Source organism: Mytilus edulis, chromosome 7 (genome assembly GCF_963676685.1).
Source record: "Mytilus edulis chromosome 7, xbMytEdul2.2, whole genome shotgun sequence".
NCBI lineage: Eukaryota > Metazoa > Mollusca > Bivalvia > Mytilida > Mytilidae > Mytilus > Mytilus edulis.
Genome location: NC_092350.1, coordinates 68,638,234 through 68,710,322, shown reverse-complemented (window position 1 = coordinate 68,710,322; position 72,089 = coordinate 68,638,234). Strand labels below are relative to the sequence as shown.

Sequence of the window (72,089 nt, the reverse complement as noted above, 5' to 3'; positions counted from 1 at the left end):
CTTGTGATAACATATCTATAAATAGTCAAATGTATAGGAATATACCAAAACAAATAAATGTGTTAATTCGTGTGAATTCACTTTTTTTACTGTTGACATTCACTACTATAGAGTGTCATGGTATGTGGGGTTCCGTTAATGCAGCGCTAACAAAAGAACAAAACGTGAGATAAAATAAATAAAACAGAATTGTTCATAACATTTGTATAATAACATTAACAAATAGTATCCAATTCATATCAACAAATTTTTGAAAAAAATAAAATTTATTGTGATTCAATCCTTTTTGGAAATCATACTATATGTACTATGTCAGGTTTTTTTTTGGTTACATACGTATTAAGATTGTGTGTTGTCTTTCTGTTATGTCATGCTTAATTAATATACATGTATACTCTTTTACAAAGTTATTATTATTTTGTATAAGGAAATAGGCAATGTTATTTATAAGAGAAAATTAAGGGATATTTAAACTCATAAGTCGAAAAATATACTTACAATGCCATGGTAAAAAAGCATATGGCAGTAAAGAATACTCAACATAAAAAAAACGGAAGACTGAGAAAAACAAACCTTCTTCAAGATATAGAAGTGTAAGTAGATTCAAAGCTTCATATGTTGCGCCTGTCTTATTTGTCATGTATGTACAAATCCGTTGATTACAGTAATTTGATTGCTTAGGTTTGGGATGTATGATTCTATATATAAACGTGCTGCTTAAATTTTGCTACATGGAAATAGTTGATGAATGTCACAAAAAAAAACGCATATAATATGTCAGTACAACTTACTTTTTAAATAAATACATATCGTTTAGAAATATTTATGCAACGAAATCTGCGTTAAGGATCTATACAAAGTCAACAGTGTCATTTTTTCGGTATAATAAAATAAAAAAAAATATGTGGTATTATTGCAAATAAGACAACTTTCTTTTTTATGTGTTCTTTACGAACCACAGAAAGTAAAACCAGCATCGTTGAATACTTACTCTATCGTATTTTTCCCGCATAAAAATAAACAATTGTGTGGGTCTACCAAAAGAACGATAACTGAAAATAACTGAAAATACCATGAAGACATTACCTTAACAGCACAGACTTTGCTGCAATATCTATATCAGTAAAATATAAATAAAAAATACTATGATCTTTGTTATTGTTAAATAAAGGCAACAGAAGCATATCGCTGTTCAAAATACATTTATCGATAGAGAAAAAACAAATCCGTTTTACAAACTTAAACTGAGGGAAACGTATATTAAAGTACTTATGCCATAAACATTAATTAAAATAAGATATGTAACCTGTTCGTCATTTAAACCAGTAATTCCTTAAACAAACAACAAAAGTGATTTATCAGACAGATTAAGACTGCCATTTGTAAAACTTCAAATATCTGTATACTTAAGGAAGCTGGCTGGTCATGTTTTGGAATTTTGGTCCGATTTTCGAAATCCTCTGGTTTTATTCATTGGAATGCATAAACAAATTTTGCCCGGTAACCCCCTTTTTTCTTTTTATAATTCCTTTACATGTATAGTTTTCAGCTGTCTGTTAAAGTCTTTTAAAATTTTAATTACTTTTTAATAGTTTGTGAGGACTTTAACTTGTCAATGATAAAGCTATGAAAAGTCAAGAGAGAATATTTTCCCGCCAAAATTTCAATGGCTTATATATCGAAAACGAGCACGGCGACCTATATATTTTTTTTTTGCTCTATGGATTCCTTTATTAATCCCCTATCAATATAAACTTTTTAAAAGTTAATTACTTTGAAACTGAGAAGCGAACTCCCTTAAGTCTTGTTGTGTTGGTGATTTCATGGTGTTCCTATTAGCTAAACAAGTTTGTATTGTGTAGCAGAGTTATATTTGTCATTTGTATTGAAACCAATAGGCTGTCACTTGTCCTTGTTAATTTGAATAGAATGAAATTCAAAACAGTGTGGCTGTGACCATTGATTGACACATTAAATGTATCCATTGACTGAGACAATTTAGGTGAACGTTTGTATGTAACGACCATTGCTCACTGTGTACTTTTTAAAGACACTTAAACTATGGGATCACTAATGGTCCTCAACACCTAAATAAAGTTTTTCGAAAAATTAATCAGGAATAACACGATGTTTTGATTTATATCAATTGTATAAATCAAAACATAAAGGTTATTCCTGATTAATTTTTCGAATTATTTTATAATTAAAGGCGTTAAGAAACCTTTGGTTAACCCACAGTTTAAATGTCTATCGTAGGTACGTCGTGAACAGTGGTCGTTACAGACACACGTTCACGTAAATTGTCCCAGTCAATGGATAAAATTGAGAATGGAAATGGAGAATGTGTCAAAGAGACAACAACCCGACCAAATAAAAAACAACAGCAGAGGGTCACCAACAGGTCTTCAATTTAGCGAGAAATTCCCGCACCCGGAGGCGTCCCTCAGCTGGCCCCTAAACAATTATATACTAGTCCAGTGATAATGAACGACATACTAATTTCCAAATTGTACACAAGAAACTAAAATTAAAATAATACAATAATGAATTTAATGTGTCAATCAATGGCCACAGTCATACTGTTTTGAATTTCATTCTATGTTGGTTTTCACGAAAAGCTGTACATTTGACCAAAAAGATATTTATGATGAAAGATTGTGTAATTAATGGAAAACATAAGTCATGTCAGTAGAAAACAAATTGATAATCCATTAGCTAAAAGAAAAAAAAGATGAATAGATAAAACAAAAGTACACATAACACCACAAAGAAGGCTAAAGACTGGACAACAAGGCCTCCAACAAAAACAGCTCTAATTAATACACAATTTGGGAAAAGTAATACGTAAAACAATTTTACATGAAAGATATGGTATACGTTGAAAAACAGTTAGTCGGATTTATAGCATTTGAAGTAGGAGTTGTAACATAATTTAAACTGAACTATCTCCCTTTTCCCAATGAACTTTCACTATAAAAAAAATTCTTATGGAATCAATATTTTATCGGCAATTACCCATGCAATATGTTGACATATATCTGATAGTTCAGCTACGAAAGTAAAGTATATTGTATATCGAAAGTAAGAATTATCAATGATACGTTTCAATCGATTGTCCAGGAATAAAAAAAAAAGAAACCGCAGTAAACACCTTACTACGTTAGCAGTAATACGTCTGGTATTTTAAAAAAGGTTATTGTAGCAGTCCGAGTTTGTGTTTTTTAAGATGTGTGTTATATTGTATATGGCTTGTCCTTTAATCATTGTTAGGTAATAGACATTTACTGTTTATTATATCATGCATATGCTTGAAAAATGCGTAGTTTGCAGTGTTTGTCTTGTGTATGGTAAATATATAACTATTGACTGTAAATGAAAGTAGATAGCAATAATGCCATTAGTTAGGGAACAACTTAAAATAATTACACAGGGGTTTCTACTCAACTAACTTGATATGTGAGTTGGTGTAATCGGTCAACAATATTTTTCTCATCTGAAACTAACCAAAAAAAATGTTATTCCAATGCATACGAAAACTTCTAGGCAATACTGGGTATCCTTTCAAAATTACTATATACTATTTAAACTTGATTTAGCCTTTACAACACGGGAAACACGTATAATAGATAGCAGAAAACGACAAACAATGACTTACAGTCTCAACAAAACGTACAATGGAAACGAGGAATGTGTCAAAAATGACAAGAAACCGGCAAATAGGAATACACAGCCCAAAGTCATCAATTGGTTTCGAACAAAGCGAGAAACGTCTGTATCCGCAAACAGTTTATGAGATGGCTACTGACCACAAGTCTGTACTTATTAAGCGAAAATAGACCTCACACTTTACTTTGTGCAATATAAAAAGTTAATGATCGCTGATTTGTAACGAGTTGAAACGGAGATATTTCACACATTTCAAGTTTATTTTACTGCATTTCAATCGGATAGTTAATCATCAGAACGCAGACAATTCCATGGCAAGAATCAATGTATGTTTATTCGTTCAGTTTGTACTAACATGAGCAACACGACATGTTTCACGTGTGATGCAGAATTGGGACATCTGAGGTAATATCCAAAGATTGGTGTTACAGTAGTACTAGTTGTTTAGTCTTTAGATATTATTACGTGTTTTGTGTTATATTGTTTGTCTATTGGTTGTTTTTTTGTCTCTTTCAGTTTCCTAAATATATCCAAAAATATCGCTAATCCTTCAATAAACATCGGTATTGTATTGTCCAAATGATCGGTTTTGCTCATTTTGCTCTACACGTATATATCTTGTTGTAGTAGAAGCTAGTTACCTTTTCAAAAGTTAATTAATAAAAATGCCGAAACTTTTTAAAGGAAAGTCCTTTATATAATAGCAAAATCAAAATCTGAAATTTATCAATCGAATGGGAAACATTGCTGACTTTGTACAGACATATCCTTAAATACATACTAGTAATGTAAAGGAATGCCGAACGTTAACATATGGAGAGTCAAACGCAACATATGTTCTCCCTTAAAAAAAGTGAACAATTCGTATTAATCGTTAAATTTTCGAGTTGTAATTGACTGTAGTTTTAAACTAATAGTCTGCTATTATATATTATGTTTATTATGGCAAATCTTGTAAATAATATTGATTCATTCTGTCAAAGGTCAAGTTAATTTTATCACACACAATTCGGACTATGACATCCTAAACTATTCATAGATGCAAAGTGTTAAGTGAAGATGTAGCTTGCCACACTTAACACTTTGCATTTAGAAATAGCTTAGGCTTCATAATCAGAGTTATGTATGGAAATCATGTAAACATTCATTCAGAAACAGTGTTTAGTAATGATTTGCCTTTACAGTAGAAAATAGGTGAGCAGCCCATTTCATTTATAACGAGCAAGTGTTATTAGCTCACCTGGCTCGAAGGACCAAGTGAGCTTTTCTCATCCGGCGTCGTCCGGCGTCCGGCGTCGTCCGGCGTCCGGCGTTGTCCGGCGTCCGTCGTCCGTCGTCCGTCGTCGTTAACTTTTACAAAAATCTTCTCCTCTAAAACTACTTGGCCAAATTAAACCAAACTTGGCTACAATCATCATTGGGGTATCTAGTTTTAAACATTTGTCCGGTGACCCGACCATCCAACCAAGATGGCCGCCATTGCTAAAAATAGAACATAGGGGTAAAATGCAGTTTTTGGCTTATAACTCAAAAACCAAAGCATTTAGAGCAAATCTGACATGGGTAAAATTGTTTATAGGTCAAGATCTATCTGTCCTGAAATTTTGAGATGAATTGGGCAACCCGTTGTTGGGTTGCTGCCCCTGAATCGGTAATTTTAAGGAAATTTTACTGTTTTTGGTTATTATCTTGAATATTATTATAGATAGAGATAAACTGTTAACAGCCATCATGTTCAGCAAAGTAAGATTTACAAATAATTCAACGTGACCGAAATGGTCAGTTGACCCCTTTAAGAGTTATTGCCCTTTATAGTCAATTTTTAACCATTTTTCGTAAATCTTAGTTATCGTTTACAAAAATCTTCTCCTCTGAAACTACTGAAACAAATTAATCCAAACTTGGCCACAATCATCTTTGGGGTATGTAGTTTAAAAATGTGTCCGGTGACCTGGCCATCAAATCAAGATGGCCGCCACGGCTTAAAATAGAACATAAGGGTAAAATGCAGTTTGGCTTATAACTCAAAACCCAAAGCATTTAGAGCAAATCTGACAATGGGTAAAATTGTTTATCAGGTTTCACCCCCAATTTTAGGTGGGGTTCATGTTGCTTAGTCGTTGGTTTTATATGTTGTGTCTTGTGTACTATTTTGTCTGTTAGGCCTTTTCTTATGTAGCCATGGCGATGTAATTTTTTTTTCGATCTGTGAGTTTGACTGTCCGTCTGGTATCTGTCATGCCTTTTTTTTAAATGATTTATATTATTGTTGAATATCGTATCAATTGGGAGATATATTCTCCGTATGCATGCGCTGCTGGTATGTCGCTACATAAAAATGAAAAGTTCACAATAGGGAAGCTGAAATCATCTCTTTTGTCGTAAGGTTTTGTTTTCAACCGACCCTTATAGTCCATTTCTAGATGTAAGTTAAGACATGAGGCAGACATAACTGTATTTGATGTATCCTTTATCTCTCGTTTGATGGGATAAATGCCTTTAACATAGACACCAAATTTAGATATTTGTTTAGTTAGAAAACATAACTTTATAGTGGTAAGTAAAGTTAAAGGATATTGCTTACTTCTTATGTTTCTTCCTAAGAAGTTCCTGCATGACGCCAGCCTCGTAATAATTAAGAAACAAGCCGACAACAAAAGGGCACGATTGTTTCATACGGGAATGCCGAATGTTTGTTAAAAATACGTCTTCTAAATGTAACAAATACGTTGCCATACAAGAAAACAAGCATCTTGAGAATGTTAGTTTCAAAGAATTTTTTGTAAGAATGAGAGTGATTCATAACAAACATGACAAAGTAAGATTTATTTTTCCCTAAGACAAGACACTTTTATCTACGTTGGCCTTTATTTTTGTTTGAACAAAGCATTACAAACTATTTTTGTCATAGATGAAAACAAATGTTACAGTCATTCCTTAATTATTTTGGTCTCATCTTTAGTGAAATGTCATTTCTAATTATGCATACTAAAATGTATTGAATTCTACTCTTTATACACATTGACGGTCATGATGTTATTAAGGGGACATTTTGCATCTTTGTTTTAACACCACAAACCAAACTACAATCACAGATATATTTGCTCCAATATTTTTAGTTTTTCTTTATGGGTTTTGTTTTGTATTTTCAGTATATTTTTGCACCTTGATATATTGTTGTCTTCGTTTTAAAAATAACCAGTATACGTAATATTAATACGGATTCAATCTCAATGATATCTTTGAGCGTTCGTCAAAAAATACCTACATCTACACACATTGTGAATGAAATGGACAAAATGAATACCTTAGATGACCCCATTTTTGTGGGGTGTGCGTATTGCTTAGTCTTTAGTTTTCTATGTTACGTCTTTTGTACTGATGTTTGTCTATTTTTTTTAGCCATGGTGTTAACAGTTTATTTTCGGTCTATGAGTTTGAAGTCCCTCTGGCATCTCTGTTTTCTATCGTTCCTCTTTCTAACATACTCCCAAAACATTTTAAATCAAACTATTTTTTTAAGAAACTGTTTCATTTTAATTAAGTAACTTTGTTTCCATTCTCAATGTTTTGTAAGGTGTTGAGATGCAGTTGTGGATAGTGTGAACACTTGAACAATTTATTTATATTGGTCAAATAAGACTGAAGGCGTAATAAAACAAACAATTACAAGTATAAAAAAGAACAAATCATTCATTTATTAATTACTTTGCAAATTGTCAAAATGAATAAGGTAAGTACATGAACAACTTAATTTCCATTGTTTTTTTATTATTATATTGGTTGATTAATGTTAAATACATCTTACATTATTTCTTTGTTGATTTTTTTAACCATCTGCTTTTTAAGGCTCTTTTAAAATATCATGTTCATAAAGTTGCTAATAATGAGTATACTTTGAATGACTTGCTACATAGTCGCATATTATTTTGTATGAACATAACAAACGGCTTGTAAATGAAAGAACACTATTGTTTTGTAAGCCACCATGGATATCATGAAAACATCTCTTGAAGAAGACCCGTTTATGTATTTTTTCTATTATGTTGTACTAACAGAAAAAAACAAATTAAGCAATTTATGCAATAATGTTTCATAATGTTGTAGTTTATGGAAAAAGACAGATTACTAAAAGCTATAGTAAAACGGGAAATAAAACTTGTCAAGCTTCTGATTGATGGTGGAGTTGACGTGAATTGTCGAGGATACGACGGTAAAACACCCTTATTAGTAGCCTGTAGTTTTGTTCCTGAAGACAAGGACTCTGATTCCTTATTATCTCTTGTCGGCAGACTGATAAGAGGTGGTGCAAATCCTAATGTTCAAGATCCGATAGGTCGTACTCCCTTGATGTACGCTGTACGATTTTCACTATCCACTGATATAATCAAGCTTCTATTAGACAGCGGTGCAGATAGGAATGTTAATGATAAATATGGTAGAAACATTGCTTTTTATACAAAAAGAAAATATTTGATGAAATACAGACGTATTTTTAAGGAGCATGTCGGTGTAGAATCGAGTTTTTGCCACCATGACATTGAAAAAGTTGGTCGCTGTTCAAAAGTGCCATGTTCATTTACAGACTTAAACAAGCTTAAAGGTAGTTTGACAACGTCCAATATAATTGAAAAAGAACTACAAGCTGAAGTTGGGGACGATATATTTAGACGCATGCCTGAACAAAACAAAATGTATCGTACAAAACATCTTTCAAATCTTCAAAAGCGAAGAGGCAAATCTTATGTACATGATGTAAGGAAATCATGTGAAGAGTATAATCTGATTCCGGAGGAATTTGAGAACGAAAAGAAAGCTTCGAGATCGTGTAACGAGCTATGTTTGAGAAGATGTCAAACACATCAGCTGTATAGAGACATTCAAAATAAACGTTTACTTAAACGCAAAAATAAACAGAATACAGGATGTGACAACACCAACAATTCAATCGTTAGCAAAAAACATCCATCTGAAGAAAAAGTAGACAGAACAATAAATTCAACATTTGAATATATGACGTGTAAAGACATTTCAAACTCCTGTTCTCAAAGAAAAGAAAATGCGTTGTCATATGTTTCAGAAATTGACAAAGACATGGTGAAGAGTGGTACGAAATGTCTTCTTACAAAACTACCTCCGATATCTTGAAACATTTTCCTCAGCAGACGTGTTTTAGTCATAACGAACATGTTTCATTTTTTACGTAATATTATTTGTAGAACAAAAATTATATTTACCTAAAACAACTCTAATGAGTATCAATACTCTGATATTTCAAACGGTTTACAAAATAATACGACCAAAACGTTAAAACAACCGAAGGCCACTAGTGTTGTCTTCAACACAGCAAGAAAACCTAGAACCCAGAGGCAGATTGTAGGTGGCCTCTAAACAAAAATGCGTACTAGTTAAGTGAAAATGGACGTCATACTTAACAAACATATGCATTAACTAAATTTAAAAAACATAGAAGACTTACAAAGGCCGGAGGCTCCTGACTGGGGACAGGCACAGCCGGGTTAAACAAGAAAAGTGAGATCTCAACCTTCTCCTATACATGAAGCTGTTGTTAACAAACACACAAACACACAAATAACAATGAACTGCTTGTTACTTTGACACAAACATGTAGGGGGTTAAATTGATTTAATAATTATCATCTCTGTTCTTCCTTCTTTCTTCTGTTTTATTATTTCGAAGCATTCAACGATTTATGTAATTGCATACTATATGATGTTCGACTTTAAGGCCTCTGATGATAAAATCCTATTACATGTCTAATTATTAAATAACGGGTAGTTTTTTTTTATTTAATATCTTTTTAAGTTATAACGTAAAACGTTTTGGTATCATTGGCAATGATAAAAGTATCCACCACAAAACGTCTGACGTACATTCAAACGTCTATTTGTTGCCGTTCGTCCTTTAATAACGAGTTAATGATTATCTCACAAAGCAAGCTATAAAAGGAAACAACATGTACTTCAAATGAGATTTATGTGATCATATCCAATTACTTTTAAGAATAATACTTTGTATGTTTTTTTCAGTATACATAATAGAAATAAAAAGGTTGTTTGTGCATATTGTTTCAAATCCATTAGAAGCTTTTAACCAACTAACATCGTAAGAATTATACAAATATTTGAAAAATGCGTTTTCAAGGGTAATGTATCTTTAATTTTATGTTTTCCTTATGACAGACCTGACGGGCGTAGGAATATACAATAGAATGAACATATAACATAAACGAACAGACGTACAAACATATGAGAAATAACAATGTGAAAATATATGAGGCGAAAAAGGCTATAAAATGAATAAAACAAGTAAAAATCACATATTTTGTGTTGTTTCGAACAGTTCTTATCATCATCGACTATCGAAACAAAGAGAGGGCCTAGCTTGATTATGTTCTATGGATGCCTCTGCGAAAAAAAGAAGATGGTCGGTTTTATCCTCGGTCTAGCTAAAGAAGACTGATATGTCCTTCTTTTAACATAAGCAGGCAGCGTGTTTTTTTAAAACAAAGAATTTTCAACATAGATAAAAAGTTAAAGGGCCAGTATTCAAGCGATCTGTTAAATTTCACTTTAAAACTGGTAATGAGCACTGATTGTATATTACAACGGAGGATTCCTATTCGTATTATATAAACATGCCAGTGTTACGCAAATTTCAGAAATCTGTTGAAAAATCAAACCCTTTGTAAGCTGTTCTTTAAATTACTATTCAGAATCAAATATGTCATCTCATTGTAATTATCATAAATGGTCAGTGTGATTCAAAATATCAAATATCAAGTTGAGAAGTATTGTCTGTCAAAATGAAGGAAAACAATGTGAAGAAACATAGTGTGTACACTATTGTCACACATTATTCTGATTATGAGGGCATATGTTATTTCTGTATGTGCCAACTAAACACGTATTATGCAACACTTAGCACTTTGCATCCATAAATAGCTGAGACCTTCATATCAACAGTTGTGTGTGAAAATGGTGTGTAAAATGTCATTTAGAAAAGTATCAAGAACGGTTTGCAGTACTAGTAAACAAAAACATAACAATTCATGAATGTTTTTTCTTCTTGAAGGGAAGATTCAATTTATTATAATCTTTGAAGCTCCAAAGTATTGACGTTAAGTGAACAAAGATGTGTACTGGTGAAGTGAAAAGGGAAGTCACATTAAACTCAGAAATATTGATGAATTTCAATTAAAAAAAAGTACAATAACAACAAAGACCAGCGTCTCCAGAATTTGGAAAGACGTAGAAATTGCGGAGGGGTCAAACATCTTTGTTTGAGATCTCAATCCTCTCCATAAAGATCTAGTCAATGTAGAATAAAAACAACACAGCAATACGCACATACAAACTCAGTTCCAAAGAAATCCGAATCCGATGTCAGAATAGGTAACTGAAGGAACTAAACAAAATGGCATTGATTCAAAGGACTACTAGCAGTTTATGACACACCAGCTTCCGGCCTCAATTAAACTGATCGACAGATTATGTCTTCTTCAAATGAAAATCAAGTAAACATTTCTCAACATTTTCAATTGATATCATACACAGGTTCTATATTTAATATCAAAACGCCACTACCAATCTTATAGTGTACATCTTAATTCACTATACTGTAAAATCATTAATATTCTTTGGTTACTAATTTTCGTTGATTTCGTGGGTATAGGAGAACCCCAAATTTAAATATTCAACGAATTACAAATTCTCTAAAGGAATGTGTGCAGACTTTGCCATAACCACGAAATTAAATATCCACGAATATGCAAGTTTTCCTCAAACCACGAAAATTGGTACCCACGAAAATGAATGAATCCACAGTATAACAACCGAAAATTTGCCATATATGTCAATCAAGTACCAAAACTGTGAAACGGTAAACGTCAAGACAAAGAAGATCTTTACCGGTTTCTAGATGTCCAACACATTTCATTTAGATGTCAACTGAGTTTTTTGAAAGCGGTTTTATACATTGGTCAAAAAAACAAAATTGGTACAGACCAACAGACAAACATGGGCATGATTATTTCTATAAACATCGGCTCTGTCAGCAGAGATATTGAAAAAAAACAGAAAACCGTGGCATAGCTGTACCATATAACCACCAAAGTCAATGAGATTGAAAAACAAGTTAACAAAATTTAACAGCAACGGAACCTAAAACGGAGAGCAAGGTGGTTACTAAGCTACCCTCAAATACTCTAATACAGACTAATTAATATATGTAATATCATCACTTAGAGTAAAACATAAATATGCAATTGCATTTTGTACAAATACTACATTTCTGTCATTCTCTGACAATGTCATAAACCACTGCATCTCTACTTCGATTAGATACTAATAGTGTGTTTGTTTTTCGGTCATAATATAGTGCTATCGGATTCCGAAGTCCATCTCTACTCGACAAAAGTTCTTTATATCGCTTTCCGTCGGGGGAAATTACTATCACATTGTTACTTCAAGTGGTGACATAAACGTTGCCTGTATTATCTATAGTTATTCCGTATGGAATCAGGTCTACATTTTCAAATTTAAATCTCCATTTAACTATTCCTTTCATATCACAGCAAGTAACATCATCGGTTTTCGTATTTGTGTAATAAATAAGGTCTTGAAATGTCTCGACATATGCGAATGGTGAGATTTCAGCATATACAATGTTTTTTACCAGTTCATCTCTTAGACTTATCATTCTTATATTATTTGAATTTGTACAGTAAACCAAACTATCATGAAAAGCAGCGATTCCAAAGTTCTTAGTGTTAACTGAAATGTTCTTCTTTGTTTTCTTATTTTGGAGGTCGATAATTCTTATGCATTTTTCAGTTTCTGTACTAGACGTCACAGCTATGCTTTTATCTGCCTCAAGATATGCAAGGTCAACTGCTGCTGGTAGTCTTATCGTGGCATCTTTAGACCCATTGCTTCGCATAAATGTTAGAGTGTTTTGATCAAAGCAGGCAAATACCATGTTTTCATTTGGTAGAATGCAACAACCCCTTACATTGTATGATACAGTGTTCACTCTCTTATGCAATATTGCTGTTATATTCTCAATTGACATTGTATGCACTTTAGGTAGCATCATCTGAGCTTGCATACTTTTCTTGTGCGATAGTGCGAAGCTTCTTGTAGTGGTCTCTATACCTACATCCCCAAAAGTGTTTGTTTTGTTTAGAAAAGCTTGTATCGGTTTTGCAATTTTGCAGTTGATTGTCACTATGTTCATTTTTCCTTCCGGAATATATGACAAAAAGTATTCTTCTTCTTTTTCAACATCTGTTTCAATCTTCTTTATTGCCATAAAAGCTTGAATATCCGATGCATATTTTTTTATATTGACTATTTTCATTTGATATTCTGACAAAACGTGTTCCATTCCGTCCAAAGTTTTAATCGAAAGGCGTAAATTTTCGCTTTCTTTATCACACACTCCGTGTATTTCATCTGTAAGGGTTTTCTGCATCTTATCAATATGTTTATCAATCCGAAGACGAGTTTTCTGGATTTCAAGTTCGATTGCTTTTCTTTTCTTAGACACATCTGTTAAATTTTCTTCGTGAGCATTTCTTATCTTACTGATATTGTCAATCAATTCAATCAATGTGGCTTCTGTTTCATGAAATGAAACGGAAGTTTTCGCGTTCTTTATGATTTCATCGAGACTAACAATTTCTTTGCATTCCTTATGGCTTTCTACAGCGCACTTACCACAACAAGGGTTTTTCATGGTCTTTACAATATAAAATTAGTTTTTCGTCATGCTTGCAACAGGACTGTGAAATTTGCATAATATCTGAAGGAAGGTTACTGTATTCAGCTATTGGTATTATAGAATGCTGCCTCGTTGCTTTGGACAAACTGTGATGTTCCTGACATGCGTTACATAGACCTTCATCGCACTCTGGGCACCATATTTTCGACGGTTTTGAAATATTTCGAAGATCACATACACCACAAATGTGTGTTGAACTAGCCATTACTTAATCAGCTAAACGGGTAATTTCTAAAATGTGGAATATTAGGTTTAGAATCCATTAATAAAACAAACATACATATCTTCGTTTATTCATAAAATATTTAAAAATATGCAATTTGCTCAGTTAAGAACTTTGTTAGATTTATTCATAGGCCACGTTCACTAAGTGTTTTTGTTAGATGTATTTTTATTTGTATCCATCTTTTTTCAACTCATTGTTATAGTTCGCTCTTATGTTGTACTGTTTCACCACTGTCCTCGCTTAGCAATGCTTAGGGGGAGTATTGTGATCCGGCTAGCATGTTTAATCCCGCCATATTATCTATGTTTGTACTGTTTAAAGTTTGGACCCAGTAATTCAGTGGTTGTCTTTTGTTGGTGTGTTTTATGCTTGTTTTTCGTTCATGTTTTGTACATAAATTAGGGCGTCATTTTTCTCGTTTTAACTGATTTATATTTGTCATTTCGGGGCCTCTTATAGCAGACTATACGGTATACGATTTGCTCATTGTTGAAAACCGCACGGTGGTTTTTTTTACACCTTTTTGCATTCTTTTTAATTCAGTAGCCCACGTTTGACTCAATGTTATACAGTTCTCGTACGATTGTCACTCAACATACGAAAAAAAATACAAAATACCTAAAAATTTAATATTGCACTTTGTTTAGTACGTAGACTCACCTTTAATAAATGCTCAAACGCGATACTTACTTCCAAAACTTTTTTATATCAATCAATAAAGTTAAAATATTTCACTGTGTAGTTTTAAAGAAAATGTTTTTTTAAATTTGTAAATTGGGATAAATATTCCATTATTGTCACTCATGTAAATTGCGAATCAGAAGAAGTAGAGTGCCGTTTATAAAAAAAAACTTCATATGACAGTTTTATTTAATCTGTAAATTGAAGTAGTTATATTGACGATGAACATGTAGTATAAGTTGCATCGGATCCTAATGCATTTTATCATTGATGTTACATTTTATTCTTAAATCATTATCAATGTTTTTCTATCTGACATAAAATAAAGACTGATGGTTGTATGAGGCTTACCTTTATCGAGTTTATGAAACATTTGGGTCATGTATTTAAATTTTCTAAAGATATAATTAATCTTTTGAACTTTTAAAACTGCTAACTATATCAAAATATTACGTATACATATCTTTCCGATATAAATCCCATGAATAAATCCTGTCAATAGTTGCAAATTATCAAGATTATAAAACATATGGAGAGCTTTGATATAGCAAATCTAAACAGAAAAACTCTATCAAGGACGACATTAAAAATCGTAGTCAATTTAATTTTGAGAATCGGTTACACAATTAGGACTTTGACGGCCGTCCTCGATTTACTACAGCTATTTAATTCTAGTGAAATAGAAACACATTTTATGTATAACGTCTTTTAAAGTTCCACGACGTTTATGTTATCATTTCATCCAAATTAACGTACATGTTGTTTCTTTTTGATGGGTTTTACTCTATATTCTTAGTATTATAAATTCAGTTGTAGCACAACATCAAACTTTCACGGTATTTAATACTTTCTTGTATCGTGCAATTTATAGTGCGTTAGATGCAGTAATATATATGCCACAAATAAATCATCTTCAAACCTTTCTGGCTTTACTCTCTGAATTTTCACAATTTTTCATCGGAGGTGACCCCAGTCGAAAAATGTGAAGAAAAAAATCTGTTTTTTGGAGTAAATGCGGTACTGCTAAAAAAGGACTGAAGATAATACCCACTTTTTCCAATGATTCTTTATATATCATCAAGTACTGATTATATTGATACCAAAACCAATCCAATATATACTGTATAAACATTAATTTTCGTGGGGTTAAAATTTCGTGGTTTTGTATCCAAAAGTAAGTTCGTGGGGATTAATTAACTACTACGGTGAATTTTGAACAACAGTTTTAAATGAAACCATTTTCGTATAAAAGTACATTTTTGAAACAGACTATAGCATTTCAAAATATGGAATATGTGTAAATATTTGTGTTTTGACATCGATAACTGTTTGTTAACTACATAATGGCATGCTTATTCTTATTCTTTTAATTTGTTATTCGTGTGAACATTTCAATGTTCGAAGGGGATCATTTCCGTAAATTTTCGCTGAATTTGGTAATTTCGATAACAGCACTTGGGTCGAGATTGTTATGTTTAAAAATCGATTTATATTCACAAACTCTAGACGTGTACTTGCTCTTTTCGAACAAATCAGCAGAACTTCAGAAAATGACATATTCGTTCCACAGTAAGCCAAAGTCGAGCCCACCCTTGTTTCTAAGGTAAAACGCAATACAAATACGAAACAGACTATAGCTTAAAAACTAGATAATCAATATTTCATTTGTCACAAAAAAATACGGTTTCACATCAAATGTCAAGTAAAATGACTGTTTTTGACACTTTTTGAGCACTATGATAAAGAAATGTCGATGCTGTATAAATTGGAATAAACAATTAATTTCCCCATGGCGACAATGGTAGCCTTTTTCGAGATACAGACTTTAGAAAGTTGATTTTTTTTAACGAAACCTTGCTTGCTAGAATCAAAGAAAAGTTACTAGGACAGTATTTTTTGGTCCAAAAAATATAGGTTCGCGTTGCTTTTCTTATCGTATTTTGTACTTATCTGCCATGCCTATCAATTTTTCCCTTAAAAATACGTGTCTTGTCCTAGCGTTGAAAAGTCAACTCAGTGCCTTTAGGGCTACGGAATAATTTTTATTTTGCCTTTTGTATAAAGCAGAGTGCACGAAATCTCTAATAATGAAAAATAACGGGCGCACATATCGACCAATCAGGATTCGCCATACTCTTAATTCTGAATACCATGTTATGCTCATAAAATGGCTGCGCCCATAAAATCTAATGGTGTATTGTAACCTTCAAAATTGCATTCAAAGGTAGATTTAAGCTGACTAATTGATGCTGCATAGTTTTTCCTTTTGTAGTTCAGTCAAACTAAGTTTTAACCTCCAACTAATTGCAACAGAACATGTTCAAGGTCTTATCTATAGCATTAAGCCCTAAATATACACAATAAAAAGTCCCGTAAAATCTAACTTGAGGAAAATTCAAAATCAGCATTTTCAATTTCTTATGGAAATTAACATTTGAAGGGAACATAACTCTGCAAATATTTATCAAAGGTACCAGGATTATAATTTAGTACGCCAGACGCGCGTTTCGTCTACATAGGACTCATCAGTGACGCTCATATCAAAATATTTATAAAACCAAATAAGTACAAAGTTGAAGAGCATTGAGGATCCAAAATTCCAAAACGTTGTGCCAAATACGGCTACGGTAATCTATGCCTGGGATAAGAAAATTTTGAGATTCGTTACCTGGACATGTTGAAAAAATAAAAAATAAATGGTCAACTAATGAATTATCAAATCTAGATTGTAGCTTGATAAATGATATGAAAAATACCTTTAGAGTTGTTTGTTACACTCTAAAGACGGCTAAAATATCAAGAATCAATACATTCTGTTGAATAGAAGTGGTAAAGTTATTATGTTGTATAAATTTTTATTGATATTTCTTCATTTTTTGCAAAGTTATCTCCCATTTTCAATGCAAATCTCCATAGAAATTTTAAATCCTGATCTTTTAGTATTTACCTGTATTACGATAAGTATTTACATACGTTAAACTTTTACTTTTAGAAACAAAACTATTTTATTTATTTCACAAATCGGTGAATGAAAAGTTTAGTATGAATAAACATAATCTAGTATTCTGATTTCAATCCTGACTTGATTTTATATTGAGTAGTACAATGTAAATTTGCTTTACTGGCATGGTTCAATTTAGATAGAACAAACACACATGTCCTTTGTTTTTTTCTATTTGTACATTCCGTTATATGAACTAGAGTTAAATCCCTTTGTACATAGCATTGTTTAAATCTATTCGTGTTTTCAGTCATAGGTAATTAATAAACGTATGTTAACTAGACGGAATTATTTATGATAATACAGTGCACAAGCTCGTTAAAAGTGCGATTTAATTATCATCGATAAAAGAAAGTTCATGTCAAAAGTGAGCTTCCTTTTGGGGTTTTTGATTATGCGATTTTTTTGGCCGTTTTTATAGCTATTATCTTATTACCAGACCAAATATTTCTTTAGTATTTGATTATTTGATAACATGGACAGTATTTTTGTATATTTATATTTATCTGTTCACTACAAACTTGACACAAGCGTGTATTTTACTACCTCACAGTACTAGTATCATTGGAAAGATATTTGACAAATATTAGCTCACGTGGTTTGAATAAGTAAGAATATTTTTGTCGAAATTGGCAGGGTCAGTGCAAATCCTCTTCAAATTATACCGCCAGTAAAATAACCATAATACCGGCGAGGTCAAATTGAATGCCAATATAGTTCGGAAAATAAAACAGTTATCGCCGTATAAGTCGGGGGTATCCAAATTCGTTAAAATTACTGCGGCCCTCTTAGAAGCAACCATTAGCTTGGTTGACTATTTTTGAAATGAAAGTATGTGGTAAGAAGTAACTTCAAATGTGTATATATAAAAAGAAATACAATTAACGCGGACTTTGCAATCCAAAGGCATTTACATATTAACAAGACATCAAGAAATTAACATATATTCGATATGTTACAGTAAAGATATGCATGAGATATTTGCCACTGTGTGTTAATTGAACATTGACTGAAATATAAGTGCTACTCAGATCAAAGAAGCGATATTATTTAATTTCACTTTTAGATACATTGATGATGACTGTTCTTTCAATTTCCATTAACAATCCAAATTTTTGTGATTACGTTCCATTAATATATCCCCCAAAACTAGAAATTAAAGAAACAACAGACACGGCTTCTTCTGTCTCATGTTTAGACTTATATCTCGATTTGACATACACAATTCATTTCCTTACAAGAATATATGACAAACGAGACGATTTTAATTACGAAATTATCAATTTCCTCCACCTTAGTAGCAATATACAAACTTCACCTGCATAAGGGATATACATTTCCCAACTTATTCGATATTCAAGAGCTTGCAGCTCCTATTCAGACTTTGTAAAACGTGACCAGCGTCTGAACAGAAAGTTGATTAAACCAGGGGTATGTCAAATAACGTCTCGTCCATTTTCTACAAAATTGTCCACCAGAAGTACCAAGACCTTGTTGATAAATGTTGATAAATATTCCGGATCAACTTCACAAATAATACATGATGGTCTTAATGTATATATTTTGCGTACTGACGTTGGGGTTCGTGTTGTTTATTCTTTAGTTTTCTATGTTGTGTCGTGTGTACTATTGTTTTTCTGTTTTTCTGTTTGTCTTTTTCATTTTTAGCCATGGCGTTGTCAGTTTGTTTTAGATTTATGAGTTTGACTGTCCCTTTGGTATCTTTCGTCCCTCTTTTATTATCTTAATAACGGGTAATATTGTTCTTTTATCTAGTTGTCTTTATTCTATTATTTATATTACTTTTACTGTTTGTTCTGTTTTCTGGGATATCCATTTGACGTAGCTCGGTACTGATACATCCCGTTCATGTGTTTGTATTATCTTTCATTTTTGCTGGTGTGTTTTGTGCGTGTGACTTTGTGTGCTTTTTAGTACATATGACGTGGCATTACACTTTTAAAGAATCCGCAATTATGTTCTTGTTCTATTATAATTTTGAAAAATACTTGAACGACAAAACCATATGTTGATTCTTAAAAATTCTAAAGAACTTCTGAATAATTTTAGATCTCGGTCTTTTTCTGAAATTAGTTCTAAAATAACTTTTGATTTTTTAACCCTGTATACCCCAATTCCCCATGCGAAATTATAATATTTCTGAATATACTTATTCCCCATTTCCATTCTCAATTTTATTAGAACGACAAAATTATTTCATATTTCTTTTTGTGTGACGTTCCCCTTCCCTTTCATGAATGTGACCTACCGAATTAGACTATTTACCGGATTTGTAATCACATAAGCAACACGACAGGTGCCACATGTTGAGCAGGATCTGATTACCCTTCCGGAGCACCTGAGATCACCCCTAGTTTTTGGTGGGGTTCGTGTTGTTTATTCTTTAGTTTTCTATGTTGTGTCATGTGTTCTATTGTTTTTCTGTTTGTCTTTTTCATTTTTAGCCATGGCGTTGTCAGTTTGTTTTAAATTAATGAGTTTGACTGTCCCTTTGGTATCTTTCGTCCCTCTTTTACGTTGTCTGACGTCACACACGCGCAGCAATGAATGTGGTTGTTAAATTTGATAAATGCTTTTGTGTGCTTCTTTGTTAAATAATTGTTTGTTTTGAGATTATAACACAGTGCTGAACCCATATTTTGACAATTTAACTCATTATGTCTGTTTTGTGCACGCACCGTTGTAAATATGATGGAATTTGATGCAACTGACTTACAAGTGAGATGTTTAGCGCTATAATACAAGTTCAATCCACCATTTTCTAAATTTGAAAAGGCCTGTACCAAGTCAGGAATATGATAGTTGTTGTCCATTTGTGTATTGTGTTTTATTATTTGATTTTGCCATTTGATTAGGAACTTCCCGTTTGGAGATTTCCTTGGAGTTCAATATTTTCCTTATTTAATTTTTATTACCTTAACAACCGTTTTTGATAAAGAAAATGTGTTAATAATGTCATTCTGTCTATTTACCCCAAAAAGTCGGATATTGAAATTCGGAAATGATCAACATTATCTTTATGACCAAAATCAAGAAAGTGTTCAGTTTGCATAATTATATTGTAAGCAAGACAATAAATGCACACATAATATATATAAAGCCGAAATTGCTACTAGACCTTTTGTAAACTCCCTGTATGGGAGGAAAATAGGAAGAAAGTATTTAATCTAAATATTCTAGTTTTAAATCTCAAACTCCTCTTTTTTCCATAAATATGTAACTTACATAAAACGAAATGTTGGAAAAGCAATTTAAACACAATTTAGGACTAAGCCACATACATAACACAACTAAGGACTTCGACACCTACATAACACAATTAAGGACTTCGAAACATGAATAGAAAAATTCAAGACTTATACACATTGATAACAAAATCCAGAAATTATAGATGTATTATTTGAAAAGTCAAACTCAAACTTAGTGTGCAGTCAATCATGCAAAACTAACTAAATACAAGAAAAGTCATGGATAGATATTATTTTAGGGCAAAATTCGTTATTCCACATGATAACAATATCTTTGCTTTTGTGATAAGTTCTGGAATGTCCCTGTTTTAATACCGAAATATAACTATCTATACTACAATTTTGATTTATTATTTCATTTTAAACCAACTTTATACACAAATGCGTTTTCTTCTCTATTTGCAACTAACAAAATATCTCTTTTTTTGTCATAATGCAACGCCTGGGTAAATCGTAGCTTATCACTATTAGTTATGAATCGTTTATACTGCTTACCACAAGGCGAGATAAGAACAACTAAATTAGTTGATGAAACAAACACAAAGCCGTCGTCATTTAGAGCAATACCACGAGGACTGATGATATTTTTTTTATCTGTAAATGTCCATTGAATGACACCTTTAAAGTCACAGCACGTAACAGAATCTTCATACAGTGCTGTGTAATAAATGTATTTTCCATTTGTGTCGACACATGAAAACTCTGACATGTTTTCATTTGTGATCGTATTAATAGATTCGGTCTGAAGGTTAAGTATCTTCAGTTCGGATTCTGTACAAAATATTACATTGTCGTTATGTACTACTACACCATAACACTTATATTTGATAGGAATGAATTTTGTAATCGCCCTAATCTTAATGTCAATAATACTTAGGCCCTTCTTTTTGATATTTGAAGATACAATCAATATGTTGTCTCTGGTTCCATTTGTTACATCGAATGCACCTGGTAGTTGCATCTCAAAATCTTTACAACCGTCAGCCTTTATCAAAATTAGCATATCCCTGTCAGAGCAGGTTAACGCCAGTCTACCATCCGGAAGAATACAACAACCTCGCACGTTCTTTGATGTTGTCTTGATCGTCTGCTGTAACAGCGCTGTAACATTGTCAATTGATTTAGTTGGTAGTTGCGGAATAATCATTTGAGCTTGTGTTTTTTTTCTGTCTCGTAATGCTGCTTTAGTTGGCCTCACTACTACAGCTATTTCCCCAAATCTTTGTACGCTTCTAGTAATGGTCTCGATTGATTTGTCAATACTACAAGTGATGATCCTGGTATTAACCGCGTCTCCGTTGACACATGATTGAATGAACTCGTTGTTTTTAGATAAATCCTGCTCTATTTGTCTGATTGACATAAATGTCTGAAGGTCGGAAGCATGCTGCTTGATATTTGCAATTGAATTCTGGTACTTTGTTAAATGATTCTCCTTTTCTTCTAATGTTTTCACCAGCAGACGAACTTTCTTTATTTCGGTTTCCTCTACTTTGTTGACTGCATCTATCAACTTCTTCTGTATCGTATTCAGGTGAGTATCGATCTTAGAACGAATGTCCTGAATTTGTTTTTCAATCTGGTTTCTGCTTTCTGAAAGATTGGTAAGATTTTCTTTGTACGTGTTTTGTATTTCTTTAATATTGTCCAACAATTCAACAAGCGTTTCCTCAATTTCTTGGAAAGAGGTGGAGGTCTTTGCGTTCTTGACGATGTCGTCTAGATTGACAACTTTATTGCATCCTTTATGACCTTCATTGACACATTTACCACAGCACGGTGTTTCATGATCTCTGCAGTATAAAATTAATTTTTCATTATGCTTGGTACAAGACTGGGTGATCTGTAGCACATCTTGAGGTAGTGTCTGGTATTCTGCTATTTTCATCGTTTTGTGATGTCGGGTTGCCTTTGACAGGCTGTGGTGTTCTTCACAATCCGAACAAAATCCTTCATCACATTCTGGACACCATGCTACAGATGGTTTTGTCACGTGACGAAGATCACATATTCCACACACATGTGCTGCACTAGCCATTATAAAACTATGTTTAACAGCTGCAAAATAAAAATATAGCTCATCAATATATGAACATTTGAAACAAAACAAACAAATACATATCATATACATGTATTCACATGAACGTTTCTGAAAAGATATTTACTGGAATGTCTTTCAAGATTAAAATAGTAACCATGTGAGACCATTGGAATATTAGTAGCAACTTGAACATGTTGAATAACATTTCACTCGATTCGTTGAAGACTAGACAAAATGGCAATGCAGAAAAGTTATGAATCTTTCTTTTTTTTTTAGAAGTTAATGAAACTTTTGTATTCATATGTGCAATCTAGTCACCATAAGATGAGTTGAAATGGAATACATCTGGCTACTGAGATTTTCATTTAGGTATATCACTTCTCTTGCATTATTTCTAGGAGGTAATACTGTGACTGACTAATAGTATGCAAAGTCAGATAAGACGTGATCAATTGAGGAAAAAATGAGGAGTACTTGTGAAAACATTTTTTACCATGTTTGCCATAAACTCATCATAGATACCAGGATTAAATTTTGTATTAACGCCAGACGCATGTTTCGTCTATAAAAGACTTATCAGTGACGCTCGAATCCAAAAAAGTTAAAAAGGCCAAATAAAACTCGAAGTTGAAGAGCATTGAGGACCAAAATTCCTATAAGTTTTGCAAAATACAGCTAAGGTTATCTATTCCTGGGGTAAAAAAGCCTTTGAATATCAAGAATTCAAAAGTTTCGTCAATAGATAACTTATAGATATGACCATTTCAATGATAATTCATGTCAGCACTAAAGGCTGGTGATACCCTCGGGGAATTAAAACTCCACCAGCAGTACTAGTGGCATACGATCAACTTAAACATTGTGCAAAAAGCGGAACTCAATACATAATAACGAAATCAAGCGCAATTAATCAACGGATCAATCGAAAATCTACTGCCATACTTCTGACTAGGCATATGCATTATAAGAAGAAAAAATGGTGGGTTAAATCTGGTTTTATAGCTAGCTTATTGTGTTAGACAATCGATCAAGTAAATCGTTTGAAAAAATTAAGTTTTGTTTGTAGATGATGTTACAATCATAAGTCCTGGTAAATTCATAAACATTTAGACGTGCAGTATCAAAAGATTTATTTTGATTAAATACGAATCAGCAAATTATTATCTGTTCATGTATTCTTATCCTAACAGTACTTAACAAAAAAAGACCTACCAAGTTAATTTGAGTTTTACTTACAAATATTATTTCTTTCGATTACTTCAGTTCTTCCAAACAAAAAGATTACCATATGACTTACAAGTTTAATAAATAAAATATCATTTAAGTTAAAACAAATACAATTGTGGACCAATATATCCCTTTTGAGTTATTCTATTAGTCAATAATTCCCGCCTTTGTGAGTTTGTTTTCCAGATAAATGGGAACTGTACTTTAATGAACATCTGCATTATGCAGGATAAACTAGAAATACATAATTCTGTGAACTATGTTTTTTTTTGTACAAAATGGTACGACTCGTTTGTTCTATAAATATATACAATTGTTGCTACGTAGAAAGGGGAGCTCAGCGAAGTATGTAAGATACCGGTGTCCTGTGAAGTACTTCGGTCACGATTTTGCAAAACGGAAAATAAAAAGGTGACTGTTTATGTACAAATATTGCAACCAATGTTTTCATCTGATCAGCATTGAATAAGGACTGTTTATATATAATATTTTTATATAGAGGTGGTACTTTTCAACCTGCTGATCTACAAAACCTATGAATACATAACAAATGTCGCAAAAGAAAAATAACTATATGAGTAAAAATCATAGTACGTCACTTCCGGTTGAATACGAAAAATAGTAGAAAAAACATATATTTGATTTGACAGTTGTGGGGAAATAAGCCTACATTGTTTTGCAGTATAACATTTCTGAGTCATACACATACATAATCGGTGTTTCAAAGCAATTTTTTTTGTTTATGGTGTTTCTTGTGAATATTTTGGAACCTCGATTGGTTAAATTCCATTGAGGGTTATTTTCTTATATGCAATGGAATGTTATGTGAAATTGTGTCTATAGTACTGGACAGAATAACACTTTACTCATACCACGTTAATATTTTTTTTTTTTTTTTGGCTTTAACAAAGTTTAATAGGAGAAATCAATGATGGTATTTCACCTAAAACACAGACCCGTCTGCCAACTTTGGTGAGTTTGCTTTTCCCATTTTTTTTTTTATAATTCATTGTGAAGGTGGTTGAGATAGTTGATGGGATGAAGATATCCGAATTTGTTTTTAAATAATCAGTGCAATTTGAATATAAAAAAGAAGATGTGGTATGATTGCCAATGAGACAACTATCCACAAGAGTCCAAAATGACACAGAAATTAACAACTATTGGTCACCGTACGGCCTTGAACAATGAACAAAGCCCATACCGCATAGTCAGCTATAAAAGACCCCAAAATGACCATGTAAAACAATTGCAGTCATATGATATGAGTTAATTGAAAATTTAATGTTTAAATTATCGAACCAATTCATGAATATGTACTTAACTAAGAAATATTTTATTCTCATTACACATTTATAACGTAACAGTGGTTGTCGATCGAAATATAATTAACGTTCGAGTTTGATGTCGAAGTTTACCTGTTTACTGAATCATGAGATTTATAAAAAAAAAAACAACAACAACAGAAACAGAGCATGTGAAAAGCGTGGCAAATACGTGAATTGAACGAATCATTGTATTTGCACTTCCGCTTCGGGTGGCCGAAGTTATAACCAGAATGTACGACTGCAGTCGTAATCACACATTGCCCTCTGATCAAGATGAGCTAAAAGTTATTGATATGCTACGTGATCATACATGATATAAATGAAACTATATTTTATATCCTCCACATTACCTGGTAAATGATCGTCGAATTACAAATTAAACTTTTAATGGTTAAAGCCTATTTACTGATTACTGTACCAAAAATAAGTATTCCAGTACTTACATGAATCAAACCTGGAGTAATAACACAAGCTGAAACGCAAAAGGGTACATTGACAAGGAAGGTAATAATGTAAAAATAGAAACTGATCACGTGGTAGTCGGGAGTCATGGTCACAATGTAAACAAATAAAGAAACAGTTTAAGTGAGACACTTAAATAGCGGTTCATTTCAAACAGATAATTTTTAGATAAGAGAATGTTAATTTAATACCGTTTGTTAACAAGTTCTGAAGCATAAGGCATGTTCTATAATAGAAAAAAAGTTTTTGCACGATATCTTTATTCAGATTTAAGATTATGTAACATTTAGTGGTTATGTTGATTGATTGATTGATTAATTCATTGGTGTTAAATTCCATTTTCAACACTGTTGTACTATTTGGTCGCAGTCAGTTCTCATTGGTTTAGGAAGTTGTAAACCACAAACCTTCGGTAGGAAAACTAACAATCCTAGTCATTTCAGATTAGAGTCGAATGCACCTACCTCGTGGGGGATCGAACTGAAAACTTAAACGTTGACTGGCTAGTGAAACAGTTGTTCGATTAACTACTTAGACAATAGGGTCACCAAGGCCAATTTGTGGTTTAAATGTGCTTCATACAATTTTCTTTTTCAACTGTATGCTGCCAAAAAAATTTATATAATGTCATTTTCAGAGAATGTTTTCCTTGAATCACAATGATCTTAAAAATGTACGTTTCATCCTTCCCTAAGACAAGACACTTATTATGTATCTACATTGGTGAGCATCAATTTATATAAAACAAAGCAGGTATGATTCTGTCAATTTGTTTTTTTAGTTTATAAAATCTTGATTTAATTGCCACAAAGTCCTCTTTTTCTATTCAATGCAATGGAACAGAAAAAAATAATGCTTTGCATCAAGGTTCCCCTTGGAATATGTACAAAATGGCCTATCTCTATTATTCATTATATCTGTAGTTTTGATACAATTGAAGTTTGAAAAGTTCGTACAAAAATGGCTACAGAAGGGTACATAAACCTTAAAAGGAAGTTTCCTTACTCTCTATTTGTCTTTTGGATTTGTTTGCGTGTCGTCGCACACATTGACGTATACTCCGCTTCTCATTTTATTTTATATTTCGGTTTATCCGATAATGGAAAAGTGTTTAAATCAACCCTGCTTAATAGTTTAAAATTAATGTAAAAAAACTATAACAATACCGACTTTTGTTCAAACAAAATTGACCCGCAAGTGTTCGATATTATGACGACATAAAATCTATTGTGAAATCTCTTTGTTATTATTGCAAAAAGCTTTGTTTCAAAATTTTAGTAATTAAGTAACTTACTTTTCACTGAGAAATTTAATATTTCATTTTTTTATACAATCGAACAAGACAAAGGAAAATATATTTCAATCAGACTTATATAACGTTTAACGTTACGGTTTTATAGTTTCAAAAGTTGTGAATATTATCTGTTTTATTTTGTGTAATTGTTGAATTGTACGTGTTCTGTACACATTTATATGCAAATAAAATAAGGAGTTAAAGAAACAATCAAAAGACAGAACAATCAGCAATCTAAGATCTGCTAGTTAAGCAACATGACCACATTATCACACTTGTTATAAGAGAGACGCGAAATATACCAAACGGACATTTAAACTCATCAATCGAAAACAAAAAAGTTTGCTCATTGTTCTGCTTTTGAATTGTTTCTCTAACTCCTAATAATATTTCACAAAAAAATAAATAATTGGGAAAAGTCATCGTTCAAGAGAAATAATTTCTACAATTGATGTAAACGCGCTGACTGAAGAAATGTGCGAACGGTCAACGCTTTTACATCCCTGTACAATAATTAAGAGACGAATTTAATACTTCTAATGACAATTTATTTATCATGAAAACACGTTTTCTATCACTTTTTTTTATTTCATCTACCTGACTGTGTAATTTATAGAGTGAGGTACGCTCTTACATTTAATTTTGAAATGAATGTTAGTATCAGAATGACACGAGATAGGTGATAGCCAATCAAAATAACGTAGTAGAATGAAGAATGAAAATTAATAATTCATTTATCTGATACACGTCCGTTTAATAGAAGCAATTTCAGATACTGCTCACATAAAGATTTAAAATAAACCACCGGTTCAAGATCATTTAACTCTTTGTTTACTCGTTTGCATTGTATAACCATATTAGCAGCGATCACGTGATCAGGTTCTATTGCTACATTTTACTTTCCTTGTCTGTTTAGCTCTTTTTGTGTTACAGCTTGTGTTGGAATTGGTCTTGATTCAGGTAATAAGCGCGGTTCAATTATGATGTGGCTATACATAATCGTGACTGCTTTTATCATGATTACATAATTTGCAGATTGATCATGCATGTAGTTGAACTTATCAGTATTGTTTCATCCTCGACAATTATCATACTTTTAAGTCCTTACATTTGATATTCGGGGATAGTAGTTGACTATAAGGTTGTCAATATTTATTATGATATTTTACCCATTATTTGAATGGTGTATTGAAAATGTCTACATCCTGAAAAATCTTTACAATGATGTTTACAATATTGCATCGTTATGTAAGAAACACAATGCTGTACAAGTTTAGCTTTCTTTCTAAACAGCGTCAGAGTTCTGCGGTATAGTTTTCTATAAATCAAGATGTGTTTATGTATTAAGGTAGCACAATACAAAGATTTTATAACTCCAACTCCCAAGTTTTAAAATGCTGTAACTTTCTTAGTAATGCTTGAAAATTTATAAAAGTGATAGTTTTAGATAGCTAACAGATTACTCTTTCAAATTAATGCAATGTTAGTATCATGCAACAATTATGTAACCAATTATAATGTTAACTGTGTCTAAAATATTTTTCACCAAATTTCCACTTTCAAATGAAATTAGCTTCTGAATAGGTATCCCCAGAGGGTTGATTTTATTATATGTTGTTCCTATGGCCATTATCTACAAAAGGGTGTCTCAGATTTCAAATAGAATGTATAAAACAAAAGTTACACCTAATTCAACATTATCTTCTTTTATGTGGTTAGGATGTTTACACTAATTAGAGATTTATGAGAGAATGGAATACCATAGAGACTAACTGAGACACCCTTTTGAAGCCCATGATGTGTTGATTAAGATTTCGTTAAATTTTCTGTATAGTTAAAGAGATGATAGAGCTAAATTCATTCAAGTGAACTTACCCAGATTTTGCCACTAATTACATAATAATTGATAACATAATGATTGCATAATAAAAATATTGCATTCATTTAAAAGATTAATCTTTTGTCTATCTATGTATACCTCTTTTATTATTTTCTATGCATTCATAAGAAAGTTACAGAATTTCAAAGGTTAGTGATTGGAAGTAAAAAAATCTTTGTATTGTGCTACCTTAACAGAAACATATGTGGTATAATTGCCAATGAGACTACTCCCATCCAAATGACATCAAGATAAAACAACTTTACAATACAGTTACGGCCTTTATTAATGACCAAAACCCATACTGCACAGTCAGCTATAAAAGGACATGATATGTTGTTTTAACATGAACAATATAATATGTATCTTTTTTGTGAATATTGTCATGTGTGGCATTAAACACATGCAGTAGACATGACGTCCAAGTAATATAATATATCGAAGTCTGATCGTCCATTAATTCCAACAAAACGTAAATATCAGTATAGAAGGGAATGTCCCTTTTTTATTGTTAAATATTTTGGTGGTGTTATTGCAGAGTTTACTAAAGTCCAGTCAGATTTAAGGGCATACGATACAGTTACAGGGGAGGTAATGATGTTGCTAACGTAAAATGCTATTTTCGCGACGTCAAACTGTGACATATCGGGAAAAGATGCAGTTTTCGACTGATTTTTATAATTCACACTGATTTAATTTGAAAACGAGTGTATGGACCCCTATTTTTTAAAACGACATTTCGTTTCATTTTCCAGGGAGATTATGAGGACCAAATTTTATAAAACTGTAAATAGTGCATTTTTTTTAATTTTGATAAATATACGGCATATCTGAATAAAAAAAGCATAAATTTTTCGGATACTTATAAAATATAATTTTATCTTAAAAATAGATCTAAAATAAAATAACCGATTCAGATAAAAGTGTTATTTAAAAGGTATATGACATTGTTTATAAATCATATACTAGACAGTCATGTCTATTTTTGTAAGCATGGAAAGAGTTGGGATCATCTACACTATGTTTGTATTGTCTTTGAACTTTCAGAATTTGTCTTGCTTCAATCTGTCCCAGAAATAAAATTTTTATTTCGAAATATAAAGATAGATTCTGCTCTTTAATTCATTTATTGTGGGTTTATATTGAAGCACATTTTGCCGGTTAGCACGAAGGAACATCGTTTCCAAGACTTGCTAACCTAGGAATCCTTATATTTTTACTTCCGCTTCGGGTGGCCGAAGTTATAACCAGAATGATGTCGTTATCACACATTGCCCTTAGGTCCAGGTGAGCTAAAAGTTATTAATATGCTACGTCATCATACATGATATAAATGAACCTATATTTCATATCCTCGATATTACCTGGTAAATGATCGCCGAATTACAAATTAAAATTTTAATGGTTAAAGCCTATTTACTGATTACTGTACCAATTGAAATATAAGTATTCCAATACTTACCTGAATCAAATCTGGAGTAATAACACAAGCCGAAACGCAAAAGGGTACATTGACAAGGAAGGTAATAATGCAAAAATAGAAACTGATCACGTGGTAGTCGAGAGTCATGGTCACAATGTAACAAATAAACAAACAGTTTAAGTGAGACATTTAAATGGCGGTTCATTTCAAACAGGTAATTTTTAGATAAGCGAATGTTAATTTAATACCGTTTGTTAACAAGTTTTGAAGCATAATGCCATTTAACGTAAGACATGTTCTATAATAGAAAAAAAGGTTTTGCACGATATCTATATTCAGATTTAAGACTATATAACATTTAGTGGTTTCGTTGATTGATTGATTGATTAATTGATTTGTGTTAAATCCCATTTTCAACACTGTTGTACTATTTCGTTGCAATCAGTTTTCATTGGTTTAGGAAGTTGTAATGTCCGGCGAAAACCACAAACCTTCGGTAGGAAAACTAACAATCTTGGTCATTTCAGATTAGAGTCGAATGCACCTACCCCGTGCGGGATCGAACTGAAAACTTAAACGTTGACTGGCTAGTGAAACAGTTGTTCGATTCACTACTTAGACAATAGGGTCACCAAGGCCCATTTGTGGTTTTAATGTGCTTCATACGGAGGAAATTGTATAGAAAATAGACAGGACTTATATTTGACAATGATAGAATAAATATAAAAGGATTACCGCCTGTAGTTCGATCAATAATATCCATAAAAGACGTGTTAAAAACCATTCGGCAGAAGGCAGAGCACATTTGATTCCAATGGTTATACCTTTTTTGTTGCAAAACCTTTCCCGCGAACGCAACATGTACACAATTTTCTTTCTGAACTGTATAGTGCCAAAACAAAATGATATAATGTCATTTTCAGAGAATTTTTTCCTTGAATCACAATGATCTTAAAAATGTTCGTTTCATCCTTCCCTAAGACAAAATACTTATTTTGTATCTACAATGGTGAGCATCAATTAATATAAAACAAAGCAGGTATGATTCTGTCAATTTGTTTTTTAGTTTATATTGCGAAATATTTGTGTAATGGGTTGAAAAGTCCAATATTTATATTTTGTGAAGTTCTTCTCCTGGTGAATGCTGAATTTTGACACATTACCAGTTTTCATTCTTAACTTTATTAATATTTTTGCTAATTTGTCGTTTACTAATTTGTAATCACGAATAATGCTTTATTTGCCGTGTTACCTGTTATTTTTGTTATTTGAACAGGACAATGAATTAAACTTTTATGAAGCACTTCAATTTGATTTCGCAATGCGTACAAAATTAATGGTGAAAACAGTTCCGATTTGCAGGAAAGAAGAAAACATCCAAGATAAGAATACATACGTTGCTTGTTAAGGTCACACTCGCCCCTTTCTTTAAAAAGCGCAATAACCACTGTAAGACTAAATCTATTCAACATTTACCTACACCAATCCGAGGAATGATGTTATGTTGTGTCATGGGTTCTATTATTTTCTGTTTGTCTTTTTCATTTCAGCAATGGCGTTGTCAGTTTGTTTTCGATTTATGAATTTGACTGTCCTTCTGATATCTTTCGTCCCTCCTTTGTTAGTGTTATTAATTCACAATCTAGACTCTGTTGATTAAGAGTTTCCTTTTCAGGACTACGAAATGAATTTACCTTTGTCGAAACGTGCAAATTGGTTTTGGTTTTGTTAAAACATTGTTTTTATTAAATCTATTACTTTGATTATTATTGATATATTTTTATAGTAATTACAATTACCAGACTGAGTGTGCTTATTTACGTATTTAAAATAAAATGTTCTTAAAAAAGGTTTAGTTTGGTTCTATATATCTTAGTACGAGACGCTTAAATTGTTCAAACTAGAGACTTTAAAATTGGTATTCGCTGCTTCTACGCAAAGAACGCGGCAGTAACGAGTCAGAAAAAAAACGGTCGGTTCGATGTCAAAATAAAGTATCCGGGAAAAGATGACATGCCTTGTATGCTGCTACCTAGTGTACTACAACATTAATAAATCTACTTAAGCGTGCCGATCTAGTGCAAAACAGATTTAATATCTATATAACATTTACATGTTCTCGTCTTGAATATGCTTATAACAATGCCTCTTGACATTCATCATCATCATCTCAAGACGACATTGATCTTTCTTATTACTTCATAAAGTATATTTAACAAATATATGATATTTAAAAAGAGATTAATTAATAAACGTAAATAATTTGCAATTGAAATCACTGAACTTTTTTTGTTGTTGCAGAAATAGCAGCATTGAATTGCACTACTATTGTGCCTTGATACATATATGGATTAAAGCAAAACAATTCTTAATTATTATTGCAGTAGCAGTTATCGCGCCTACCTCGTTCTCACTAAAGTGATATCAACAACTGGAGCGAAAATGTATTTGTCGCTGAAACATGGTATAGATGTACTCAATATACTAATAATTAGGTTAAAGATCAAGCAATTGTTTACAAAAAAAATACTACACCTACATGTCCTTACCGCCTGGCCAATTTTCAACATAACTTAGAAAAGAAACTGTTGGTTCATTATCGTACTCCTATGTTTATTCTTTTTTTACGAGTGTTAAATGTTAAAAGGAAGTTTTTTTCCTCTCTATTTGTCTTCTGGATTCGTTTGCGTGTCGTCGCACGCATTGACGTATACTCCGCTTCCCATTTTATTTTATATTTCTGTTCATCCGATAATGGAATAGTGTTTAAATCAACCCTGCTAAATAATTCAAAATAATGTAAAAAAACTATATAACAATACCGACTATTGTTCAAACAAAATTGACCCGCCGACATTTTAGTGATTAAGTAACTTACTTTTCACTGAGAAACTTAATATGTCAAATTTTTTTTATACAATCAAACAAGACAAAGGAAAATACATTTCAATCAGATTTATATAACGTTTAACGTTACGGTTTTATAGTTTCAACGCTAACGTAAAATGTTATTTTCGTGACGTCAAACTGTGACATATCGGGAAAAGATGCAGTTTTCGACTGATTTTTATAATTCAAACTGATTTAATTTGAAAACGAGTGCATGGACCCCTATTTTTTAAAACGACATTTCGTTTCATGTTTCAGGGAGATTATGTGGACCAAATTTTATAAAACTGTAAATAGTGCAAATTTTTTTTATTTTGATAAATATACGGCAAAAAATGACGTTTGTTTCTCAATTTGTGACCATTTGATAACTATGAGTTATTTCTGAATAATTTAATTTTGGATGCAACGCGTCTTCTGATTGGTTGACGTTATTTTGTTATGAACCCATAGACATAATTTAGTCATGTGACCGTGACGTCATCAACGTTTTGTCATGGTTTTATACGGTTTAAAATGGAATTTAGAATTAAATTATAAGAAATGACTGTAATATTTGTTTCTGTCTATTCGAAATAACATTAAAAAAATGTGGTGCACACTGTTTAATAACCCGCTACACGCGTTATTCAGTGTGCACCAAACTTTTTATGTTATTTCTTCATAGACAGAAAAAATATTACAGTCATTCCTTAAATAAAAAAAGCATGAATTTTTCTGATACTTATAAAATATAATTTTATTTTAAAAATAGATCAAAAATAAAACCAGGTCAATATCGATCTGTAAAATGTTGATGTTGGGTTGTAAAACTGGACCATTTTTGACAGAAAGGAACAATTAGCCGTAAAGGTCGATAGTATGTGTGGTGATCCTTAAAATTGTGTTGATAAATTACACACATATTAAAGATGTATTATGCGGGAACTTGGTCCCGTTTTTGTGATTCATGTTGTGCTCTTTCTCTCATGGTTTTATCGATTCTTTTTTCCGGGGAACTGCTCACATTGATGTTACATTATTTGGGAACTAGCTTGGACTCGGCATGACAACGGGACCTTTAAAAGACAATCCAGTCTGCTAACTACATTCTATTCTGGTTCACACAGTCTAGTCATATTTACAACAGTTACACTTACAGATTACATTACTTTTCCATCATAGTTATACATCAAATAATTCGCGATATAAATCGAACAATAATACAAAACCCGACAATAGTATACGCGCCATAAATGAACAGTCGTGTCATTTGTTATCTCCCCTTAATTCGTTGACTTTTAATATTTAATCAAGTATCAAATTAAGAATTGTATTTTTAAAAGTTATCTTTACGAATAAGTTAATTCCTTTTTTATAACTTTAGAATCTTTTATACAAATCATTTACCTAAACATCATTTCAAACTTTGCCTATTATTTATTTAATCTATACCACGAATTTACATGCGAATGTGATTAAAATTACTTTACTGGGAAACATCTTTTAATTCTCTTTCCTCTAAATTTATAAAACAAACTATTAAACACATTAACATATTTACTAACCTTTAAAAGACAATCCAGTCTGCTAACTACATTCTATTCTGGTTCACACAGTCTAGTGAACCAAATAGTTTTGCACGACTTTATATAGCAGACTGGACTTAATTTGACACATATTATTTTGTTACTCAACACAATAGCTTTCTTTGATCTCTTTTAATAAACAATTGACTATATATCGTTAAAGGCAGAATTACTTAATCTTAATTGTTCAAGTCTATTAATTTCAAAAGTATATACAATTATATTTATTCCTTCGAAGCTGACACATTTATCAATTAGCTGGGGGACATTTTTGAGACAACTTTATCAAATATGCTTAAAAGATTAAACACTTTACATTTATATTTTAGGAAATTGTTCTTTAAACAAGTTAAACTTTCTTTAATTAATTTTATTTACGTTTATTCTTCTATCATTTTATTTTACAATTTAGTGATAAATATTCTCTTTAACTTCTGTGCAATTCTTCCATTATTCAACAAAACTTTAATTGTAATTTATTAATAAATATTATCTTTAAATATCACGCATTTTTGCATCTTTATATTACCCCTTTGTTTCAAAATTTTTGTCCCTAAAAATTAGTTGATGTTAGTAGAACAATATGTGGTTTTATATGAGATAACAATTAATTGCAATAATAGTTCAATGTTTCTTGGTTAGTCTGTCATCTTGGTTTGCTGGCTGGTTTTTTTTTCAACTCGAATAAATCCACTGATTTGTAACTAATCGTTCTATATACATTATTTTACACAGTTTTTCTATTTCTGTCAATTTTCACATTAGTATCACGATGTATCTATATTTCTCTTTAAATGATCTTATCTATCTCTTAGTTCTATGATGATGAATTTTCGAGGCTGTAGTCCCGGACCAATCACCAAGCAGGATACTCAGGAATATGAAACGACAAAAAATAATAGTTAGCTTATGCATAAACAATAAAACGTTATTTAGTAATAAGACAATTTATGTACATCACAGAACTTAAAAAATTCGAACAACATTTTTTTTTTTTTTTTACAATGTTTTGTATATTCGTAAATGAAAATATCTATATACTTGGATATTTTAAAAGGTAACAACGTATCACAAGTAAAATAATTAAATATCTAGATACTTTACAAGTTTTGGCTTACTTGACTCAAATAATAGTTGCGAGTGCAGCTACGTCTAAAGGCTTAAGCAAACTCAGATAATTATAGTAAGCTTACACGCCATATATTCATAAATGTCAAGACAAACAACTTTCATACTCATACCATATTTTGTTTAACAAGTTTGTATTTTCTTTGCTATATAATAACGTTATTTGATAAGTATTCGAGTGAACACAAAATTTATTTCACACATATTTGTCATAATCGGTTTCGTAAATCAGCTCTTACCCTGTTTTGCAGGTGGCAGCTCAACTATTTTAGCTACTTTTCTTCACAATATTTATTTTCAGTATTTTAATGCTCCTTATATCTCTTAAGCTGATTATTTTGTTTTCTCAAGTTATCTGTGCTTTGGATTGCAAGTTTACCACAAAACAGCTTATTGTCTAAAGTATGCGACCAACCTAAAGGTTTTCATGAATATGCATTTTTTTAAGTTGAAGTCAAACTAGTCAAGATGAATCACGGTAGCTGGTCTAGAAACAGCTGAGCACTAATTTTTAGATACTGCTAAAATAGCAATAAAAAATTCTTATGGTTCATACTTGGCCTAATTCAATATCAGTGGTCTAAATTGTTAGTACTAATAGTTTATGATGTTACTTGGTCACTAAAGAAAGCTAAATTGCATTATTGGTAGCTTGAATCCGACAGATATTAAGACTTATAAATTTATTTAGACACTACATTAGTTGGTTTTACAAGTAAACTATTTGGCCTTTTTCTCTTTGTGCCTGATTTTGTAAATTTAGTGTAAAACTCAACCAATAGACCTTCGCCTATGTTTTCTTCAGGTTCCCAGGTAGTCTTTTTGTAACCTACCCATTTGACCTTATAATAGTTTTTGCCTTGCCTGCGCTTTTTGGCAAGTAATTTTTCTGCTATGAAGTCATTATCTTCATCATTAGTCTCGTCATTTTGTTGCAACAATGCATCATTTTGTTGTATATGTGCATCATTTTGTTGCATTTGTTCATCATCATTTTGTGAACTATCTATATTGTGACATTAATGACATAAAATGGACCATCCCATTTTGGGTGTAATTTGGGTGACAAACCTTTTGGTACTTTCATAGATTGCAACATGACATAATCTCCAACTCTAAATTTAGGTGCTTCAGCTTTCTTATCATACCTATTTTTAGTTTTCTCTTGTGAATTTTCTACCGAAGTTTTTGCTATACCTTTTACAATTTTTAATCTATCAATAAGGGTTTCGAGATGATTCTTAGCAGTTTTACTCATACCATCTTTAGGTTGAACAGAAATATCAAATGGCAAGTTCATTTCTTTACCAAACAACATTTGAAATGGAGAATAACCAGTTGATTCAGTATTTGTAGACATACGTAAAGCCATCATAACGCTTGGGATTAACTTATGCCAATTTGACTGATCTTTAGCTACCAATGTACGTAATGTTTGTGCGATCGTTCGATTCATTCGTTCACATGTTGAATTGGTTTGCGGATGGTACGAACTAGTATGATACCTTTGAACTTCAAATAGTTCACATAGAGCTTGAATAAGCTTACTACAAAAATTAGCTCCTCTGTCAGATACAATAGCTCTTGGCGCACCAAATCTAGAAAACACCTCATTATATAATACTTCAGCTATCTCGGTAGCTTCTTGAGTCTTAAGAGGGAAACATTCGGGCCATCGAGAAAAACTGTCGACTACTAATAATAAGTGTTGATGTCCGTCTTTTGTTTTGGGAAGACATGTCAGAATGTCCATGTGCCATCTAGATAAAGTGTCTTCAATAGGAAGGGGAAGCAATGGTGCCGGACGATGGTGGGTTGGTTGTTTTGACCTTTGACATTTATCACATGACGTGACATAATTATAAACTTCTTGATACATACCTGACCAATAATATTTAAGATGTATACTCGCGTATGTGCGTTTGATGCCTGTATGACCATTGTGGTCATGATATGCTAACAAAGCATCTTGTCTTAGACATTTCGGTTAAACCAATTGTTCAATCATGCTTTCAGCTTTAGGTATCCCCTTTGTTCTTGACCTATGTAAATGAATTAACTCACCTGATAGACTTAATCTATAGTGGTCTCGTTCATAACATATGTTGCAAGCCTTTTTTTGATTTTCGGGCAACTCGCCCGTTTCAAGGTATTTTATCAATGGGATCAACTGATCACATTCTCTTTGCAATTTTGAAATATCTGATACATCATTCAAATCAACCTCATTATTTTCAATAGCTGCAATTATTGGCTTTTCATTTGCATACTCGACTTAATTTCAGTTTTAGTTTTATTTTCCAATAAACTGTTTACAGACAATTTTGGGTGTATTTCATCTTCAATTTCTTTATATGGAATTCTCGACAAAGCATCTGCATTTGTATTCTTTTTACCTTCTTTGTAAATAATTTCAAAATCATAGTTTTGCAATTCAAGAGCCCATCTACCTAGACGTGAGTTAGTATCTTTTGATTTGTGTAACCAAACTAAAGCTTGATGATCAGTATACACTTTGAATCTAGCATGAGACACCTTCAAGAACTGCTAAGCATTCTTTCTCAGTAATAGTCCAGTTTAATTCATTATTTCTCAAAGCACGACCACTGTATGATATTACTCTTTCTTTACCATTTTCATCTAACTGACCTAGAATGTAGCCAATGGCTGAGCCTGATGCGTCACAAGTCAAAATAAATGGTTTCGACATATCTGGGTACGACAAAACAGGAGCAGTTGTCAAAGCTTGTATAAGATTTTCAAACGAAATTTGGCATTTATCAGTCCAAACATATTCTTTGTCTTTTTGTAAAAGATTATTTAAGAGATCTGTGATTTTAGCATAGTCCTTTACAAAGCGCCTATAGTAATTACACAGACCTAAGAACTGTCTGACCTCGGTCTGATTTTTCGGCCTCGGATAGTTTTTCACTATAGTAATTTTAGAATCATCTACCTTGACACCATCTTTTGAAATAATGTGACCTAGATAATTGACTTTCTTAACAGCAAAGTGACATTTTTGTGGCTTAAGAGTAAAATTTGCTTTTCGTAATCTAGCAAAAACTTCTTCAAGATGTTGCAGATGCTCTTCAAATGTTTTACTGAAAATCAAAATATCATCAATATATGCAAGTACATACTTCCAGTGCAATCCTCTCAATATTTGTAACATGACCTGAGAAAAAGCTATACTGCTATTACGTAGACCATACGGCATTCTATTCCATTCATAGATTCCAGAATGAGTTACAAACGCTGCTTTTTGTTTAGAATTTGGGTGCAAGGGCACCTGCCAAAATGATGAAGATAAATCAATAGAACTAAATATCTGTGGTTGCATTTCTCCCATAGTATCAAAGACATCATGCATGTTTCCAAGCGTAGCATGCATCGGGGTAGTAAAAGCATTGACCCTTCTATAATCAACGCAAAATCGCCAACTGTTGTCTTTCTTACGAGTGAGACAAACGGGGCTATGCCAAATAGAATTAGAAGGCTCAATAATTTTGTACTTCAACATCTCTTCAACTTGTCTTTCAATCTCTGTTCTAATATTGGGTGCAGCTCTATGTGGGGGTAAACTTACAGGAGGGTTGTTCCCTGTGTCAATTTCATGAAAGTGTACATCTGTCATGCCAATTTCAGACAAATCTGTTGCAAACACATTCCTATTTTTATCAACAAATTTTCTTAATTTTTCCTTTTGATCATTTGTTAAGTCTGCTTCAGAGAGATCAATGTTCAAATTTTGTTTTTGCTTTTTATGACCCTTTTCAATGTTATTTATATGAAATTTTTCAGTTTTATCAGACCAATTTTGAATAGAGTTAGGTTGTATTTCTGATATTAAAGCAACAATTTCATTTTTGTTTAACACCACTTTATCTTCATTTGGGTTTATGACTTGCATTACTGCTTGTTGGGTTGAAGACGACACAAGACAAGCAGCACCTACAATGCTTTTATTTTGCAAAGATTGACTAGGTTCAATTATGATTTGCTTCCCTATATATTGTTTAGGAATTTTAACAGGAATAATGCTTATTTTCCTAGCTGGAAGCTCAATGTATTTTTGAGTTTTAGCTTCATTTTGTCTAGTAATTATGAGTGCGATCTGTGCAATTCCATCATACAAATTTAAAGTTTTTGTAGGATAATTAATGTTAGCTCTATTATATTCCAAAAAATCATTTCCAATTATTAAAGAGTGTTGAATTCTATCAATTATGTAAAAATTTTGGTAAACAACTGGCTCTTTATTAAATTTTATTGGAAGTTTTACCTGTCCTTTAACAGATATTCCTTCACCGCCTACACCATACACATTGTTTATCCTTGACAAGTTTACTTTTATTTTAGTTTTATCTAGTTTATTGAATAAGCAACTTGAAATACAGGATACAGCAGCTCCTGTATCAATCAATCCTTTTGTTTTAATTCCTAATATATCAACATTTACATTGTTTCCTTCAATATTAGTCATTAAATTTATAAAAATTTGTAAGGGTTCCGCGGAACCCAGTGTCTCGCCTATTTTTGCTGTAAATTGCAGGCTCAACAATAATGAGGAAAAAAATCAATAAAAATATTCCTCTTGTTACTATTTTATGATTGTAAGAAAATCTAAGTCCATTTAAAAGTAAATTACAGAAAAAACGGAGTAATCTTTTTACAAACTTTACTTCTGGATACAATCTAATATGATCATAAATAAGCTTCTGTCCAAGTTTGGTACAAACCCAGTATAGTTTAATTAAGAAAGTTATTAAAATTTTAAAAACTTTAACCACAGAGTGAATGTAATGGTTCCCCGCAGAAAAACTAAGTCCATTTAAAAGTAAAATATGGAAAAAATGGATTTATTTATTTACAAACTTTACTTCTGGATACAATCTTATGATCATAAATAAGCTTCGTCCAAATTTGGTACAAACCCAGGATAGTTTAAGAAAGTTATTAAAATTTTAAAAACTTTAACCACAGAGTGAATGTAATGATTCCCCGCAGAAAAACTAAGTCCATTTAAAAGTAAAATATGGAAAAAATGGATTTATTTATTTACAAAATTTACTTCTGGATACTATCTTATGATCATAAACAACCTTCTGTCCAAGTTTGGTACAAACCCAGGATAGTTTAAGAAAGTTATTAAAATTCTAAAAACTTTAACCACAGAGTGAATGTAATGGTTCCCCGCAGAAAAAAAACTAAGTCCATTTGTAAGTAAAATACGGAAAAAAATGGAATTTTATTTTTACAAAATTTACTTCTGGATATTATCTTATGATCATAAACAAGCTTCTGTCCAAGTTTGGTACAAACCCAGGATAGTTTGAGAAAGTTATTAAAATTCAAAAAACTTTAACCACAGAGTGAATGTTTTGTTTCCCCGCAGAAAAAACTAAGTCCAATTATAGTAAAATATGGAAAAAATGGAATTTTATTTTTACAAAATTTACTTCTGGATATTATCTTATGATCATAAACAAGCTTCTGTCAAACTTTGGTAGAAATCCAGTATAGTTTAAGAAAGTTATTAAAATTTCAAAAACTTTAACCACAGAGTGAATATTTGTTGACGCCGCCGACGACGCCGACGACGACGGAATGTAGGATCGCTTAGTCTCGCTTTTTCGACTAAAGTCGAAGGCTCGACAAAAATGTTTTCTCTCTTCTTCTTGTGTGGTTTCTGTCTACTTTTAAAGCTTTTAGTTTTTACCACATTTCTATAAGCTTTAGTAAAACATACTCTTGCTAAATGTCCTACTTTTTTACAATTAAAAATACCACAATATTTACAAACATAATTTTGCTTTCTCGTCATTTTGACTCTGCTATTTCTATATGCATTAACCTGTGGCATTTGTTCTTTAATTTTTGAATTTAATGTTTCTATGTTCTTCGTTATTTCCTCTACATCTTTATTTTGCTTTATTACATTTAAATTTGAGCAATCTGAATCTTTTATTGTTTTACGTATGTTAGCACATTTTTCAGATATTATTGTCGCTTGCTTTAATTCATTAAGATTTTTCGGGTTACTCAAAATTATACTAGTATCTAATTTAGGTAGTAATCCCTTTTTACCCATGATGAATTCCAAATTTTCAGGTATTTCTAAATCCTTTGCAATTATTCTTAGTCTGTCGAAATATTCTAAAACAGATTCATTTTCTCTTTGTTTCACATCTAATTCTACATCGTTTTCATCTCCTGAAAAGCGTTCAATTAAACCTATTTCTAATTTTTCTATACTATTTTGAATATTTTCATTTAAACCATCAAACCAAACTTTAGCTGATTCTTTCAAATAAAACGGCAAGTAATGACAAGCATTTTCGTTTAATATTGAATTAATTTTTATCCATTTTCTAAAGTATAATAACCAATTTGACGGGTTTCCCGAACCATTATACATAGGAGGTGTTATTATGTTAAAATAATTAGAATGTACATTACCATGTGGTTCAGCCATGATGTTCTCTTGATATTAAATTATGTTGTCCTGTTCTTTTCTTTAGTTGTCCATCAGTTGACTGCAAGTTGTAATATGTGGAACTGTGCCGAAGTCCATCTTTAATACATGTTGTTCGTTGTTGTAGGTACCGACGATTTTACCACTCGTCTCCACCAAAATATATTATGCGGGAACTTGGTCCCGTTTTTGTGATTCATGTTGTGCTCTTTCTCTCATGGTTTTATCGATTCTTTTTTCCGGGGAACTGCTCACATTGATGTTACATTATTTGGGAACTAGCTTGGACTCGGCATGACAACGGGACCTTTAAAAGACAATCCAGTCTGCTAACTACATTCTATTCTGGTTCACACAGTCTAGTCAAATTTACAACAGTTACAATTACAGATTACATTACTTTTCCATCATAGTTATACATCAAATAATTCGCGATATAAATCGAACAATAATACAAAACCCGACAATAGTATACGCGCCATAAATGAACAGTCGTGTCATTTGTTATCTCCCCTTAATTCGTTGACTTTTAATATTTAATCAAGTATCAAATTAAGAATTGTATTTTCAAAAGTTATCTTTACGAATAAGTTAATTCCTTTTTTATAACTTTAGAATCTTTTATACAAATCATTTACCTAAACATCATTTCAAACTTTGCCTATTATTTATTTAATCTATACCACGAATTTACATGCGAATGTGATTAAAATTACTTTACTGGGAAACATCTTTTAATTCTTTTTCCTCTAAATTTATAAAACAAACTATTAAACACATTAACATATTTACTAACCTTTAAAAGACAATCCAGTCTGCTAACTACATTCTATTCTGGTTCACACAGTCTAGTGAACCAAATAGTTTTGCACAACTTTATATAGCAGGCTGGACTTAATTTGACACATATTATTTTGTTACTCAACACAATAGCTTTCTTTGATCTCTTTTAATAAACAATTGACTATATATCGTTAAAGGCAGAATTACTTAATCTTAATTGTTCAAGTCTATTAATTTCAAAAGTATATACAATTATATCTATTCCTTCGAAGCTGACACATTTATCAATTAGCTGGGGGACATTTTTGAGACAACTTTATCAAATATGCTTAAAAGATTAAACACTTTACATTTATATTTTAGGAAATTGTTCTATAAACAAGTTAAACTTTCTTTAATTAATTTTATTTACGTTTATTCTTCTATCATTTTATTTTACAATTTAGTGATAAATATTCTCTTTAACTTCTGTGCAATTCTTCCATTATTCAACAAAACTTTATTTGTAATTTATTAATAAATATTATCTTTAAATATCACGCATTTTTGCATCTTTATAGATGTCCAACTGCTGTTATGGAATTGTTTAATTGCATAATTGTTTTATTTCGTTTTCAAGACTTGCGAACCTATCAATTTTATAGCAAAATTTATAAAAGACGTTAATAGATCTACATTTTTTTTAAGTAACTGCTCCTATAGTTTTCAATCCGATTCTATATACACTGGGGTAAAGCTGATGACCGTAACTGCATTCACGGTCATCCCAAGATGTCGGATGAAAAATTAGGTCAGTTTCTGTATTGTCTGTTAAAGTGTTTCTATATCATTTTCTTTACAAATCATACATTGAAACGATGTAAATTTATAAACGAATCATGACCAACTTCCAACGGAGCTTGTTTATGTTATCCATGCCCACCGTCATTTTGCACCAAATTTATGAAATTTTGCAAGTCTTTTCGAATAATTCTCTAGAAAATATTTCAATAGGTTTTAAAATTTATATTGTAAATATACACACTGCAGTTATTCATAGATAAATAAAAAATATATTGTACCCTTACATCCAATCACAGCGCTCCTAATTTGACTTCCTTCACCTGCCTTGGGTACACAAAAGGCCAACCTAATGCTGGGAAAATTAAATACTACCGTTTTCCCTTCAGGGAAAACGGTACTATTTATTCTGCCATTGGCGACAATATTAACATTTTCTAAATTTACCACTTTTTAAGATAAAAACCTAGATAAAACAGTTATGTGTTGTGTTAGTACTTTATTATTCTGTTTTAAAAATTAACTAGAACACACCCGCGAAATCGCGGGCATATACATCTTCTGAACTGCTGTAGGATGATTTTTTGTAAAAGATATTATGTATGGAGAATTTCATAATTTTTTTTAAGGTATCAAAAGCCCTCTCCCATTTTCCAAAGTTTGATATTTGTTTCCTTTCTGTTAAATTCAATTATTTTCGTGTTTCTGGCCTCAGACCACAATTATTCTACTCCTTTGCTACAATGCATCTATTGGTAAAAGTCAAATTAAATTCAAAATTTGCACCGCTTCACACATGAAATAAATGTAACTGCTTATATATAGACCATTATTAGTCTATGAAAATATGCTTCTAGGATCATCCGATGCTTTTTCCTTTGAGAGCCTTATTAACATGCCAATGGTAGGATATGAATCTTGTTTAAATGTCTTAGACCGACTAAGGCTAATTTTAGGGGTGGTCGGAGGGCCCTGATCCCGAAATCCCGGGCTAAAAAACCTGAAATTCCGATATACAGAATTTAAATAAATTCATATCCCGAAATCCCGAAATCAAAAAACATATTCCAGGATCCCGTAAGGATTAATACCAAAATCCCGAGGTAAAAAACACCCGATCCCGCTTCCCGAAAAAGGTCCTGCCTCCCTCTAATCTCTACCCTACTTTCATTTTTGCCAAATCACTACTTTCACTTTCAACAATAAAATTTTATGGCCCATTTATGGGCATTATGTTTTCTAGTCTGTGTTTCCGTGTGTTCGTTCGTTCGTACGTACGTCCGTCTATCCCGCTTCAGGTTAAATTTTTTGGTGGTGGTATTTTTTTATGAAGCAAGTTGAAGTCAAATCAACTCGAAACTTAGTAAATATAGTGCCGATGTGGCATCCGTGTACTATGGACACATTCTTGTTTCAACATGTTTTGCTTATTTTAATATATATACAACTGGTATGACCCCTTAATTTGTAAACATTTCAAAGAAAACAGTAGAGAGAATACAGAGAGTCTTTATATATTAAAGTAGTATAAGTATAATCGTAGATTACATGTAGATAAACGCGAAAAATAATTGTCCTCTCTAAGGAGGTATAATAGTTGTGGTTCTTGCGATCTAAACACCATGATATGGAGAACGCTCTGATTGGCTTATTTATTTTTCGTTTTTGTTATCTATCATACGATTGGTTGTACTTGTGCATGTTTCAAACCGGAAGTCTTATCTATGACTAAAAGTCAGTCTAATGACGGAATCAATATCCGGACTCCTTTTTTTGTCGTTTTTCTCCAAAAATAACTCAACCTGAATAATCATAAGAATGGATGACAAATGCGACTATGCATGTTACCTATAGAACACAGAGACATGATGATTAATTTATCGTGGAAGGAAGAGAAGCGACACACAAAATGAGGTCTTCTCGTTTAATAGTATAGAAGCCAAATAGTATCATGACCAACTTCCAACGGAGCTTGTTTATGTTATCTGTGCCCACCGTCATTTTGCACCAAATTTATGAAATTTTGGAAGTCTTTTCGAATAATTCTCTAGAAAATATTTCAATAGGTTTCAAAATTTATATTGTAAATATACACACTGCAGTTATTCATAGATACATAAAAAATATATTGTACCCTTACATCCAATCACAGCGCTCCTAATTTGACTTCCTTCACCTGCCTTGGGTACACAAAAGGCCAACCTAATGCTGGGAAAATTAAATACTACCGTTTTCCCTTCAGGGAAAACGGTACTATTTATTCTGCCATTGGCGACAATATTAACATTTTCTAAATTTACCACTTTTTAAGACAAAACCTAGATAAAACAGTTATGTGTTGTGTTAGAACTTTATTATTCTGTTTTAAAAATTAACTAGAACACACCCGCGAAATCGCCGGCATATACATCTTCTGAACTGCTGTAGGATGATTTTTTGTAAAAGATATTATGTATGGAGAATTTCATAATTTTTTTTAAGGTATCAAAAGCCCTCTCCCATTTTCCAAAGTTTGATATTTGTTTCCTTTCTGTTAAATTCAATTATTTTCGTGTTTCTGGCCTCAGACCACAATTATTCTACTCCTTTGCTACAATGCATCTATTGGTAAAAGTCAAATTAAATTCAAAATTTGCACCGCTTCACACATGAAATAAATGTAACTGCTTATATATAGACCATTATTAGTCTATGAAAATATGCTTCTAGGATCATCCTATGCTTTTTCCTTTGAGAGCCTTATTAACATGCCAATGGTGGGATATGAATCTTGTATAAATGTCTTAGACCGACTAAGGCTAATTTTAGGGGTGGTCGGAGGGCCCTGATCCCGAAATCCCGGGCTTAAAAACCTGAAATTCCGATATACAGAATTTAAATAAATTCATATCCCGAAATCCAGAAATCGAAAATCATATTCCAGGATCCCGTAAGGATTAATACCAAAATCCCGAGGTAAAAAACACCCGATCCCGCTTCCCGAAAAAGGTCCTGTCTCCCTCTAATCTCTACCCTACTTTCGTTTTTGCCAAATCACTACTTTCACTTTTAACAATAAAATTGTATGCCCCATTTATGGGCATTATGTTTTCTAGTCTGTGTTTCCGTGTGTTCGTTCGTTCGTACGTACGTCCGTCTATCCCGCTTCAGGTTAAATTTTTTGGTGGTGGTATTTTTTTATGAAGCAAGTTGAAGTCAAATCAACTCGAAACTTAGTAAATATAGTGCCGATGTGGCATCCGTGTACTATGGACACATTCTTGTTTCAACATGTTTTGCTTATTTTAATATATATACAACTGGTATGACCCCTTAATTTGTAAACATTTCAAAGAAAACAGTAGAGAGAATACAGAGAGTCTCTATATATTAAAGTAGTATAATCGTAGATTACATGTAGATAAACGCGAAAAATAATTGTCCTCTCTAAGGAGGTATAATAGTTGTGGTTCTTGCGATCTAAACACCATGATATGGAGAACGCTCTGATTGGCTTATTTATTTTTCGTTTTTGTTATCTATCATACGATTGGTTGTACTTGTGCATGTTTCAAACCGGAAGTCTTATCTATGACTAAAAGTCAGTCTAATGACGGAATCAATATCCGGACTCCTTTTTTGTCGTTTTTCTCCAAAAATAACTCAACCTGAATAATCATAAGAATGGATGACAAATGCGACTATGCATGTTACCTATAGAACACAGAGGCATGATGATTAATTTATCGTGGAAGGAAGAGAAGCGACACACAAAATGAGGTCTTCTCGTTTAATAGTATAGAAGCCAAATAGTATCATGACCAACTTCCAACGGAGCTTGTTTATGTTATCCGTGCCCACCGTCATTTTGCACCAAATTTATGAAATTTTGGAAGTCTTTTCGAATAATTCTCTAGAAAATATTTCAATAGGTTTCAAAATTTATATTGTAAATATACACACTGCAGTTATTCATAGATTAACCATCACCATGAATTATAAAAGTAGGAGTGCAGATATTAAAATACAGTAAAGGATTTTATTTTGAGTTATAAAAGTAATTGGTTTTTAAAATATGGTATTCCGTAGAAGAGAGGCCAAAGATACCAGAGGGACATTCAAACTCATTTGTCGAAAATAAACTGACAACGCCATGGCTAAAAAGGAAAAAGACAAACAGACAAACAATAGTACATATATCACAACATCACAAAACTATAAGTGAGCAGCACGAACCCCAATAAAACCTGGGGGGTCTCATGTGCTCCGGAAGGGTAAGCAGATCCTGTTCCACATGTGGCTCCCGTCTTAGTCGTTATTCAGTTTTTATGTAGTTGAAAGGATGTTTTGTTGACGTTTCCCCAAATTTACTTAGGTGGCAGAAACCAGATATTTTACAATAAATCTTTAGAATGTCATGGATTTATGATTTTATTTTCTTGAAAATTCATTCAAGCTTATATACAAATAAAATGTATTGTTTCAAGGAACTAAGATGTGTGCGTGCTCGTGTAAATATATAAAAAAAACCTTTACATTTAGTTGTCTGTCCAGCATGGAGATTTAAAAATTCATAAATGCATTGCAAATAAGGCAAAAAATGTGATGCTCTGATACCAATCTAATCTTCACCTGCAGAATCCTGGTAAAAGTTGACAAGAATTTTAGGCAAAATTCAAGAGATAAAGGATATTCAGTGAATTAGAGCCTTGTCCTAACCTATCCTTACCATCAAAATCTCAAGATATTTTTGTTTACATAAAATTTTTCCCCCACTTTGATTGGAAGCCGTCAGGTGAGGAGACCACAATTTTGACATCTGATTGGACCTATATGTGAAGGAAATCCCCAACCTGTGTATGCAACTACTTACTTGTGTAGTACAATAGCCTAGAATTTACATTCATTTATTTTTTCAGTTAACATGATGCAATTATATACCTCAATACTTAACTATAACAAAATTTCTGCGTGGGACACATGTTCTGGTACACCAAAACGTGTACCTGCCACCTTATTTGTCAATGTTTAGCAGTTATTCATCTTATTATTGTGAATTTATACACCAAATATTTTTAACCTGTTTTAAATTATGACTGATTATGTCTAATTTTGATAAATCAACTGAACGAAAGTGTTTTACAAGTGTGTGTATCATACGAACTTAAACTTCTATAAATATTTTAAATACAAAATAAAATTGATTGATTGGTGTTTAACGCCACTTTCAGCACTATTATGCTATTTCGTGGCGGTCATTTTATATTAGTGGTGGCAGCCGGAGTGCCAGGAGAGAACCACCGATTACAAATTAAAAGTTGATTATCCATTAAAAAATTGAAAACAATACCTTATACTTTTTTGCGTCGGACGCGCTTTTCTAGATTTACCTTCATCTGGAATGCTCAGAGCCGAATATTTGAAGGCCAAGGATGCATAAAGACCGATAAAGTTGAAGAGCTGTAAACCCAAAAGGACATAAAAAAAAATAGCCAAATCCATCTAATAGTTGCCTGAGGGAGTTGAAACCTTTTTTTTTATCTTTTTTTTTCAAAATATAAAGAATTTATATTACTTTCAATTATTATACTTCATGTAAGAATGTCCTTCTATAATAAAATTGATCTATTTTTGCAACATACTATTGATTTACTCTTCAATCATTTTCAATTTCACGTGCAAAGGCGGAGCGTAGTTACTTTGAAAGACAAGTGGGTTGGATTTATTAGCCTGACAAGTAATTAACTATTACAATTGAACAATAAGGGGAAAATAGTACATATCATTTAATTTTTTCTGACATTTTAAGAGACTTTAAAATACTGTAGTTTCTGTTAGAACGTTTTTGTTTTTTGTTTACTTCTGCTTTCTGCCGTTGAAGCCAAAATTGTTTGAATACTTTAGAAGTCATTTGTTATAGATAAATAGTTATAATCACACCAATGTTTTTTGTAAGTTATTGAGTACTATGAAAAATGTTAATGAGAATAAAATGGAAGGGGTATGGAGTAAACCTTGTTAGGACATAATCCAAAACAATACCGGGCAATCAAAGCTATGACACGATGCCTTTTTGGTACTTCTTCATCTTGAAGTCAACATGAGTTCATGCCTTAAAAAATGAGCAAAATAAAGATACATCATAGCAAGTTTAAGACAACCTCTAGTATCAGCTCAATCCCGTTGCAAATGTTTGCACCTGTCCTAAGTCAGGAATCTGATGTACAGTGGTTGTCTTCTGTTTAATATGTAGTTCATACTTGTTTCTCGTTTTATTTAGATTAGACCGTTGATTTCGCCGTTTGAATGGTTTTACACTAGTATTTTTGGGGGGCCCTTTATAGCTTGCTGTTCGGTGTGAGCCAAGGCTCCATATTAAAGGCCGTACCTTGACCTATAATGGTTTACTTTTTATAAATTGTTACTTGGATGGAGAGTTGTCTCATTGGCACTCATACCACATCTTCCTATATCTATATAAGTAGAATTCTACTTGTTTAACTAGTTAATAATGATTTATATTAAGAAAGAGTTAAATTCAATCATTTCACCCCAAAACACATATTTTTGAATCTATTTATTTGTAACTCTTTCTAATAGTCAGGTAGTCAAAAGCATTAATGGAATTTCGCGGAATTTTATTTGATTTTGATCATCTTTTCGAGCTCTAATGCATTAATTCTTTTTGTTGTGCATCATAATAAGAATACGGGTTATGCATTCTTTTTTCAATTACAATTTTTAACACAACAAAATTCGGCATGGCGTTTGCAAATAGGTTACGATACATGTGGATTTACGTGGGAGGTATATTATACATTGTAACAGCCATTATTATGTATATCTCTAAGTCTGCGTTAAGTATAGATATATTAAGAATTTTACCACGGTGGTGTTTACAAAGCGAAAGAAGGACGTCATATTAGAATTTTAATTGTTTCTAACAATCAAGTACCAAAACTGTGGAAATGTAAATGTGAAAACGTCGAAAATCGATCTGTACTGGTCTTTGGAGGTCCAAAACTTTCCTTTTAGATGTCATTTCATTTTTAAAAGCGGTTTCTAATTATGACCAGGAAACCAAAAGTGTATTGGACGGACAGATGGACGGGTGGACATGTTTATGTCTATATACACCGCGTCTGTCAAGCAGAGGTATAAAAAGACAGATAATCGTGGGACATGGCTGTAGCATTATACCACCACAATAAAATGCAGTCGTACAAAAAGTAAACAAATGACAACATAACCAAAAATGGAGCATCAGGTGATGACTAAGCTACATTTATATACTGTGATACAGACTTACTAACAATGTCACTTCGAGTAGCAACATTAATAGTGCAATTGAGTTTACTACAGTTACTACAGTTCTGTCATTCTCGGACAATGTGATAAATCACTGCATCTCCACTTCGATTAGATACTAAAAGTTTATTTGTTCTTCGGTCAAAATATAGTGCAATCGGATTCCGAAGACCATCTCTTAACGACAATAGTTCTTTGTATCGCTTTCCGTCGGGGGAAATTACTATCACATTGTTGTTTCCAGTGGTAATATAAACGTTGCCTGTATTATCTATAGTTATTCCTAATGGAATCATGGTCATATTATGAAATGTAAACGTCCATTTCACTGTTCCTTTCATATCACAGCAAGTGACATCATCGGTATTCGTATTTGTGTAATAAATGAGATCTTGAAATGTCTCGACGTAAGCGAATGGTGAGATGTCAGCATATACAATGTTTTTTACCAGTTCATCTCTCAGACTTATCATTCTTATATTATTTGAATTCGTACAGTAAACCAAGCTATCACGAAAAGCTGCAATACCAAAGCTCTTTGTGTTAACGGAAATGTTCTTCTTTATTTTCTTATTTTGGAGGTCGATGATCCTAATGCATTGGTCATTCTCTGTACTAGATGTCACAGCAATGCTGTTATCTGCCTCAATATATGCAAGGTCAACTGCTGCTGGCAATTTGACAGCGGCATCTTTAGACCCATCGCTTCGCAAAAATGTTAGAGATTTTTGGTCAAAGCAGGCAAAAATCATGTTTTCATTTGGTAATATGCAACAACCCCTTACATTTTTTGATGCAGTGTCCACCCTCTGATGCAATTGTGCTGTGATATTCTCAATTGACGTTGACTGTACTGTAGGTAACATCATCTGAGCTTGCATACTTTTCCTACACGATAATGGAAACCTTCTTGGTGTGGTCTCTATCACTACTTCCCCGAATGTTTTCGTATTGCCTAGAAAAGCTTGTATTGGTTCTGCCATTTTGCAGCTAATTGTCACGTAATTAATGTTTTGCTCGGGAATATATGACAAAAGGCATTCTTCCTCTTTTGCAACATCTGTTTCTATCTTCTTTATTGCCATAAATGCCTGAATATCCGATGCATACTTTTTTATATTGACTATTTTCATTTGATATTCTGACAAACAGTGTTCCATTTCGTCCAAGGTTTTAATCGATAGGCGTATTTGTTCGTGTTCTTTATCCCCCACACCGTGTATTTCATCTAGAAGGGTTTTCTGTATTTTATCAAGATGTTTATCAATTAGAATACGAGTTCGTTGAATTTCGAGTTCGATTGCTTTTCGTTTCTTAGACAAATCTGTTAAGTTTTCCTGTTGAGCATTTCTTATCTTCCTGATATTTTCAATCAATTCAGTCAATGTGGCTTCTGTTTCATGAAATGGAACGGAAGTTTTAGCGTTCTTAATGATACCATCGAGACTGACAATTTCTTTGCAATGCTTATGGCTTTCTACAATGCACTTACCACAACAAGGATTTTCGTGGTCTTTGCAATATAAAATTAATTTTTCGTCATGCTTGCAACAGCACTGTGAAATTTGAATAATATCTGAAGGCAGTTTTTTGTATTCTGCTATTGGTAATATAGAGTGCTGCCTTGTTGCTTTGGACAAACTGTGATGTTCTTGACATGCATTACACAGACCTTCGTCGCACTCTGGGCACCACACGGTCGACGGTTTTGAAATATTTCGAAGATCACATATACCACATATGTATGTTGAACTAGCCATTACTGAATCGGCTCATCGGGTTATTTCTAAAATATAGAATATTGGGTTTAGAATGTATTAATAAAACAAACATATCCTTTCTTCGTTCATTCGTAAAATAATTTAATCTACAATTTACTTAAGTACGGAACTTTTTTAGGATGTTTAAAAGCGATCACGTGTATGAAGCTGTACACTGACATTATACTATGTGTGTGAGAATTGTATGTTGTAAAAACATGCCTTTCATTCTGTTTTATGGAATATTTCGTTTAAATCGTATTTCTACATACAATTTTGCTTTTTTTCAAATTCAACAGTACGCATTTGAATCCGTTTAATACTATTTACGTTGGATTGTCAAGGAACATACACTAGAGGCTCTAAAGAACCTGTGTCGCTCGCCTTGTTCTATGTGCATAAAAAAAGGAAATTCTCCAACATTGTAGAAGAGCATAGAATTCATGACACAAATCTCTGGGTTTTTTTTTATCTTGTATTGCTGACCATTTAGTCTGTTTAGTTTCTATCTTATTTAGTTTTGGCTCAAAACACAAAAGAGGGTTAAAAAATGCTCTTTTAAGGGTACTATCTCCTCTAAAGAGTGACAACCTACTAACTATATTCGGCACAATTTGACTTGTTAGTAGATCATTTTTTGTGATTTAAAGTGGCTAATTGTCTATTTTAATATTCATCAGTTAAGGCAAAAATATATAACAATTGTCATTAAAGCGGAATAACTTCAATAAGGAATCGTTGGACGATAAGAGATCGTACGATGATTTCTACCATGAGACTTGTTTATAGAACTTGTCTTGTTGATAATTTTTGCACTTTAAAGTGTCGCTCTTCCCATTTTAGTTTTTAAGATAATATTCAACCAGATGCTCCACAGGGCGCAGCTTTATACGCCCGCAGAGGTTGAACCCTGAACGGTTGGGGCAAGTATGGACACAACATTCAAGCTGGATTCAGCTCTAAATTGGGTTTAGAATGTATTAATAAAACAAATATATCCTTTCTTCGTTCATTCGTAAAATAATTTAATCTACAATTTACTTAAGTAAGGAACTTTTTTAGGCTGTTTAAATGCGATCACGTGTATGAAGCTGTACAATGACATAATACTATGTGTGTGAGAATTGTATGTTGTAAAAACATGCCTTTCATTCTGTTTTATGGAATATTTCGTTTAAATCGTATTTCTACATACAATTTTGCTTTTTTTCAAATTCAACAGTACGCATTTGAATCCGTTTAATACTATTTACGTTGGATTGTCAAGGAACATACACTAGAGGCTCTAAAGAACCTGTGTCGCTCGCCTTGTTCTATGTGCATAAAAAAAGGAAATTCTCCAACATTGTAGAAGAGCATAGAATTCATGACACAAATCTCTGGGTTTTTTTTATCTTGTATTGCTGACCATTTAGTCTGTTTAGTTTCTATCTTATTTAGTTTTGGCTCAAAACACAAAAGAGGGTTAAAAAATGCTCTTTTAAGGGTACTATCTCCTCTAAAGAGTGACAACCTACTAACTATATTCGGCACAATTTGACTTGTTAGTAGATCATTTTTTGTGATTTAAAGTGGCTAATTGTCTATTTTAATATTCATCAGTTAAGGCAAAAATATATAACAATTGTCATTAAAGCGGAATAACTTCAATAAGGAATCGTTGGACGATAAGAGATCGTACGATGATTTCTACCATGAGACTTGTTTATAGAACTTGTCTTGTTGATAATTTTTGCACTTTAAAGTGTCGCTCTTCCCATTTTAGTTTTCAAGATAATATTCAACCAGATGCTCCACAGGGCGCAGCTTTATACGCCCGCAGAGGTTGAACCCTGAACGGTTGGAGTAAGTATGGACACAACATTCAAGCTGGATTCAGCTCTAAATTTGGATTGTGATTAAATAGTTGATACAGCATAGATTTCTGACACAGAATGAATGTGGTCTAATGAACTTCAAATATTTTTTTTGCCTTTGAGCAATTCACTATGCTGTTGAATATTAATCCTCTCAAAAAAATGTTTGAAGAAATTTTCTTTTTCCAAAACTGATCTCAATTCAAATTTCTAATGGAGTTTGCAACAATAACTACTCATTTAAATACATCATAAAATATTAAAATGTAAAATAAAATGCTTGTTATCACTGAATGGTAAAGATTGTTTTAATTTATCAGTTGGTAGTAAAAGTGAATATACATTGTATATTGTATAAAACAATGATTTAAGTTGATTCAACTACTATTCTGGACAAAGAAAGATAACTCCAATTGAAAATTTCTTGCTATTGCACAATATTGTGCAATTAGAAATTTCTTGCTATTGCGCAATACTGTGCAATTGAAAATAATTGCTATTGCACAATACTGTGCAATTGAAGATTTCTTGCTATTGTGCAATACTGTGCAATTGAAAATTTCTTGCTATTGCACAATAATGTGCAATTGAAGATTTCTTGCTATTGCTGAATACTGTGCAATTGAAAATTTCTTGCTATTGCACAATACTTAATATAATAATTTTGGATCCTGATTTGAACCAACTTGAAAACTGGGCCCATAATCAAAAATATAAGTACATGTTTAGATTCAGCATATCAAAAAAGCCCAAGAATTCATTTTTTGTTAAAATCAAACTTAGTTTAATTTTGGACCCTTTGGACTTTAATGTAGACCAATTTGAAAACGGGACCAACAATTAAGAATCTACATACACAGTTAGATTTGGCATATCAAAGAACCCCAATTATTCAATTTTTGATGAAATCAAACAAAGTTTAATTTTGGACCCCGATTTGGACCAACTTGAAAACTTGGCCAATAATCAAAAATCTAAGTACATTTTTAGATTCAGCATATCAAAGAACCCCAAGGATTCAATTTTTGTTAAAATCAAACTAAGTTTAATTTTGGACCCTTTGGACCTTAATGTAGACCAATCTGAAAACGGGACCAAAAATTAAGAATCTACATACACAGTTAGATTCGGCATATCAAAGAACCCCAATTATTCAATTTTTGATGAAATCAAACAAAGTTCAATTTTGGACCCTTTGGGCCCCTTATTCCTAAACTGTTGGGACCAAAATTCCTAAAATCAAACCCAACCTTCCTTTTATGGTCATAAACCTTGTGTTTAAATTTCATAGATTTCTATTTACTTATACTAAAGTTATGGTGCGAAAACCAAGAATAATGCTTATTTGGGCCCTTTTTTGGCCCCTAATTCCTAAACTGTTGGAACCAAAACTCCTTAAATCAATCCCAACCTTCCTTTTGTGGTCATAAACCTTGTGTCAAAATTTCATAGATTTCTATTTACTTAAACTAAAGTTATAGTGCGAAAACCAAGAAAATGCTTATTTGGGCCCTTTTTGGCCCCTAATTCCTAAAATGTTAAGACCAAAACTTCCAAAATCAATCCCAACCTTCCTTTTGTGGTCATAAACCTTGTGTTAAAATTTCATAGATTTCTATTCACTTTTACTAAAGTTAGAGTGCGAAAACTAAAAGTATTCGGACGACGACGACGACGACGCAGACGACGACGCCAACGTTACATCCCAGCTCCTTTGTTCAAACAGGGGTGATCTGAGCCGGATCACCCCTACCAGATCACCCCAGTTTAAGTTACTTTGTTATGCATGCTTTCCTTTGTTCTGTGACATTTTGGCGGGAATGTCAAATCCAGTATAAAACTTATAATTAATTATACGGAGAAGACTATCTATCAAAATTCTCGTAGAAAAAATCCAGTGTATATGCTGGGATTCGAACTCAATACCTTTAGCATAACAAGCCACGACACATACCACTTCACCAGGACGACTCGATACGACCTATCAGAAATTTAACATCCTTAAAGGAAGCAAGATATTTTTATAACTGGGGCGAGTTGGCAGACCTTTACTCAGTGGGGTTTAAACCCTCTCGTTAAATAAATGAGTTGTCAGACTGATTGTTCAATTTGATTTTACACTTTTTTAAAGTTGGGAGAGTCGTTTACAAGAGTGGGGCGATTTTTTCATAAAGTGGCGATATAGTGTGGGCCGATTGGCCAATGGGACGAGTTGACATTGTTTGATATCTACTCATCGTGTTAGGGGGTCATAAAGGGTATACATTATATAGTAATATATAAAGTATATAATAATGGTTGTGTGGCGTTCTAAACTAGATTTTATGAATTGTAAATGGTTTTTCGTCTAATCTAAAACAGCTGGGATGTAAAATAGTTATCCCATTCGGACTTGGTGTGTCAGTGTAAGATCACCCTCTGGCCTCCGGCCATCGGGATGATCTTACACTGACACACCGCGTCCTTATGGGATAACTATTAATGATACCAATATACGACCAAAAACATTTTTTTTTGCGGTCGTATAAAAATGAAAAAAAATAATAAAATTTGTCATGTAAGAGCAATAACTCTTGTAAGAAGTTTGGCAGTTTTGACAATTTAAACAATTGGTAGAACTCAACATTTTGAGCATTTATGCTTCGGTCAGATTTTCTCTATTTGTAACGGTTTTCAATATAATAGACAGAACTTGCATATTACCCCTATGTTCTATTTTTAGCCATGTCGGCCATCTTGGTTGGCAGGCGGGAGTCATCGGTCATATTCTTTTTACTAGATACTCTAATAATGATTGTTGCCAAGTTTGGCCAAGTAGTTTTCAGATAAGAAGATTTTTGTAAAAATTAACAAACGACGACAGACGATGGACATCAAGTGATGAGACAAGCTGACTGGGGCCTGTGGACCATGTGAGATAAAGAAAAAATGAAAAAAAAAGTACAAAATGCCGTTAAACCACAACAGATTCCATCTTTTTGGGTCTGAAAACTCACCTGTTAATCGGTATAAATATTGATTTTGTTATCAGTAAATTAAAATTAAAAAATACGAAGATTTGGTACGATTACCAATGACAAAAACTTTCCAGAAGAGACTGCAAAACAAATCATTCTAATTGGTATAGTGGTATTATCATAAAGTTCGTTGAAATGAACAGTGGTATAGCACACATCGAATTCCCTCACAAATGACACTCAATTGACAACTATAGGCCACTTTCAATAATGAACAAAGCCCATACCGTATAGTCAGCTATAAAAGGCCTCGAAATGACGAATGTAAACCAACTCAAACGAGAAACCTAACGGCATAAATTATGTACAAAATCATGAACCATACGTAATATCATTGATATACACAAATGCACTTTCAAGATACTACAATCTGTCGATACCTATATTTTGTTATTGTACAAGGTTTTGTTTTTCTCTGTCTCTAATGACGTCTTTACATTAAATCCATTGGATGTTGGAAGTTAACCAATTGATATTTTAGTCTGAGATAGATTATGTTATATTACATGTAGTTGTTAATGGCTTTGAACTAGATGAACTAGATGCGAGCTCTCTCAGTTCTGTGCTTTGTGTCTTCTCGTTGTAGGGGATGTATAAACATGATAAATATCCAGCCACGTTCAGTCTGTGTTTTTGTTAGATGTGTTTGGGCTGTAACACCACTGCCCCAGGTTAGGGAAGGATATAGCGCTCACAAACATGTTTAACCCTACCACATTCTTTGTGTGCCTGTCCCTAGTCAGGAGCCTGTAGTTCAGTAATTGTCGTTGGTTCATGTCTGTTATATTTTTTTTTCGTACATTGTTTTATTAAAAACTAGGCAATTAGTTTTCTCAATTGAATTGTTTCCTATGTTTCATGTCGGAGCCCATTGTTATAGCTGACTATACCGTATGGGTTTGTGACATAGTTAAAGACCGTACGGTTGCCTATAATTGATCTGGTCCGCTTCATTTGTTGGTGGATATCTGGTTCATTGGCAATCATACCACATCTCCTTATTTTTATAACAAGAGTACACACACTGAAATATCTCGCATTGAATTTATGATGAAAGACTAATATGCAGGTTTAACAACTGTAACAGGTATCACATAAACTTAACATTGACCAATGAACGACGAAAATGAGGTCAAGTTTATATAAACCTTGCCAGACATATACACCTAACAATTATTCCATACACTTAATATAATTGGCCTATTGATTTTAATATCTGCAAAATAGACCAAACCACAAAAATAAAACATTGTCCAATGAAACATGTAAATGAGGTCGAGGTCAAATGAAATCTAGAAGACATACGTATACACCTGACAATTTTTCCATACACCAAATATAGTGGCCCTATTACTTATGGTATCTGAGAAATAAACCAAACCACACATTGTCAAACTAAACACTGTTCAATTAACCCTGAACTTCTATCAGTCGGACATGTACCGCTTACAATTATTCAATACACCAAATATAGTTAACCTATTGCTTATAGTTTCTGAGATATAGACCAAACCACAAAAACTAAACAGTGTTCAATGAACCATGAAATTGAGGTCAAGGTCAGATAAAACCTGCCAGTCGGACATGTACCCCTTACAATGACTCCATAAACCAAATATAGTTGACATATTGATAACAGTATCTGACATACGGATTTGATCACGTAACTTTAAACTTGGTCATTGATCTATGGAATAAGGTCGAGGTCAGGTATACTCAACATGATAGACATTGCAAGGAACTCATACACCAAATTTACAAATATGTAGTTATTATATTACTCATAAGTGAGTGTTTCACAGATTTTTTGACTTTTTTTCAAGCAGTCAGTGAACCATAGAAATGAGGTGAAGGACAATGAACATATGCCAGACGGAAACATTGTAACATAAGGTATCTGCATACAAGGTATTAAGAATTTAGGTCTTCTACCTTCTGAAACATAAAGCAGAGTTTTTGAACACATTTTTATACTGTACACCCAAATGATGGTTGTGGCCAAGTTTGGTTGAATTTAAATCATCAGTTTCAGGAGATGACTTTTGTAAAAGTGCACAGACGACAACGCCGGACGTGAAGTAATGGCAAAAGCTCACTTCGGGCCAGGTGAGCTAAATACATGTATTACATGTAAACAAGGGCCTTGCTTGGAATTTGTATTTGAGGCACATATAATTATGTGAGGCCCATACTACGAAATATCCTAATACTGATTCAAACAAGACAACCATGCACCTGCTGTTTAGATTGTGTTTACATAAAACTTATTGCTTAACGAAAAAAATAAATAGTATTTTCCGTCTTGATGTCTTTTTAAGTTCTATATGTATAGCTTCCTTACAGTATGAAACTATTCATGTAAGGGTCTCCGTTATACACCTTTAGTTTGATCAATCGAGATTAAAAAACATTGTCAATGGTTTTCCTCCTGATACAAAATAAAAATACATGGCTGTATATGTCTTACCTTTATCTAGTTAAATGTGTATTTCTTTATGATAATCTAAACCTGAAACATATGGGTCATGTATTCAAATTTTCTACAGATATTATTAATCTTTGACCTTTTAAAACTGATAATATTATCAAAACGCTTCGTATAAATATCTTTCCGATAGAAATCCCATGAATAAAACATGTCAATAGTTGCAATTAATCATAATTGTAGAACATATTCTTTGCGTTTTGCGTTAACAAATATAAACGGAAAAAGCCCTACCAAGGACAGCAGTACAAATCCTTAATGTAACTGCATGCGACATTTCTAAATCTCGGTTACACATTCATCAATATCACCGCCATCCTTGATTTATAACGGTTCTTTTTTTGGGGTGAAAAAGAAACTCGTCACAATGTCAAGCTTATAATTTTGAACGCCTGCCGCTCGAATCAAAAAAGCTACAAGATCTTATAATTGGACGTTTAGTTTACTATTTCATCTAAATTAACTTTGTTGCTTTTTCTTTGTCGTCGACAGTTTTTCCTCTATATTCTGATTTTATAATTGTGTAGTAGTACTAAATCAAACATTTTCAAAATTGTCTTCATTTGAACATTTAACCTGATTAGTGGTTGTTGCACAGAATTCTTGTTCATGAATAACAAATATTTTATTTTAAGGTATTTTCATGAACTCAGAAGAAATAATATCTTTATAGATACATGTATTGGTACAGTTATATTAATATCATTATAAAATACGGTCCAAAATAAATACGTATTGTTTGTAAAGTATTTGCAGATATTAAAAATCAGGTTCAGTAGATTTCTGTGGGTTTTCTTTGTATTTTGTTCAGGATCGTCTACTATGTTGTTCAGTTGTGTCTAATATTTTGATCTAGAAATTTAACCTTAAGGATGTACTTAGGTGAGGTTAGGTAAAAATTAAGAAATTAAGAAATTTAAATTGATACTTTAAGCTGGTAGAGTATCAATTAAGGATAAAGATAAGCTAAAAACATTGATAGGTCATGGACCTCCCTTTCGAGATATTTGAGATTTAAAATATGGCGGAAAAAGGCTGACTCGGACTTTTACCTTATATTTGCATAGGTATTATTTGGGTCTCAAAATAAAAGAAAGAAAATCAAGAATCTTCTAAAATTTTGGTAAACGACCTTTCATGATCTATTAATTCTTATATGAAAAAATAAATGGGTGTTATGGGGCAAAATATTTAACATTGTATTGTATGGAAAAACACCAAGGAGTCCGAACATTTAACACAAATTCCAAAACCTCACCTAAGTACATCCTTAATAGACCTTTGTTTGTACCATATTCATGGGAGATCAATGTGTTCAATGATCTTTTAGTTTACTGTACGTGTTATCTCTGTTTGTCAATTTATTTTTAGCTCAGTATAAATGTACTGTGTTCAGTACTGTGTGTCGTCTTGTAAATGAATTCACCTGTATGTTGATATTTATCAATATGCGTTATAGAAACAGAAATATTTCATTGTACTGATTGTGTACCCCATATCCTTTGTTTTTCTACATTTACCTTTCGTTATATAATATGAACAAGAGTAATATCCCATTTAACACGGTATCCTATCTACTTAATATGTATTGTTATTGTTGTTATTTTTTTGTCATATATGTTGAATAAACATATGTTAACTAGACGGAAATATTTATAATAATACTGTTCATAAGGCTGGTTAAATATGTTAATCAAAAGGATGGCTAGTTATTAACTCACCTGAATCAATGTAGATCACATAACAAGGAAAATAAACAAGGTAAGTCATCTGGAGATCTATATGTGTCACGTGATTAATTAGTGCACATTTTAAAAAGCAATACGTGACTTTTTATAATGTGTAACATTTGAATACTTTAAAAGTAGGTATATGCTAATCATATTGTAGAGCTTATAGATGACACTTCTTTAACCAAACCATGCAAGGATAAAAACACATAAGTATAAAGCAACATAATTATAGTTCCTCTTATCGTATTTTTCATTTGTTGAAGACTCGATCCTGCTCACTTTTGTTTCAGTTATCGTAGTTACTTGTTGCGATTTACCATCGATAGAGGAAAGTTCATGTCAAAAGTGAGCTTCTGCTTGGGGTTTTTGATTATGCGATTATTTTGCCGTTTGTATAGCTTTTATCTTATTACCAGACCAAATATTTCTTTAGTATTTGATTATTTGATAATATGGACAGTATTTTTGTTTATCTGTTCGCTACAAACTTGACACAAGCGTGTATTTTAATACCTCACAGTATCATTGGAAATATATTTGGCAAATATTAGCTCACGTGGTGTGAATAAATAAGAATATTTTTGTCGAAATTGGCAGGGCCAGTGCATATCCTCGTCAAATTATACCGCCAGTAAAATAACCGTAATACCGACGAGACCAAATTGAATGCCAATATAGTTCGAAAAAATAAAACAGTTATCGTCGTATAAGTCGGGGGTATATGAAATCGTTAAAATTACTAAGGCCCTTAGAAGCAACCATTAGCTTGGTTGACTATTTTTGAAATGAAACTATGTGGTAAGAAGTAACTTCAAATATGTATATAAAAAAAAGAAATACAATGTACGCGGACTAAGCAGTCCAAAGGCATTTACATATTAACAAGACATCAATAAATTAACATATATTCGATATGTAACGCTAAAGATATGCATGAGATATTTGCCACTGTGTGTTAATTTAACAACGATTTATTAGCCACACCATGGCTAAGTTTGTGTTCTCTTTTACAATATTAATTAAAAAGCAATGTTATAGTTGTTAATGTCTGTGTCATTTTGATCTTTTGTGGATAGTTGTCTCATTGGCAATCATACCACATCTTCTTTTTTATATTTGATGCTATTTATTTTATTGATATTTTGTTTAACTTATAACAGAATGCAAATGTTCACGTGCCCAATCTGCATTTTTTGGGGGCGGAATATGTGTGTACTGACAAATGTAAAGGTATCTACTTAATACATTTTTTAGATGATCGCAGATCTCGCCGGCGAACCAATATGTCTGACATGAGTGAAATGCAACTGCTACTAAGATAAAAGAAGCCATAATATCCAATTTCACTTTCAGATATATTGATGATGATCTTTAAATTTCTATTAACAATCCAAACTGTTCTTATTAGCTTCCATTAATATATCCCTCAAAACTAGAAATTAAAGAAACAACAGACATGGCTGCTTCCGTCTCATTTTTAGACTTATATCTTGCATTTGACATACACATTCATCTCAGTACAAGAATCTATGACAAACGAGACGATTTTGATTTTGAAATTATCAATTTCCTCCACCCTAGTAGCAATATACAAACTTCACCTGCATATGGGATATACATTTCCCAACTTATTCGATATTCAAGAGCTTGCAGCTCCTATTCAGACTTTGTAAAACGTTAACAGTGTCTGGGCAAAACGTTGATTAAACCAGGGGTATGTCTCCGTCTCGTACTTTTTCTCAAAAAACCAACACCTTGTTGATAAATTATCTGTATTAACTTCACAAATAATACATGATGGTCTTGATGTATAGATTCTGCGTACTGATGTTGTTTGTCATCCAAATCACGTTTAGATACTGGCTATATTTTAATATTTAAGCTTGACTCTACTAGAATGAAAATTTCTCGACTTGGACAGTTTTCTGTATGACTAGATGGAAGAGGATATAGTAATAGTCTAAACAAAATTGCAGTAATCTGAAGCTTGGCATGCCATTAACAAGACATTTGCTTACTCCTTCTGTTTAATATTTATTATGGTGGTGCGACAATCTGCTTGTTTTCAATTTACTAGCACATGAGCCCTTCATTTTTTCTTGTTTTTTTTTATTTTCAATATAGTTATACATGCAAACATTATTTGTGTACATTCAATTTATAACAGTCTTTCAAAAAAGTGTGTTGCCTTACAAAGAGAAGCGAAATTCCTTTAAAAATATATTTATTGAGATTAGTAAATAACTAAGGCACCAGTTATTCGATTTTATAAAGGGTCAAGGAAGAAATAATTAAATAAAATCAAGAATAGCAAATGCAGCAGAAACACTGTGCCATTATGTTAACTCAAATAAATAAATTACATAATTCAGGACTTAGACACGTTGTACTGACTGCTACGTCTGATGATTTTTAGCGCCTGCTGTGACACAGGCCGATAGTTCTAGAACATAAAGGTGTTTATTGTTGTAAACCAGTAACCATACTAGTTTTTTCATGTGATTCACTTGTACTTGTACCTCCTTGTGGTAAGCAGTATAAACAAATCATAACTAATTTTGATGGTCTACGATCTGCACAGGCGTTGCAGTATGACAAAACTAGAGATATTTTGTTAGTTGCAAATCAAAAATAAAACGCATTTGTGTATACAATGGGTTTAAAAGGAAACAATATATCAAAATTGTAGTATAGAAAGTTATTTTTCGGTATTTAAACAGGGACATTCCAGAACTTGTCACAAAAGCAAAAATATTTTTTTCATGTGGAAAAACGAATTTTTCCCTAAAACAATATCTCTCCATGACCTGTCTTGCATCTTGGTTAGTTTTGCATGATTGACTGCGTCCTAAATTTGAGTTTGACTTTTCATATAATAATCTACAAGTCATGGATTCTGATATCCATGGGTCTAAGTCTTGAATTGTGTTATTAATGTGTCTAAGTCTTGAATTGTGTTATCCATGTGTCTAAGTCTTGAATTGTGCTAAACATGTGTCTAAGTCTTGAATTGTGTTATCCATGTGTCTAAGTCTTGAATTGTGTTATCTATGTGTCTAAGTCTTCAACTTTTGTGTTCATATGTCGAAGTCCTTAATTGTGTTATATATAATTGTCACACATGAACATAACCATCAGGTCCCAAAAGCTGAACATTTGTAAGGTCAAACGCTTCTTCTGATAATTCCATTTCGTCATCCCCTTTAACGTGCGTTTCAAGAGCTTCATAAGAGTCTGCTTTTTTTTTTCATCTGACTTTTCTAGCGTACAAGATTGTGGCATGGTATACTGTAAATTTTAATTGTTTAAATCCCCCCCCCCCCCCACCCCATCTACACTGTTTCCGTTTTTGAAAGAAAATCTAAAGCAAGAGTTTTTTAAATCTGTCTATTACTTTCTTAGTCGGACGAGTTTGTTGACATCTAGGACATCTTATACTGAGTTTGCAGTCCATATTCCTGTGTCCTTTTCCATATTGCTTTTGCGTAGTGGAACAGACAACCTTTGAGTTCTGCGTTTTGAAAGACATTTAGATACTGCATTTCTTGCTGCACACTCAAAGTCAAGGCTCACTCTGTCTGGATGAAAGTCGAGATTATGTTATCATTGGTAAAATAAGTTGGACCAAGCTTAAAGAAGTCAAAGTGTACCATGTATTATCTTTATTATATATAATTAAAACAATTTTTTTTTAATATTTATATTTTTATTATTTTATTTATTTTATTTAAAATTTCTGTAAAATAAGTCTGTGGGAAAATTCATACAATTGATACTGACTAATGTTTAATTGTAGATTTTTTCTCTTCTGAAATCACATTTTTTTTAAATCATAATAAGTGTCCTTTTATAAATAAATATTTAAATAATTATAATCCAAGAGACAAAAATCACTCATTTCTTGTTGCATGTTTATATTGCTATACAAACACATAGGTTTCATTTGTTTATTTAATTTTTTCATCTAAATTCACATTTCGCCTTAGTACAATTCTCATATCGCCTTAGTATTTTTTTTACCTTTTTAACCTGGAATTCACAACTAAGGCGAAATGGGAACAGATTAACTCTTCAATCCATTTAAATCCCCGAGGTCATGTTTTGACATATGTGTATTAGTTCGAGATAAACAAAAATGAATTTTGAATGCTTTTGTTAACCTTGGGATCGTAAATTTAGTTCGACTCAACCGAAATTTCGACTCATCCAATTTCGACTCATCAGGAGTCGAATTACATACTTTTGTATGAAATAAAGTTTGGGACCACGTGAAAACTTCGACTCATCCGAAATTTCGAGTCAACCGAGTTCGAGACAACGAGAGTTAACTGTACTTTATTTGACAAATTGTATTAGGCATTAACCTGTATGTAAAGTTTGGTACAGCTGTTTCACTTGATAAAATAGAGTTTGGGCAACTTTTATTTAGATAGTTAAATTTGTATAGAGTTATGTCTCTTGAATGAGTTCATTTTTGAAATTCTAAAATTAGTATCAAGTGAGATTGTTTGTAAATATTTTATTGCTTCTCAATTTTCAATAACAAACTCTTTGTATATATTATCAATTTCCAATAGTACAAAAAATGAAACAAATTGATGTAAGAAGTCTGATAGCAGGAAAATCTAAACATTCTGCTTATTTCTGACCCTGTCAGGTTGTCTTCATTTATAGCTGTTTTCAAGATGATGGACAAAACTAGGATTTTACGCCTATGTTCAGCTTTTAATCATGTTATCCATGTTGGTTGACGGGTGTGGTCACTAGACACATTTTATAAACTACATACCCCAATCATGAGTGTTGTCAAGTGGTTTCAAAACAGAAGGTTTTTAAAAATATACTCAAACGACGACCACGAGGGACGATGACGATGGATGACAGACGCAAAATGATGAGAAGAGCTACTTGGACTTTCGGCAAGGTGAGCAAAAAATTAGATACTTTTACGAATAATTAGGTAATACATGTACCATTGCAACGGCTAAGAGAGCATATGATGATAAAAAATGAGTCGTGTTGCTCAGTCTGTAGTCTGTCTTTTATGCTTTGAGAAATGTTGTCTTTTTTTCGATTTATTTTTCATGTTTTTTTATTAACATTTAGACAAAAGTTTTACTGTCGGTCAGAAGATGACTTAAGTGGCCATATTTGTGTACCAAAGTGACTCCTGAAGCAATAAATTGGACGCAATTAACGAAAGCTGAAAGTAAAAAAATGAGCTAAAACTATATATAGCTACTTAGTATATACCGATATCTCTTATTTGTCAATTTAATATCTGCTGTAAAAACTGCCTTTGGTAAGTATAATTTTTTAATGAGCAATGACTGTAAATAACTAACCAGAGGAATCACGTGTAACAAATTGTTATAAAATGAAAATATACATGCTCAAATGTCTTTTCTACCATTTTACGGATTTATGTTTATTTCTTAAGAATTGATTGAATCTCCAAGCGTAAAAGAAGATCACATATTTCCTTGATAGAGTTTAATTTCACGGCTAGGGTATAATACAAGAACCATACAAATGTGGTTACAGAGTAGATAAGTTCTAGAAAACAGACATGGGTACATTACGATGAATATATTGCTCAAAAAGAAACTGTCATATAAGTTATTTCGAAAGCTCAACATTATTACAAACGCTGTCATATTAATATGTACAACCAACAATCTTCCGATACATCAAATTTAGTTAACTTTTGCCTTAATCAATGTTAATCTTATTGAAAATATATTCGCGACATAACTAAAAAAGTATATAAAAATACAGATCTCCAAGGAAAATTAAAAAATGGGAAGTCCTGACTGACAAATACAAACGTTTTTAACAAAATGAACGATTGACAAACAACTGTCATATTCCTTGCTTAGTACAAGCTTTACCGAGAAAAAAAAGGATGGGTTAAACAATAAGTAATTGCTAGCTAAACGACCCACTTGTGAAGCAGTTGTCCTAAAACATGGCACATGTTGTATATATACTACGAATTTAAACCAGATACACTGTTTAGAATATACAATATATATGTAAAGACAACGCAGTCGACAATTGCATTAAAGAACGTTCTATGCAACTATTTTAAAAACTGATATGTTGAGTCTGTAATCGTTTTCATCTTTCTATGTTGTTGAAAGAATTTATCATACAGGTTTCGGCAAGGCCTGGATGGGATGATACTACTGGATACGGTGTTTAATTTTATGATGGCTTTGGAAACTTTTAAAATTGCACAGAATTGTCAAAAGTTTAAATATATTTACTTGTAATAATTAACTACAAATATTGAAAGTTTACTGTAATGAAATAGGAAATTGGTCCTACATATTTAATACCGTGCAATGAAAATGACGAATCGACTCTTTAAATCCTACAATTTGTTTGCGGTAGAACTGTTTCCATTCGAGTATTGTTGTTTTTAAATTTTCAAGGATCTGTCTTTTACAAATTTTAAAGAAGAATGTGTGAACGCCAAAAAATTCAAAATGTATGTTTTCAGAATATTTATATAGTACGTTAGCTGCACTTCAAGTTTATGACATTGAAGGTATTCTGTATCACATATAACACATCAACATTTATGTTCTGACGTTACCGTTTCAAATCATCCGCTTCGTTTGTCAAAGCAGACAAACATAAAATGGAAGTTTTATTCATTTTATCTCTTATTCCAGGGTTAATTAATTTGCTGTTGTCTGTTCTATGGTGGGGTTGTTGTCTCTTTGACAAATTCCCCGTTTACATTCTCAAAGCTATACCTGCCACACAACATTAACATTTTCAAGGTTTGCATGATAAATATAAATATAGAACTGCTCCATGAGAACATAATACGCCCGTCGCTTTTTTAACAAATAAAGTTCCATAACTCCTCAATGTTATATCAGAAATTTATAAAAAAAAACAACTAAAGAATCTGACAACAAATAATGAGTGTCAGCTATGTTCGTCAAATGCGATTTGGAATATCTTTCACGTTATGTTAGATTGTCCTTTTTTCTCGGCTATCAAAAAAAGAACAAGACTTAGTACTAACATACATGCATGTTTCTAGAATTTAAAAATGGATATATGTTTTTCAGAGTTGCCACCCTTATCACAAATACAGTTCATGATAGGTGATCTGGGCTACTTGTTTTCTCCAGAATTAAGTAATAGTTTAGATAAGATCGTTAAAAAATGCCTTGTAGACGTAATGAATGAACGCTCTTTTCAAATTTTTGATGACGCAGGTGTCAGTACCCCGCTGGCGCTTGCCCCCGTTGTAAAGGGGTAGTTTCACAATAAAATATATATATAAAGGGAGGTTATTTTTATAGATATAAACTAGTCACCATAGTTTCATGAAATCTGCTCAAAGCACTTTTGAGTTATTGTCTGAAAACTGGAAAATACCCCTTTTTATGAATAAAATCTCATAACTCGATAACGTAAGATCTAAAATTAATAAAAATCGAAAGGGAGCTTAAGTTAATAAATATAAACAATCCTACATAGTTGCATGAAAACAGCTCAAAGCATTTTTGAATTATTGTGCGAAAACTGGAAAATCACATTTTTTTATTGAATAAAACCCCATAACTCGGAAACCTAAAATCTAAAATTTATAATATTAGAAAGGGAACTCACGTCAAAAGATATATCCAATCCACCAAAGTTTCATACAAACTGGATTAAGCGTTTTTGAGTTATTGTATGGCATGTGGACGACGGACAACGGTATACCATACTACGTCCCATAAACGGGCGTATAAAAAAGATGTGGTATGATTGCCAATGAGACAACTCTCCACAAGAGACCAAAATGACACAGAAATTAACAACCATAGGTCACCGTAAGGCCTTAAACAATGAGCAAAGCCCATACTGCACAGTCAGCTATAAAAGGCCCCAAAATAACAATGTAAAACAATTCAAACAAGAAAACTAACAGCCTTATTAAAGCATGGACAAAACCATTTCTACAATTGTCATTTGTTATAATTCACATCTCATATATGCAACTTCACTTTTTTTTTTTTTTTAATTTTAGTTATTCCACCATTGATGACCATTATCTTAAGGTAGTCTCAATACATTTCATTCCCTTGTTTACACTTTAACAAACATGGCTTGTCTTGCATGGATAGATGGTTATTATATTAAGCGAAATTCTATCCGGATGAAATATCATCAGGCAGATCAAATGTTACAGATAATAAATGATCCAGCCATTTTTAAAGGGGTTTCAACCATATGTCCCCATTCATAAGCACTGATTGTCAAAAAAGTACGGATTTTAACCCCAGGAAGCACCAACTTTCCCTTCTTATGATGTATGTTTGTATATATTTTCAAATTTCTTATGAATCCTGTATAATAGATATAAGGAGATGTGGTATGAGTGCCAATGAGACAACTCTCCTTCCAAATGCCCTTTTTAACTGGTTTTCCACATAATTTCTCTGTTTAATGCTACATATACATGCTCAAACTGGCTTTCTTTTTTCTAAGTCGCATTCTGAATTTCTATCTGACAGATTTTTATGTGCCAATATTTGTGTTTCAATGTCAAAGGAAGATGTGGTATGATAATTGATTGCTAATGAGGCAACTCTCCACAATAGACCTAATGACACAGAGGTTAAAAGCTACAGATCAAAAGCTGCTATGATTTTGCATGGTCGATAGTCAGCTATAAACATGATAAAAGGCCCTGCAATGACGAATGTAAAACAATTCAAATGAGAAAACTGATGGCCTAGCTATTTATGTACAAAATGATGAACAACAAATATGTGACACAGCAACAAAAGACAACCACTGAATTACAGGTTCATGACTTGGGACAGGAACATACATAATGTGGTGGGGTTAATGTTTGAAGGTGCCAACCCTTCCCCTTCACCTGATACTGTGGTGTAATGGTACAACATATGGGAAGGCTTTTGTCACTTTGTATTATTCATTTGTGAACTCTGAATCTAGAAAAAAGTAGATTATCACCGAGAAATGTGCAGAATGAGTTGAAAGAATAGTCAGGAACCTTGTCTAACAATCTTTATGAAGCAATTAAGAAAAATGTAACGAGCTTTGTACAATGTATGTACATAAAAGTCCATCATAAAATTAAAGATTTCAGTAAATTTGCATTTTGTAACTGCTGTATTTCATATGTTATCTTTTTTTCTACTGTCAATGGCTGTAGGATAGTTAGTGGTTTAAATACATGCCTATTGAGACTAAAATTACATGCAATAGAAATGAGCAAAAAAATAAGTAAATGTAAATACAAAGTATGTGCTATAGCTTAAATTGACCCTGAACTATTTCAAGTGCTTTTTGGCCTATGACATTTTAATACTATTAATCTTTTACATGTAATATACTTTGCTATTTGTAATTTCCTTTCTATTTAAAGTACATTTTGTACATGTGGGAGGATTATATATTTAACCAAAAAACTTCACAAGTTTTAAATTGCTGGAAAGTATTAAATTTTCCTACAGAGGCCTAATAAGCTTTTGAAATAAAAATAAAATCGTTTTATGACTAGACTGGATTTCCTGTTAGGTAGTAAAAGTTTTGTTTTTCTTTCATGAAAGTTCTGTAGGATCAACTACATTGTAGAAGGATCAGGAAAAGTTTTAAAGAATAGAGAATAATCATAAATGCATGTTATATGCACAATACATTTGTAAATAAATAACTCATCATAGATACCAGGACTAAATTTTATATATACACCAGACGCGCGTTTCGTCTACAAAATACTCATCAGTGACGCTCGAATCCAAAAACGTTTTAAAAAAAAGGCCAAATAAAGTACGAAGTTGAAGAGCATTGCAATCCAAATTTCCTAAAAGTGTTGCAAAAATAGACATGACAATGAAGAACAATAAATTATAAGAAATACAGAAAACGAGAAAAAAAAGTTTAATAGAAATAAATGGTATAAAGAATTATCTAGGAAAGAAACGAAGGACACTCCATCCAGACCAGCATGCATCAGTAAGAAAGTTAGTTTTATGAAATGATT

At 32.3% G+C, this 72,089-nt stretch overlaps 2 protein-coding genes across 3 annotated transcripts; both read right to left on the bottom strand.

Moving 5' to 3' along the window:
• Window positions 1-20,979: 20,979 nt before the first annotated feature.
• LOC139482075 (uncharacterized) lies at window positions 20,980-30,410 on the bottom strand. Its single transcript, XM_071265723.1, has 2 exons — window positions 30,341-30,410; window positions 20,980-22,705 (listed from the first exon to the last, which is right to left on the bottom strand). Exon 2 carries the CDS (start codon window positions 22,683-22,685, stop codon window positions 21,003-21,005), a length of 1,683 nt encoding a protein of 560 aa, XP_071121824.1. The 5' UTR covers window positions 22,686-22,705; window positions 30,341-30,410; the 3' UTR covers window positions 20,980-21,002.
• Window positions 30,411-50,488: 20,078 nt separating this feature from the next.
• LOC139482070 (uncharacterized) lies at window positions 50,489-62,124 on the bottom strand. 2 transcript variants are annotated; one of them, XM_071265717.1, is made up of 3 exons: window positions 62,054-62,113; window positions 60,315-60,356; window positions 50,489-53,000 (listed from the first exon to the last, which is right to left on the bottom strand). In XM_071265717.1, exon 3 carries the CDS (start codon window positions 52,972-52,974, stop codon window positions 51,283-51,285), a length of 1,692 nt encoding a protein of 563 aa, XP_071121818.1. In that variant the 5' UTR covers window positions 52,975-53,000; window positions 60,315-60,356; window positions 62,054-62,113; the 3' UTR covers window positions 50,489-51,282. The 2 variants fall into 2 exon arrangements, with proteins under 2 accessions (XP_071121818.1, XP_071121819.1); XM_071265718.1 differs by lacking the exon at window positions 60,315-60,356 and having other exon boundaries at window positions 62,054-62,124.
• Between the last annotated feature and the right edge of the window lie 9,965 nt (window positions 62,125-72,089).

Excerpts from the sequence above, each read along its gene's own strand:
- LOC139482075 (XM_071265723.1), bottom strand. The coding sequence starts at position 22,685 with ATGGCTAGTGCAGCACATGTGTGTGGAATATGTGATCTTCGTCACGTG.
- LOC139482070 (XM_071265718.1), bottom strand. The coding sequence starts at position 52,974 with ATGGCTAGTTCAACATACATATGTGGTATATGTGATCTTCGAAATATT.